The 54115-nt window shown below is 35.8% G+C and overlaps 1 protein-coding gene across 1 annotated transcript; it reads right to left on the bottom strand.

Annotated features, from left to right (window-relative positions):
• Positions 1-14448: 14448 nt before the first annotated feature.
• Positions 14449-50219, bottom strand: LOC145678562 (putative peptidoglycan muropeptide transporter SLC46). The gene is made up of 6 exons (XM_081748861.1): positions 49260-50219; positions 33594-33695; positions 30736-30873; positions 25220-25303; positions 23248-23404; positions 14449-14594 (listed from the first exon to the last, which is right to left on the bottom strand). The coding sequence occupies exons 1-6, from the start codon at positions 50200-50202 to the stop codon at positions 14456-14458; spliced, it is 1563 nt and encodes a 520-aa protein (XP_081604987.1). The 5' UTR covers positions 50203-50219; the 3' UTR covers positions 14449-14455.
• Positions 50220-54115: the final 3896 nt, after the last annotated feature.

Here is a 54115-nt window from a genome sequence, read left to right as displayed (position 1 = left end):
AGGATTTAACATGAGACTTTACCAATACTTGGTCATTGACAGAAACTACAACTGGACCTCTAATTTTGGATAATAAAGATTTCCTCTTTAACCATGCCTTTTCCATATTCTCAAGAGCATTGTGCCATAAATCAGCATTCTTATGCTTGAAGAATTCTTGGTCACAAATCTTCCATTTCAATTCTAATGGGGTGTTCAAGGGACGTCCAAAATATAATTCGTATGGAATCGATTTGAGACCAGAATACTCGCATATATTTAGCGTATATTGTAACACAGGTACAAAATTAGACCACTGCTGTTTTTCAGCACAATAAGCTCTTAATGACGCCTTCAAAATTTTTATGAATCTTTCCGCCAAGTTAGCCTCAGCATGGTATGGACTAATCCTAATATGTTCTATTCCTAACCCAAATAGAAAGGATCTAAAATGGGCAGATATAAAGACTGATGCATTATCAGTAGACAAGGATTCCGGAATTCCTAGCCTACTAAAAACATCCATTAACCTGTTACAAATAACAGTAGAATTCAAGGTTCTTAATTTTTCGAGAAAAACAAATCTCGAAGCATTATCCACCCCAATTAATATGAATTTAAATAATTAGAGGTCGGCAAAGGTCCTATTATATCGACCATTACATTCTGTCCAACTTGTTGAAAATTTTGATATTAATGGACCCATTTTCTTTTTGTTGTTTTCTTTGACTAATTGACAGGTTTTACAAGTTCTGACATAGTCCTTAACGTCATTTACTACCGAGTCCCACGTGTAGCGTCGCATTATTTTCTTTAAAGTACGAAAAGTCCCGGTATGACCACCTGTCAATTCGTGATCGTGAAAGAACTCGATCACTAATTTCTGCAAATTCTTCGGAATTACTATTTTAAAAGGAAGGTTTAAGGCTTTACTCTTTTTAATTAATATGCCATTATTTAAAACATAATTTCGAATGTTCTTACCATATTCCAACCTTTCTATAATATTTCTTAACTCAGGATCTTTTTGTAACTCCGATAAGGGCTCTTTCACCATAGGCAATTGCCAAGAATTTGCCATTTTAAAATTCCTTTTCATTATAGCCATACCCACGGGTCCGTCCACTTGCACAAATTCAAATGGATCATACATCTGTGTTAGGAAATCTGCAACTACGTTATTTTGGGACCTAACATGTTGGATAGTAAATGAGAATTGACATAAAGTCTCGACTAAAGGACCATATTTTAACAATCTCTTAGAATTACCCAAAATCCAGGATAACGCCTTATTGTCGGTAAAAACCACAAACTCATTAATCAAATAGTGGCGAAACCTATAAATTGCTTTAACGAGACTGATGAACTCGATCTCATAAATGCTCCTGTGTCGGTCAGCTTCCGTCAACTTTTTACTAAAGTACGATACAGGAATAAGATTATTATTCTCATCCATTTGACTTAAACAAGCTCCAATCGCTTTTCCTCCCCCGTCAACATGGATGAAAAACTTCTTGGACAGATCAGGAGTCCTTAATATAACATTATCTAATAATTCCTGCTTTAATTTATTCAAAGTTTTCTGATGCTCGATGGTCCATTCGAATTTCCTTTTTGTTGATTTTAACTCGCTTAATGGACCCATCAACTCCTGAAGACCACTACAAAATCGAGCATAATAAGAAAACAATCCACAAATTTTTTGTACTCCGCGACTATTTCTAGGTGGAGGGATTTTCTTAATAGCTTCGACCCTTGATGGATCAATTTCGATAGTATCCCCATCAGTTACAAATCCTAAGTATTTTATTTTTTTATAAAAGAAAGCACTCTTATCTGGGGAAACAGTAATTCCATATTTTCTCAATCTTTCGAGGACCATTATCAAAACCTTTTTATGTGATTCTACATCAGAAGTACATATTAAAATGTCATCAAAATAAGTTTTTACGCCTAGATCCTTCAAATCACCAAGAATTTTATCAATTACCCTCGCTAAAATACAACTTCCAGTCTTTATACCGACTGGTACCCTCGTATATTGAAAGCTGCCACGTGGGGTAACAATAGTGGTTATTTCGCGTGATCCCTTTTCTAGTTGCAACTGGAAATATGCTTTGGTAAGATCTAGGCTCGTAAAGAATTTCTTACCCGCTAAACTCGTCAAACATTCTTCTAAATTAGGCGCAGGATATACGTCATCCTTAATCAAGGAATTCGCCTTACAGAAGTTATCTACAATGCGATGTGAACCGTTCTTATTTCGTACTAAGAAGCAACTACTTCCATAATCCGAATGATCTACTTCAGTCAAAATACCCTGAGACACAAGGTCATCGATACAATCATAAAAAATTTTTTCTTTGTTTTTAGGAATCGGAAATGGATGCTCCTTAAATGGTTTTTGTTCTTTTAAATAAAGTTTAGCTTCAAAGCCTTGACAACATCCTATTTTTTCCGTTATAACATCAGAAAATTCAGTACGAAGACCATCAATGAATTCTAAAATATCTTTATCATTATATTGAAAATCCGAACCCGAATCTCTCAATATATCCTTAACATTGTCTTTTGAAAACGACTCCGTATGCAATTTATCTTCAGGATCTATTAATTGTTTTTTATTTTTTTTACTAATTCACAGAATTTATTAGATTGCTCTAAATCCATATCTGAAGCTGCCGAATCACTATCACAGAAGTTCATATGAACCGCTGCAACACAGTCTTCCTTTCCTCCCACACATCGTTCCACTCATTTCTGTTCAAGTTCAGAAGAGGTAGCATTATTATTCAAAACTCGACGACTCTTCATTTTCCTCTTCTTTCTCTTCTTTTTCTTCTTCACATCAATCTCCATTGTATCACCCTTTCCATTATTGGGTGCAGATCCAAACTTCTTATCCAACTCTCCTTGATGCAAAGATGTGGAAGGAAACGATCTCAGATTCGCATCTCCATCAGATTTTTCCCCCAAAAACTGAAGATAATCGGGTCTACGTTGGCTATTTCTCAAATCATGTGAAGAACCATTATTCTGAACTGATCCAGTTAAATTCACACAATTGGAATCTACAGAGTGTCCAATTAAAGTCTCTTTTTGTTCGGGTTGTTTCAATCCAAAAACACGATGAATTTCTTCAAGTTGTGCTAAAGTAGGTGTTTCCAATAGTTGCCGCTCAATGGTTGATAATTCTATATCACACTGGACCCCAACATCCAATGATCTTCTGCCATGATGAACTGTCTGACTCCTTTCCAAATTCCCATATGATCTTGATTGGCCAACCGAGTACCCCGATCTAAGTCCGTTTCTTAGTGACGAATCATCTCGAAAAAACAACGAAGTCGATTTCTTAGATTTAAGTTCATTCCAACCTACACTTCCACCTTGATGGTCAACACGATCAACTGACTTAAATCCTGAAGTCGAATTCTGAATGGATATTGTATCGTCTCTAAAATACAGGATAACTGATTTGCGATTATTACGCAAATTCAATCTTCCACGAACAAAGTCCACACTCGAAGAGGTACTTTTCAAAAATGGAGTTCCCAGAAGGCAATCGCACGGCAAATCATTCACTACTAGAAAACTAACTCGCTCGAACCAACAGGAAAAATTTAGAGTGAGCTTAATCTCCTTACTTGATTCATAAAATGATCCCAAAGGAGCACGAATTACAATCGGAGTGGTTTCCTCAAGATAATGCACGACCCCACAACGTTCAACAACCGATAACGTAAGTAAATTATAAGACGACCCGCTATCTAAACAAGCACGAATTAACTCATTATTAACGCGAACATTTACAAAGGTAGCTACTGTTCCGTCTAATTGCGAAGGTACAATATTCTGTTTTTCCGAACCCGCATTAGAATTCATTGATCGTCGCAAATTGTTTGAATTACTTTTACCAAAATCACATGATTCAACTTTTTGTCTATTTACATTCAATTCTTTAGAATGGTACTCTCTATCATTTTCTTTACCAAAGCAACTGAAGTACCCGATGACTTATTTCCGTATTCAACCTGATCTCGAAAGATTTTAGAAAACTCTAAAGAAATTCTTCTAAGTTCTTCTAAATTTCTTGGAATAGAAAGACCAAACATTTTAAATCTCACCGCGGGATTCATGCCATCAAGCATGATACGCATTAATTGTTCTTCATCACCACAACAATCCAAGATCAAAGCAGTATAATATATATCATTAATATACTGATCAACAGATTCAGTTAACCTTTGCTTCCTAAATAACCTTTCTGATATTAACGCATGCTTAACTGAATTAGTGATAAATTTCTCAAAAATTAACTTCTTGAATCGCGGCCAAGAAATATTCAAATAAATAGCTCGCTGAATTTCATCCAGAAATTCTCCTTCACTTTTAGATAACAAGGTACTATAAATAGCATTCAAAGGAAAACTAGTACTTTCAATGATTTGCTCTAAGTTGACCAACAAATCAAAAATAATGTAACTATTTTTTCCATCAATCTTCCTAAAATTCTTAAATTTCTGATCCAACAATTCAGCAATTTTTTGAAAAATAAATTGATCACAATAATTGCCAGAAAACAACATTGGAGGCGGTTTAGGATTTATTTCCCCTAACTGCTCTTTTCTTTTTGAACTACCCTCACACATCTGTTGATTACTTTTATTTATTAATATAGAATTTCCTCTACTATACAGATTAACTGGAGTAGAATTTTTTATTGCTGAAACTCTCCTGTAATACTGTCCTAAACGTTGATATTTATCACATCCCTTACTCTGGCCCACAGGTTGAGAACTCTCAGATGGTAAGTTAAATCCTACCTGTCTATTAGCTATATTGCTAACACTCGAACAAACTTTTACCAAAAGATTTAAATTACTAGCACTTCCTAACGGGGCATTATTATCAAAATACTCATTTGAGGGGGCTTGTCCTACTTCTGGCTCATTCAAAAACAAATTTCCTCCAGAATGAAAACTATTTCTTTCAAAGGATCTATGGACAGTTCAAGGAGGTTGTGCTAAACAACTAAAGTTTCTACTAAAAGGATTCTCTAAACTGGAACTATTTGACCTACCAAACATAATACGCTGACTTCTATCTCCTTCTACATTTTCACTCGGGCTATTCAGCATTTCTCTATTTTCTCTTGAATTAACATATAACAATGAATCTCTAAGCGGTGGCGTTAAACTCATTGTCGATCTATCAAAAATACTATCGTCAAATCCAGTTTGATCAATTGTATTCCAATCGAAACTCGAATCTACCTCGGACATGTTTATGCTAACGTACTCCTCCGACATTTTCATTCCATATAAATTACAAAGTATAACTAGCAAAATACAAAAAACAGTAAAATTATTAAACATATACTATTAACAAAGCAAACTACCACTAAATCTAAGCAAAATACGAGATACTACAGAAACTATCCCCAGAGTTCTAAATATACACAATTCAATCGTATTTTGTTTCCTCGCTCTCTGGAATTTTTCACGCTTTAGCATATATAGCATTAAAATACCAATATAGTAGTCGTTAACCTTATTTTAACTAAAAATTCAAAAAATGAAAAAAAATTAAATGCCTTACAAATTTCAGGGAGAGATGCCTCATCAAACAAGAGGTGAGTTGCTGCGCTGAACTTGTAACGAACCTTGTGCCGAGGATTGCTTGACACCCACCTTAATTCTATTCAATACAAATAAGCAGTGATTAAGTTTAGCCAAACTATCTTTTGACACGGTTCTGATATCTGGCATAAAAAATTCAAAGAATCCCCAAAGTGATGCAGGCTTCAAATCTCCCAAACGAAAATGCAAGGTTATCAAGATTATAAATATTAAATATAATTTTAAATAAAAGAAAATATTCAATTGGCTTTTTATTACAAATAATCAAAAATTAAGGAAATAAATACAAATTAACAACAACAAATTTTAATTCTGAGAATGAGCTTTTTACTATGAAAAGTGAGAAAGTAATTTAATTGCAACTGAATAATAGGTGAAAGTTACTTGAAAAATAGTTAAATATACTTTGATAAAATGAATAATTCCAAACAAGAACAATTCTAACGCTATTAACAATTTCAAAAGTTAATAAAAATTTACTCGGAATAGAAAGTGTCGAAACTTAGTCAAAAGCGACCGCGACTCGATCAAACAATTTTAATAATACTAAATAACGCGAAAACTATTAAACTCTCAAAGCAAGAAACAAGAAAAATTTAATTCGACGTCGAAATCAATCTCTCAAATAGAAATATCAAAAGACTATAATGGGGCGCTAAATGCAATATTCCTTTCAATATCAAATTACGAATTAATTTCATACCAAGTATTAAATCTAATAATTAATAGTCTAATAGCTACTTCTACTTATGTTAGCAGGAAAAATGTATTAGTCAAATTGTTATTTAGTTAACCAAACCAAGGTTATCTGGGTTTTAGGTTCTAGAAACTACAGCTAGGTTTGTACTTACCAATTTTCAAACTGCTCTAATCTGTCATTGGAATCGTCTGTCCTCAATCACCTCTACTCGATTCTACTGTTCCCAATTCATGCAGTTAATAGAAGAAAACTTGGTAGGAAATCTGAAGTTTTTATAAAACGCCAAACCGAATTTATATAACTTCGTATTATTCCGACCCGTTAATTCAAACGAAGAAAAATTCAACTTCAAACTTTCTATTCCTCCATCCTCCGTTAACATTCGACCAAATACTACAGTCAGGTACTTCCAGAAGGACAATCCAGATGGACAATCCAGATGGACATTCAGCGCAGCAACTAACCTGGCTCACGGCTTTCGCTCACGAGCGAGGCAGCTGTCTACGCGCAAACGACCAGACATTACGTCACGCGATTTAACCTTGAGTTTGTTGCAAACAAACTCGCTTCTACAACCTTCGCTCTTATTCTCATTACCTACAATTTTTACTCTTTTTCTTTTTTTTAAAAAAAAACGTAAACACAATAGATTCTCTTAATCGAGGAAATACAAAAATAGGAGTAACTTATACAATCAGATATAATACATTTTTCTTTCTTTCTTTCATATTCTTGTCATTGTCCATATTTCCGTTTCACTTCCAGAGACCAGCATATACAGAGTGTTCCAAAAATACAGGCAGCTCCAACTCAATGTAGCTGAACATGCTACACGTTAAATATAAAGTGTAATTTGTAACATTATATTTTTGATAATTTTGTAACTATATAAGGTGACAAATAGAAACAAGCAAATTTACAGAAGTATATAATCATGTCCAAGAAAACATTTACAAACACATATATTTTTAACAATTCCCAAATTTAAGAGGTAGGTAAGTGTATGATTCCCAATATTTTAGGAGAACATAAATATACCCATGTCCTATAAAAAAGAATTTACTCCTGCACTTCCGTAAGCATATACTACGATAAAACTTCATCAAATAGTATAAATTAGATTGAAAACCTTCCAAATTTATATCATTGGCAATTTTTTATCCACAAAAGGGAACAAGATGAACCAACCAAATTTACAAGAATACATATTCGAGTTCTAGACAACATTTACTAAATCTTTTTTTTTTTTTACAATTCCCAATTTAACGGGTGGTCCTCTGTATTCCTTTCAAAATTAATGAGAGGTGTGTTAATGCACCCATATTCTATGAAAGGGGATGGACATCTGTATTCAACCATATATCCATATAATTTGATAAAGCTTCATCAAAGAAGATAAATTAGAAGTTTAATGGAAATTTTGAACTTTTGTTAATTTCTTACTCATGAATAGGAATGAGATGAACCACCCAAACTTATAGAGATACATTCCGGTTCCTATACTACCATACCAAATTTTTAAATTCTGCAATTTCCAAAATTTAAGGGTGATCGTCCTATTTACCTCTCCCAAAATTTAGGAGAAGACAAAGAATCAATGCCAAATTTAAAAAGGGTGGTCCTATGTAGCAATAGGTAATTGATCCTGAGCTAGAGGCCATGGTCTCTGATTCAGGGACCCAGAGACACGGAAGTTCGCCTAACTGACATTATTCTTACTACTATGGCCAGCTCAGACAGCGCAAGTGTTTGGTATCCTGTTGATAGATGTGTTCAGGAAACCTGAAGTATGTTGCCCCATACTTTCGTAAGGACAATTTGAAGAGCCTGGAAGTTCCAGGAAGGTGGTTTCCTCTGTGCAATTTGTCTTCAAAGAACATCACAAGCATGTTCGATGGGATTAAAATTTAGTGAATGTGCTGACCAATCCGTACGGTTGATACACAACGTGGCAGTATTCATAGTAGATATGTTGATTTCCATGTAAACGAAGTCAGAACTCGCTGTCCTACGGAAAAGACGAACATATCGTTTTAGAGTCTCGGTAGAATACCATTCTTCAGTGAAGGTCCTGAATCGAATATATTAGTAGTGTTCTTCCAGTTTTCATTATGTCCGCCCATACCATAACTACACCATATCCATATTTAGCACATTTATGGCTCTGCTGTGAATTATATCATGCTTCCATTCTCTCCACACCATGCGATGTCCAAAATCACTTTCACAGAACTATGAGTCATCTGATATCATGTTGGGCCGTTCCTCTTGGCTCCTGCTGAGGACACTGTGTTAGTCACGTGCTATAAAACTATCTTCATGTGAATGGTCTGGTGGTTTACATTATAGGAAGTCCGAGTATATCAGACGAATATTACTTGAAGTGTGCAAATATGCTAGTGAAACCATAACCGCACAGCTCTTATATTTCCAAGTGTAATTCTCAATCTATCCCTCTACTCTAATGCCTTAATTTGAACTGCTCTGCTATAGTGAACTGAAATAGGTGACTAGAATCTGCCGGGCAGAATTCTGAGACGAAAGGATATATATATATATATATATATATATATATATATATATATATAAAATGAAGAAAATAATGTTTGAAAAATTAAGAAAAGGAAAAATCCTATGACATTATTTCAGTTTCTACACAGGCTGAGAAGCTTCTAAATAGAAATGTCTACTCACCTATGACAGTTCGCCCTTCCATCGTAGATGTGTATTCTACGTGACGACCGGTATTCTTTACGATTGCCTACCAACTCAACTCTCCACTGAAGATCTCTTTGCAAGTGAATAAGATGTATTCCACTCCTGTTAGGACATTTTCCAGACACCAAATACTGTGAGAAGTTACGAGAAGAAAAGCGGTAATTCAAAAGTTCAAAGTCAATGTAGTCCATTGAACTGACATCGAGACTCTAGATAAGAGTATTGGTGAAGAGAATAGCACGATTTCCAGTCCTAGCTTCAAACCGTTTTAGAATACCAGCAATGTTTTCACTGTGTGACTAGATGCTTTTTCCTGACGCAGTTCCACTCGGTTGGTATTCGTTGCATACTGTGTGAAGATTATGATGTATACTAATCAAAACATGTACCTTATAATAAAAGGCATTAATTTTTCCATTGTTGGCAATGCCATGTAACTTTATTTTTTTTCTGTAACAAAACCCAGCCACAACCATGAAATCGTGTGGGTAGCTGTCGGTCCATTGACTAATAAAATGCTTCTTCTCGGTGCATCGAAACATAACTGCTGAAACTTTTTCACAATATGTTAAATATATCGATGCCTCGTCCACAATAACCACATATTTCAACTGATCACTAGCCAGGTGGTTCGTACAGTTTTACACAATTAATTTTCCGATGCACGACAAGGCTGGCTTTTAACACATGAACATTCGTCTTATGACGTAACGTTTCTGTGAATGTCATCTTAGATGGTTGGTAGGAACACATGGAACCAGTTTAACGTAGTAAACTCTGTTAGTTGATTCTCCGATGCCATCAATGTATTAATTGCGCAAATACTTATGGTGTCTGCTTCACTGACTTTCGTTTCGGATGTATCTTAGTCAATGATACAAAGTTTGGGGACCGTCGCCTTGCATATCGTCAAACTATGGCGTTCAAAGTAAAGTGCCCAGCAGTAAATCCACGTTGGTTGTGTTGTGTTGAAATTACTTAAGTGTATACCTGAAAGTGCTACAACCTTCTCAGAATTGATTACTTTAGACGCCATTAGACTTTGCACAACAGACTATTTTGGTTGCAGACACATCAGACACTATTGCCTCAGAGGTGCAATTTTGCCTTTTGTCTGTATGGAAGCTTACAGCCTATATATTAGTCGTATAGTAAAGAGTTAAACCTCAATTAAACCTCTTTCTATATCAATCTCTTATGGACACAAAGCTACAAGATGACTTCTAATGCTATAATGTTTGGTGTTTTGCAGTAAAGATCTCCAATCTACCAAAGATTGTAGGCGAATCTGCTGAAATTGCTTGGAAAAGTTATACCGGAGCGAAGTAAGTGGTAAATTTAATTAAGAAATAAAGCTTTCTTGAATGAAAAATTGACAGAAGTTGTAATATAAAATAATTAGAACTGTGATAGTTAAAAGAAATCGATATACAGTATTTATTGAACATCCCAACAATGAGCTCCTAACAATGTGCTGATTACATATGTAAGCCTGAGAACCAAACTATGGAAACTATGGCATCATCCAGAATTATAAAGAATGATCATTATAAAGATCTGAATTTTCAATCCATCTTTCGGTCTGACTGCAATTGTATAGTAGAGTATTATAGTGCAAAACAATAAGAGACTGATTTTTGAAGTATTTTTGATCTTGTATGTCAGATACAGTATCGGTAGTTTACAGTATCGTACTGGTCCTTTAGACTTAACCAAGATAGTAGACAAAACACAAAAGGTAAGAAAAATTTTGTGTGCATACATTACAGTTTAAAGTTTAATTTTGTTTTTCTGCAAACTCTCACTTTTAGGATTTAGGGAAAGATGGGACAAGTGTGTCAGGAGGAGCCAGTGCGTCGATCACCATAAACTCAGTAGTATATTTGTTGATACATTTCGTGAGGCTAGAATTCTGTGCAAACATATACTTTAATCCTTTGAGGAACTTCTGGAACTTGAGGAACTTCTGGAACTTGAGGAACTTGTGAACATGGGTTTGCGTCAATTATCTTTAATAATACTGTAGTATTTTCCAAAGAATTGCATGGGTTGATTTATCCTTATGTGGTCTAGGAAGGTGCAGATTACAATTCTGTATTTTAAAAAAATAAAACTACTTTTGTATTAGTATTAGTATTATTACGATAATCTTAAATATACAAAATATGTTGTCATTACAAAGAAATATACATATTTGTACATAATTACTTCTGTACTATATAATAATTACATACAGTAATATTGTTCCATTTGTACAAATGTTTTGTAGCTACAAAACTAAATTGTATTTTACTTTTAATATACAATGTATATGCAAGCGTAGGCCGAAAAGTAACACATACTTTCTTTTTTCTTAGTTTCAGGGTACAAATGGCAAGTTGGAATTTGGAAGACAACTAGCTTAAAGCACACGCTAGAGATCAACGTAGTTGAATTGTTTGTTGCTACCTTTGTAGAAGAATTATGGTTAGCGCCACAAAAATGCGTGTGATTTGTTGACTGCAAAACAAACCGAAGCAATAAAGCAAACCGAGTCCGGACAAACCTTACCGATTCGGTCGACTTGTAATCGATACAATACTATCTACTACAAAAAGCATGAGAGGTCAACTCGGATTCATTTGCAACCATTGGAACAGTTCATATTTCGTAAGGTATGTGCAGGTAAATACGCCATGTTAAGAATGTTGGATTTTTTATGGACTTAATTTTTATGGAACACAAAGAACAAGACATGTGCGTTGCAGAGTAGCCTTTTCCACGTGTAGAAAAAAACGTGGCAATGATGCGACTCACTTCTATTTCATATCCAAGGTAAAAGAAAAAAGTGTTACAAATGTTTACCAACACGTGCAGGTAATTACGCCAAGTCTAGGATACTTCTAGAAACCTGTAATAAATCTTGCAACTCCTTACATCGTCTATATTATACGAACTCAAATAATACTGCACAACATGGCTGAAGTAAAAAATAAAATAACCAAAGTGCAAGATGAAGATGAAAAGATAAAATGTAAAACGATAATCTCCAAAGTTCCAAACTGAAAAGTTTTAGTTCATAAGAAGATAAATAAACAGTGACACTGTACTGTGACTTAGAAAACTACATCGATATTACATGGTACATGTGGGACAAATGAAAACATCTTTGTCTTCTGTAGTCAGTCCTGCACAAGCCCTAGCGTATTTCGCTGCACCATGTTTGGTGTTGATTTAGTAGCCATGGAACAAATACTGAAATTATACTTACAAAACAAAGTGTTGCTAGACGGACACGAAGTGAGACGTACATTGCTGTAAACAATCGGCTATGTTCTTATTTAGCACAGCACTAATAACGGATTCTTTCCGCTATCGAAATAATAACGTCCTTCCTCGGAACCTTCCCGAAGCAAACAACACTGCACGGCGTGGCGGTTTCAGGGCTGTCTCCCGGAGTATTCGTCAAATCGGACTTGTCCAAGACTCTGGCACATATTGGAGGCGAATTTTAGCGGATTTCGTTGGAAACATCCCAGCACTGAACACTTGGCGTATTTAGCTGCACTGGCGTATATACCTGCAGTTACCTTATAGGTCAGCATACAATATTATGTATCACAAACTGGACTTCCAGAAAGTCATTGCGCATTGGATGTCCATGAACCCAAAGATAAGCAGACAAAAAAGAGCCATCTTTAGACCACTTAGTACGTTACGCACAAAGAGCATGCCTTTTTGAAAAATATCGTGAAAGATGATGAGCTTACTGTATTCCTTTACAACCCCGAAACAATAATGTTCGGCATTATATGGAAATATTTCAACTCCTCGAATGCGAAGAAACTGAGACATCATAGCAGAGAAATTTACTCTGTTCAAAAATTCTTACTGACATGAAATGCGCTTTCCTAATGGAGTTTTCTATAATTGGGACCATTGCTACAGTAAAAGCTAACGCTGTTACGACAAAGCTATAGTACTCTCTGAAAAATGCTTCGAATCCCATGACTGCCTCACGAGAATGCTCGTATCACGTTCATCAACACAATCATGCCAAAATTACTTTTGTTGTAAGTTTCTGCAGCACCTGCCATACAGTCTGAACATTGCTCCTAACAAATTTTCATCTATTTGGTTACCTGAAATGAGTCACGAGCATTCAACAATTTGATTCTGCTAAATAAGGTCACACCATCGTCCAGAAGTGGTTCTAAGCTCACCAAAACGGATTTGACCAACATACACTAAAACGAGATTATGTCTCAAGAGTTTCGATTCTTATGCTGAAAACTAGGTAGGACACGTACTTTAATTGTGCATATGTTTCGATTTTGAATTTGAACAAAACTTTTGATAGGGAAACGTATGCATTATTTTTCAATCTAGCTTCGTATTTTTAAAAAATCAACTAAAATATAATTCAACGATCAGTTTAATTACAAATTAAATTTTTGTACATAAAAGTCATATAGATACAGTATATAAACGAGGAAACAACTAGTAATGGATTTCATTGCTAAATATTTCACTTCTTCATAATTATTAACATTTTAACAAGAGTCTAGATATTTATTTCTATACACAATGAATAGAATACAATATGGATACAATAATAGGAATAATCAATTCTTGTTAACATGGACTCTTGCTGATTTTCTTCCCTCCTTCTTCCTGCCTCACACACGCACAGAGGAGCAAACCATACATTGAACCCACAAAATTTATAGCAATAGTTTTCTATTCTAGATTCAAAATACTGTTAACATATTGTTTTAGAGATCAAGGACAAATGTCCTTTTATACACATTCCCCGCCCCGTCTTCCAGACGTCCGTGTTTTTATAACCAAGGCAGTGTTAGTATATTAATACTACTTTAAGAACATCTTTTTGTTCGATAGAAATTGACTTGTAATTTCACTTGGCTTCCTCAGTGATACTTAATTGTTTTTTTATATATAAGATGGTAATTAAAATAAATTTAAAATGCTTGTCTTTTTCTCGGTGCTACGACAAAAGATGAGAAAATGGAAATGTTTTTGTACTCAACATGTCAAAAAAATATCATTTCAGTAGTTCCCCTTTTCGGACTTGGTTATATTGCTATGTAGTTGGAACATAATTCCCCGTTTTCAGCACAAGGCTAAAATCAAATTTACTTTAACTGAGGATATCAGTTTCCAAGCCTCATGTGCCAACAGAGAACAGTAGTTTTCAGAGCAAGTATGATTTCAAAGCATAGATATTTAATGCAATCAGGACAATCATTAGTACATGTTTGATTTATTTTTTAAAAATGGAAAATTTTACGTCAATGAATATTTGCTTGCACATTATTGCATGTTGATACATTTGCTTACATTTTATTCAGTGACATTATCCTCCTGTTTAAGAATTATCATTAAATCATTTCTAGATACTTCAGAAAATTTTCAATTAACATTTACTCTCAGTACCTGGATCACAGATGCTTTCTGATGTTGTTCCTTTCTTCTTCAATCCATTCTCTGTAGATGATGCTGATTCCACATTTTGAACCACCTTCGACTCTTTTCGATGTAACACATAAACCCAACTGTAAAAACATTTATTGTATCATATAACAGTAACAATAGACAGATTTTACACAATAAAAAGTAATGTTATTAATTCAATTCAATTTTAACACAGGTCAGCAGTTGTCTCAGCATGACTATCACTTTGTAGTACTACAACACCAAAATTCCCATGTTGTGGTTCACACAGGCCCAGTATGACCGGTTTGACAAAGAACCAATGCTAAGCGGTGTGAAAATAACACCGCAGCGGTGTTAAAGAACTACGTGAATGAAGGAAGAAACAGCGTAACGGTGCTCTTTCAATATATACCCCGTGTGTTAGTAACGTCTCAACTAGAATGGTGTACAAGCCATTGAGGTATTAATATTGATAAATGTTTTATTCGTCAGTAATCAGCAAAACCTTTCATTTGCTAAGAATAATGACTTAGCAAACAGGGACACCGAATCCAGGGGTGCACCCTGCACCAATGCTTAAACACTCCCAGAATTTTTGTGAGGTTGCTCAGTACACATGCAAGAGAGAGACAAGGAAAATGAGAAAAGAAAAAATACTAGTAAACTATTTGAGCCGATCGGATAAATATATCGGGCGTATTTCATAGTTCCGACGGATTTTCCTCTCCCAGGCCATCCCCTGAATCAACACTGCCTGGAAACTTCCTGGTTCAAAACTCGGAGCTCTTGATATCAGGTATATCACAAACAATTAAAATCGTATGTATCACATAGATATAGTTATACTATAACTTGTAGGTGCACTTGCCTTACTGGGATGTGATAAATATCTAAGTTAATGACTTTAAAAATGTGTATTATTTCTTATTTTACTTGAGCAAAGCTTTGCGTAGTATATTTGACATTTAAATGAAGTAGCGAACAGCGTACTTGCACGTACTATATTTACTGTAATCTTTCACAAAAATAGTTTTGTTATCCTATGAATTTTCTGATAAAATTTGCATGAGTAGAAGTGATACACGTGAAGTACGAGAAGACTCACAAAAGGAATAAATTGCTATAGAGAAACATATAAACATAGCATTGTAATATATGGATATGAGGGCGAGTTTGTATCAAACTTCAAGAAGTGATAGGTGATGTAAAAAAAAAATATATATATATATATATATTTACTTTCTTATAAATCCATATTCGAGTACACCTCATTGTGGCTCTTCAAGCTTTTGAAATTGTTAGCATGCAATAGGTTATTATTATTATTATTATTATTATTATTATTATTATTATTATTATTATTATTATTATTATTATTATTATTATTCAGATTAAAGCAAAGCGCTTGCAAGGTCTATCAATCCATGTACAGATGGAGAAATAAACTCTTTAGATGTCGTTGAACCTTTAAGGAAGTCCTAATGTACCCACGTTGAATGAGACATTTTCCCGCATTTTTGTTATATATTTTCCTTATATGCATAACATTGATTTACAACGTCCATTAATACAATCCTCTGCAAATGAGAAACAATGTGTAACCTAAGTGAGTAAACACGACTCCAAACCCATCTTTATCGGGAAAGTTAAACAAAGCTATCAGAGTAGAAAAGTTTGTGTTTTAATATGTTCTATTTGTGAAAACCTTTTTATATCATAATCTTAAAGTCGATATACCTGATTTCGTAATAGGATGGTAACTATACTCTTACTAATACTGGTTTAGTTTAGTAATAAAGTGTATAACAGGAGGTACTTTTTTTTACAAAAAGAAACTCTTGGTATTTAGTTAAGGGAGCAGAGAGCACAGCTGATAATTGTTAATTACAAAAATTATGTAAAATCAAAAACAGAAGCGCTCTTCATAACCAGCTAAATTATATTTCAACACTAATCGAATAAATTATCTTTATACGAATAATTCAACAAACTTCAATGCAGTTTTCTAGAACTACCTTTTCTTTCTACGGAAGAGAGCCGATTCCTGGAGACGAGGGGTCCCAGGACACCAAATTTCCTTCGGCCCCCTTATAGGTGATCAAGATGTTACGTTGATGTTGTTTCATCTACTTCTACAGCACATGGTCATTCGTGTACTTATAATAATCACAGCTATATGTAATTATCTTATTAATATTCAACTGATCAAACTGCTTACCCCAATGTCTTGAAGCATACACTTCATTGATAGACAATTGTGTCGATTACAGAATTCTGTACACGAAACCGAAGAAAAGTAATTATTCCAATGCAAATGGAGACATAAGTAGCTGTCCTTCAAAGATCTTTTATCATGAAAGGAAAAGAACGAACATCACGAGTTCACGACCCGTATAAGGAATTTAGAATAATGTTAAGATAAAGTAAACAAATAAAATCCCTCTGAGATAAACATTCACAGGACCAAATCCTGCCTGGGAAATATATGTAGGCCTATATGCAAGAACAATGTATATGCAAAAAAAAAAAAAAAAATGTGATTAAAGTGCGAGTTAATTTCGAGCATGGTGTTTGCTAATCAACCGTGGTAAGCAACAAAGCAACGGGAGAAAACGCGAAAGACCATGGAACATGGAAACTTCTCACTGTCAGTTGCAGCGAGTGATCTGCCCATAATGACAGAATACCTATGATGATGATGATGATGATCTAATCATTTAATTTATATGAGAGTTCGTTTAAATGTTCAAACGTATTGGAAAGGAATAAGAACGAAGAATAGTTCAATGGAAACGAAAGATACTGTACGTTAATACAACTGTACCACTGGAGACCGTGGTATATACAGAGTTTGTCCGGAAAGTAATAGGACTGAGTCGATTTAAAAAAAAAAATTATTGAGCCAATCGTTACAATTCTTTAAAAACTTTCAAAATAGGCTCCTTTTGCGTCGATGCAGCGCTGCCAGCGCGATTTCCAAGCATTGAAGGCGTCACGGAAGTGATTCTCCGGAATAGCCTTGAGAGCCGCGGTGCAAGCTGCTTGGATCCCCTCTGTCGTCTCAAAATGCTTGCCTTTCATCGGGCGTTTCAGGCGAGGAAACAAAAAGAAGTCCGGGGCCACATCTGGGCTGTAGGGCGGCTGCGGAAGCGTTGGGATGCCGGCCTTGGTCAGGTAGCTGTTCACAAGAAAGGCGGCGTGAGCCGGGGCGTTGTCGTGGTGCAGCTTCCAGTCGGCTCCGATGTCTGGTCGGACCCGATTGATCCTTCGTTTGAGTCTCTTGAGCACTTCCACGTAAAACTTGGCGTTGACAGTTTGTCCAGGAGGAACAAACTCATGGTAGACGATGCCTTTGATGTCAAAAAAGACAATGAGCATCGTTTTCACTTTGGATTTGCTCATTCTTCCCTTTTTTGGGCGAGGAGACGCCGGTGTGTGCCACTCGGAAGATTGCCTCTTTGTCTCGGGACCATACTCAAAGATCGATGATTCGTCACCTGTGATTACGTTATTCAAAAATTGGGGGTCACTTTCACACATGTTCAAATTTTCTTGGCACAATTCCACTCGCTGCAATTTCTGGTCGTCACTGAGCACTTTTGGGACAATCTTCGCGTACACCTTGCGCATGTTCAAATGCTCCGTCACAATTTCATGAACCACAGTTTTTGGTAAATTTAACATCTGAGCAATTAAACGAATACTTAGTCGACGGTCTGAGTTCAAAACTTCGCGCACACGAGTCACATTGTCTGTGTTTGTCGAAGTCGAAGGTCTTCCAGCACGGTCTTCATCGGCGACCTCTTCCCGGCCCTCCGAAAAGGCCTTGTGCCACCGAAACACACCACTTCTTGTTAAAGCATCATCTGGGTAAGCCTGCTTGATCATATCAAACGTCTCTGTCGCAGATTTACCGAGTTTAACACAGAATTTAATCGCATACCTCTGCTCTAACGAGCGCTGCATTTTCGGCTTGCACCACTCACAGAAACACGTCGCGCGAAAAAGCCTGTCCTGTCTCTCCGTGTGCTCGCAGACAACTGACCAGCCGCTCGTTCGTTAGCTAGGAACGCTCTCTACCGAATCCAGTCGGTGCGCGCACGCTCCGTAGTACAGTCATGGCGGAATAAAATCAGTCCTATTACTTCCCGGACAAACCCTGTATACATGTACTAAAGTATTAATTTATTATATTGACAGTTGTTTTCCTTACGAAGTTTCCAATTATTTATATAATAACTTACGATTTTAATATGTTTATGAAGTTTCTATCGGTTTCAAAATAACACTTCAATGATCTGAGATATACGAGAAGCTGCTAAAATGTTCGTAGTCCAACTTAGAAGGAGTATGCATAAAATGAAATTTTACAGTTATTTTACATACTACACCAGAAGTTCAACCTTCCTTGTACAGTGCTCCAATTTTTGCAAACTAGCTAAAAAGAAATATGAGGACTGCTCCTTGCTCCATTGTTCTGGGGCACTAAACACCTCCTTATCAGATCTAAAATGATCCTTTCAAGTGTTGTTTGAGTTTGGGGAATAAGGAATAGTATAACGAAGATAGATCTAGAGAAGAAGGAGGAGGATCTAAACAATGAAACCCTAGATCATACAATGTCAGTTATGTTTGCAGTGTTCGATGCCACAGGGGCATTATCCTGAAGGAACAGGATTTTTAAAAAGTTTTTCATTGCATTGCATTTTATTTTGTGTTTTAACTTTGTAAGTAATACAGAATAATACGCTGCACTAAATGTCTTTCCCTTGGCCAGGTAATCTATGAGTCCTTTCTTATCAAAGAAGAATGTTGCAAACACTTTCCCAATCCACTATTATTTCTCGGGGGGCTAGAGAAACCTGAGTGCCACTATTCCATTGCCTGTTGTTTGGTTTCAGGATCATAGTGGTACAACCATGATTACTATTCGTGGCAGAAATTAGTCGGCAATGTGATCAAAGTGGGAGATCAGTTTCTTTGATGCCCTCAGGCTTTCACGCTTTTGATCTGCTGACAGATTTTGGGGAACCCATTTTGCTAAGAACTCGCGCATGCCCAAGTCATTATGAGTTACGCTACCGACGAGTTCCCGAGAAATGTTCACAATCTCTGTCACACGTTTTGCTGAAACTCTGCGATTTTCAAGAATAACATCATGAATTTTCTCCATGATTTCAGTAACAGTCACTGTTTTGGCTTTCTCTACATGTAGAGCATCATTTGTTGAGAAATTGCCATGTTTATATTGTAGCATCAGCTTCTTCACCACTGTATATGTCCGAGAAGAGCTCCGTAATGTTTCACTGATTTCCTCATGAATTTGCTTCGATGAGTTCCCTAGGTGAAACAAAAATTTGATAACAGTGCTGATCTAGATGTTCGTATAATTTGCTGGTTGGACACAAATGATCACTTCAGGGTTGTGAAAAACACAATAAGATTTTCATTATTAATATGAAAATTTGTATTTGTACATACAAAGATAGACCCTATATTCTTTAAAAATGTACAATTTTATCAGTCTATCTGCACTCTTCTGTTGGGCAATGAACTTTTCAGCAGCTCCTCGTACTCATGTAAAAGTAGAACAGGGCGTTCCGGGAACAACCGAAAAACCGAGTACACATGTTCCCGGAACTCAATACAAGAGTTTATCTGCGATTTTGGTCGGAAATGCCTATTTACGGTGATGGTATTTAAGAAAATTAGTGGAATTGGTTGTAGAGTAGTTACCTTAAATTGGGTTCATCTCCGCAACTAAGCGTTTCCAACTAAATTTGCAGATGAACTTTTCTCCTGTATTGAGATCCTGAACACATATGTAAAGTATTCGATCATTTTGTTCAATGTAGCCAACTAACGACCAATTCCAATAATTATCTTACATCAATACCATCGCAGATGAACATTTTTCTTATATTGAGGTCCTGAATCTGAATGTATATTGGAATTGGTCATATATTGGCTACACTGATTAAAACAATCAATAAACTTCGCATATTATATATATATATATATATATATATATATATATATATATATATATATATATATATATATATATATATATATATATATATGCGAAGTTTATTGATTGTTTTAATCAGTGTAGCCAATATATGACCAATTCCAATAATTACGACTACATTTAATTAGGTGATGGGTGAATTTAAGGAGATTAGTACAATCGGCCGTTAGGTGGTTACCTTAAAGCATGCCCATATCCCGATCAAAATCGGAATAATTTTGGATCATTGAACATCGAGTGTCAAAAATGAGAGGGGAAGAAACTTTGAAAGTAAGCTTTTAGAGAAAGAGTTTTGATAGTACAAGAATAAAGCGAGTACGGAACATAATTCTAGTGGGGAACATATTTTTCTTGCATTGGGGTCCTGAATGTGTATGTGAAGTTCGTCGGTTTGTTTCTGAAGCACCTTGTATAAAGAAAATGTTTATAACGAATGTTAAAATGAAATCCTTAAACCACACTAGTGTATCCTCCAGTTTTCTCTTAACACTAAAATTAAAAGTAAAAATCTATAAGCCAATACACTTCCATTTGAACTAAGTCTTTTATTAAAATATAGTTTGTAAGTTGAAATTTATGTTTCCACTTCTTGATAAAACTTACAAGTTAATTTTCAGCTAGAAAAACTGAACCTAAGCGATGTCAGTGAGGTTTCGTGAAATATTTCGATAGCTGTCAAATGAAGCTCCAGATATTTTTATTATGTGTATAAGTGCAAAAATTGTAGCTAATTTCTAAGGAAGAATACTAGCTATCTAGATGTATAAAAGCGAATATGATTTTTGTGTGGTCGAATCACGCAACAATTATAGAACAAATTAAATTATATTTCACGTAATTATCAACCTTAGGCTTATCAAGGATCTTATGATATTACAATAATTTTCATTAGGGGGCGATGGGTGGCTGGAAAGAAGTTGATGAAATGAATAGTGACACTCTCAATGTTATATAAGTCCGAATTCATACCCCATACCCCGTAAAAATAATGGAAAACGACCTATCCAGAGTTTTCGGGCTCGCAAAGATGAATAGTGACACTGTCGATACCATTGGAGTCAAAATTATTAGGGGGATGAAGGTGGGAGTAAGGAAATGTGATATGTAAAAATAATAATAAAAAATGACCGACATTAGAGTTGAATCGATAGTTTTCAGAGTCATGGACGTGAGATGAATACCGATACTCCTAGTGCCGTTTGAGTGTGTTCAGCTCCATCGACATAAGGGTAAGAGGGGAGAAAGTGTGACATTACGGATTATTGTCACTATCCTTTCATTGAAATGTGTCTCCCATTTAAGGAAGGGGAGAGAGTCAAATAATTTCCATAAACATATTCTTCCTGTGTGAAGAAGGGGCATTTCAGTTATTTGGTATCAGTGGCGTAGCACAATTTTGCGGGCCCCCCCGCAAAGTATAGAGAAGGGGCCCTAGAAGCCGATAGAAGGAAGGTGAAGTTATACTTCTTTGTTCATCGCAAGACTTCGGGGCCCCCGCACTGCGGGGGTTACGGGGGCAGCTGCTACGTCACTGTTTGGTATTTAAAACCAAAATCTTGAACAAAATAATATCTAGAAAGCAAAACAAAAACTGACAAAACCAGCTATCATTCGTGGCTAACGCTAGTGACTGCTTCGTGTGCGCACAATCCTGGCATTCTATTCCTCCGATACGAGTCCCGAATAGTGGTTCAAATCCCACTTTAAACTGTAGGTTCAGTCTCATATAGCTTCGGCGCTGATAAATAGCGTTAAATTCCAATCAATCAACTAAACTAACCGATCAACTGGTAAATAGAGAAAATAATCCTTCATGGAATTTTACAATTGAATGATTTAATTAATCACGTCACTTCAGGTGAGAACGAAAGTGAAAGACTTCAAAACTAGCACGTTTAGTTCCGAACAGTATGGCTGCTACGAAAGAACGCGTACTCCGGGGTATTTTCAGGCATTTGTTTTCATATAATACGTTTTCCCTGTTTGATTTATTTACTCTTTTGAAATTTCTTATTTTGAAAATTCCAACAGAAATTACAATTACTTCTTTCATTATAATCTTTAAAGCCAGTCATGTAATGTTAGAACTTTTTAGGTATACGCTCGACCGTTTTCAAAACTGCAGCGTATACCCACTCAATACACGTTTGTTCTTTGTTTAAGTTAAGGTAAGTATACGATATTCCGGTATATAGCTCAACACAAAACATTACCATTGGAATATTTAATACGTAGCATATTAATTTGGAGCTCGCTGGAAAAAAAAAAAGATACCAGAAGTATGTCATGTTTAACCCATCCATTGTAAGCTGCATATGTAGCACATTTCTTTGGAACCCACCGAAAACAAATGATGCCGGAAGTACTAACAGAGAGCCGTTAAGCTTAGCCCATCCATAGCTAACGTAGATTACCAAATATCAAACAGAAAATAACATCGAGTGTCAAAAATAGGAAGGAAAACGAATTTCGGACGGTGTAAGCTTTCAGAGAAAGATTTTTTTATTTTTTTTTTTTTTTTATTTTTGGTAGTGCGCAAATAAAGCGAGTGGGGAATACCAAGCTTACGTTAGTAAGAACATGAGCAACAATTCGGAATGAATTGACTTTGACAGTAGGATTCAATGGCAAGTTTTTTTTTTTTTTTTTTTTTTTTTTGTTTCTGCGGCAAGAGCTTTTAAACCAATGGAATTATTATAATTTACTTCTAATATGATAAAATTTCATTATGTGTTACTCACCAATAAATTGCAAATGATACGATGGTAAACGCAGCGCTCAGGAGGAAGAAAGCCCCTGTAAGATTGTCAATTGTGGCTGCATATAGATTATTATAAAGAGGAGTTGTCGCAAGAGGAACTATGGTATCCACAACTCCAACAATCGAGTTAACTTTCCCTGTAAGAAAAAATAATAATTTGTTTTATGAAATAAACACTTAAAACAATGTTCAATTCCTAAAATAGTATGTCAAGAGGTTAATTACTTTCTTCTAGCTAAAGTACAGAACACTCTTGATTTTTCAGCTCTTTACAATAGATCTTATGAATGCCTATCTATACATCTCATTGAAATCGCCAACGCCTTCTGAGTCTTTTAAAATTTATTTGTGTTCCATTCTGTTTTCTCGTTAATGATCAATGTTTTGTTGTTGAGTTTCAATGAAATCTCATTTGATCTTAATTACAAAGATTACTGTCTCTAGTCCTTCATTATTTATTATTTTCTGCCTACCTATGAATGTTCCAGGTGGACTCCCAGGAATACGCGCACCTTGGGTAGGGAACTGCTCGAATAGAACTGATCTAGTTTACAAAATGGGCACTTGTATTAGTTGGGCACTTTTATAAATTCAACTGTGGAAAATTTACATAGAATTTAGTATTTCTTCTCAATTTTGTTTAGCAAAATCTTCAACAGTAATACCGAAATAACAATAAGTGAATAATATCACTCAATAAGTTGGCACTTAAGTAGAATTTTGACTGTTGATATGATTTATTTCTTTTCAAAAATAAAATACAGAAGCTTACCTAGGATGAAACAAGTAGGGTACGTGTCCTGAGCGTCAGTGTCAGAGGGGTATAAAAGATCGTTTGACCTAATCCTCGTTTCGCTTAACCAATTATCTGACACTTTTATGACAGACAATAGGTTTTGTTCTCGCCATTTTAGGCGAAATAAGGATCATCGTTTGGCTTAATCCTCGTTTGGCCTAAAATGACGGATTGTAAAAAAAATCGCGCGTGGGGTCCCTGGTTCAATCCCATCTCGCGCCAAGTGGACTTTGTGCTGGACAAACACCGTGTGCGTGGGTTTTCTCGAGGTTCTCCCGTTTCTTTCCACTTTATTCACTGCACCACTGTATTCATTCCTTATCATCACAATCTCCTTTAGCCTAGACAGTATAACCGTGGGACGTAAAAGTGAAATATTTCATTTCATTTTACTAAAAAAAATCGCGGAAATAAAACTGGAGGGAAATATCGAAAGAATATCCCCTACTATGTGAAGAACAGAAATATTTTATTTCCCCACAATTAACTTGTATACGAGGAACTTTTTGTTTGCAGTTTGTTTCCAAATATGTGATATTGTCAAATGGTACCGGTACTGCTAATCGATATCTTAAAGAAAATATAATTTGTGTGAATTTAAACGGAAATATCATTTGAATTTTACATTTCTGTTTGTTTTGTCCTTATGTATATACAGATGCTATTTTGTTGTAGGTTTTGCTGATCTTTCAAAGGATTTCATTCCAGTTTCAATGCTTATTAAATTAGACGGTTGAAAACTACAAGTAAATGATAATTAGAAAATGTCAAGTCAGAATGTGGGAGGAAATAGGAGAATTTAATAAAAACTAATGAAGATGATGTTTTCTATGTATAACTCACATTCGGAGAACTCCCTTTTACTTTCGAGAAAATAAATTTGTTTCAAATGTTATTTGACTGATGATGTAAAACAAATAATATCTTCTTTTCAAATATTTTAAAATGATTTAATGGGATTTATGCCTAACCATTGTCACGAGAACTTGTCGAAATATTTAATTATAGATAACTGGAATATTATATTTCCATACAAAGGTAATAAAAATGTAAGCAAGCATTTTCTAATGAAAATTTTCATAAGAAGCAGAAATAATACCCACAGAAAAATGAATAGAAAACAAAAAGAAAAATTCAAGATAACGCCAGTTCTCACCTAGTTCATTATTAGGCACTAACTTCGACACAATAGACCGAAGAACAGTGAGCGCTGCACCGTTGATCAAATCAACCAAAGGCACTGAAAGATAAATGCAAGAATAATGTTTGATCACAAATTTCAATTTTCTTATGAGAGGCACTATACAAATATATTCTTAACACAAAATATGTTAAGAAATATTATATTATTATATTATTAGAAGAGCATAACATGTAATATACAATTCATCAAATTTAGTGTAATACAGTACGTTGAGCTTAATTGTCTTCATTAGATTTTAATTGGCATTTAACTCATTTCTGTTGATTATGACGGAATGAGACAAATTCTATTTAAAATTTCAAAATTTACATTAATCTTTCAAACTTTAATAGTGTAAACATGCGTATTTAGGGAAGGCCGGGACTGGTTGGCGAACTTTTCATTCTTTATTTTATTTTATTTTTATAAGCAGATAATGCACTGTATTGGATGTGTACGAACAGACCAATGTTTCCTCTAATAAATTCAATTTTTGTTTTTGTTTTATTGCTTACACTTTCCGAGAAATAAAATGTCCTTTCTTTTAAAAAGGAATATGCCAACCGACCCCTAGTAAGGGGCTGGTTGGCTAGTTGGTTGGCTAGTTGGCATACTTTTTTAAATATAGCTATAGTACTCGCGCCGAGTCGTGAAACTTGACCTAGATCTACCGATTTCACCAGCCAATAGAACGCGAGAGTGTGTTTCATTCATCAACCCCCACCCATCACATTTTGTCATTGTCTTCTCTCGCGCTACACGGAAAACATCTCCCGAGAGTACAGTGTTGTCGGATTGGCGCCAAGCTCCGTTAATTGCTTTTTTATTCGTTATATTTTCGTTGTTACTATTTATGTTATTGTTACCATTTTAGAATAATTGTTACACTGGTTAGTGTTGTGGGGTGTTATTATTGGTAATTTTTTAATACTTTTTCAAATATTAATTTACTATGTCTTCAAAGTTTGGCAACATTGTTGGTGTATTTCAGCTGTTTGACGTTTCCCCAAGTGTGCGCTTAGGAAGCGGCTCCACGAATTGTACCGAAGTTTTCCGATGTGTTAGAGCTCAAGCAAAGTATTTCTATGATTCGTTTAGAGCCCAAGCTTCACGACTGGGCGCGAGTACTATAAACACAAACAAGAATTGGATTTATTAGAAATAAACGTGATTTTTCTAAATGCTATTATATATATTGTAATGAAGTAGGCTATTTAAAGTTTAAAATGACTTTTATTCACAACATTTAAAAGAATCAGCTTTATGAAATATGAAAACTTCTTTCTTTCATTCTAGCTTGGTTGTCATGACATTGAAAGCTACAAGATTATCAAACCACATCAGTTTTAATAGGATTTGATGTAGGTTAATTCAACACAACTATCAAGAAACGCAGTTTATTTCCTGTAGCTGAATTATCGAGAAACACAGTTTATTCCCTACTTTTCACAAAGAAAGAGAAAGAAATAGCTAGGCCTATATTTTTATAACAAAAGAGCACATACAAAATATTCTTAATCCTGAGAATTAGGTCTATTCAGAAAATTCAGAGTCCGACATCCAGTCTTACCTCGATTTCTAAATTTTGACAGTAATCCAATACATGCATGCTATTCTATAACATTGAAGTAAAAGATTGATAGAATTGTAAACATCATAACAATAAAACAAACAATGTAACAATAAAAGTAAAATAAAATAAAATTCCCCAACCCCAAATGCTATACGCCAACTAACCCCAAGCCCAAAGTCATAATTACTCAGCAATTGTTTGGCATTTACGTTTTATTGTTTGAATATCCATAAAAACAAAGTTCAGATCTAACTAATGCTATATTTCTTACCTCTGTACTCCAAGTAGTGACGATTCTGTGATGTTGTAACGGAGAACTAAAAAAATTACTTTAGACTGGCAAAAACACTCTTTATCTAATAGAGGCCATTATCCGCAAGTTACAAATTCCATATGAAGGTGTCAGCAGCATCCGTAGGTCGCTCTTTTAAGACAGCAGCAACAGCTCATTATATTAATTAATAAAGGAGTTGTATGCAGTTCGTCAACCAACCCCTGCTGCCAAGCAGCCCCGGTCTCCCCTACTGATCAAATTCGTAGACACACTTATTGAACCCACTTTCAGAATCAGCAATTTGTCATATTATGTCTGTTGAGGTAAGCCCACTGGCGCAAATCCCGGGGGATGAGGGGGACATGTCCCCTCCAATCTTGGAACTAGGGGACTGTCCCTCCAATAATCCGATTTGAAATGTGTTTTTTCGGGGGGGGGTTGAAATGTGATGATTTGTGTCCGATTGCAACAAAGGAAAGTGAGACGAAATTGATGTCTCCTCAGAATAAGCCTCAAATCTTCCCGCCCCAATGTTGAAGATAGATTTGCGCCGCTAGGTAAGTCTATGAGACTGCATAAGCTTAGTTTCTTTTAATGTTAATCAGTGCTGGATTCACAGTGATATAGCCAGTGAGGAAATTCCTTCCCCCCTCCAAAAAATGACCTCTGGGTCGCCCCAAACGGAAGTAATCAATCATGTGTTTATTAAACGATTTTAATACTTTAAAATATGATAGGACATTAATATAATTAAAACAACTGAAAATAATCATGACTTTTTCACTCTCATTTGCCTAACTCGATGCACATTATTGCGAATATACTACTTCACTTTGCATAACATTGTCTAACCTTATTAATACTTCGAGATTTCGTTTATTTTACCATTTATACCCATGTTACGCAAAGTCATACAAATGAATTTCTATTAACAGCTTTTGTTTCCTTATGAATAGTTTGTTAGTACATTTCCTACGATCTGTCATTTTAAATTCATATACTGTTTAGATTCATGTTTAGATAGCACACTGCATACAACAACAATAATAATAAGCATATTCTCACAATGTATGTATGTACATATGGTAAGTTTTAAACCCTTTGACTACCATTTTTTAATGTAAACATACTTTAATATATACGTCTCCTTGAATGTGAGATATTCCTGACATTTGTACACAGTTTTGGGAACTAAACATAGTCTCCTAGTCATATCTGACCCGATGGGAGAACAACATGTATTTTTTTTTTAATTTTCTAAAAGCAAATTCCCAACGATGTTTGAATTATTCGCATGGAACACATGTATCCCGTTGGTAGTCAAAGGGTTAATGCATTCATATACTGCAACAAGGCTTATAATCTTTTTAGTATGTTCTCGCCTTCGGTGCGAGTTGTCCTGGGTTCGATTGTCGGTGGGGGCTCTAGGTCAAAAGAGTGTAAAAAGCTTTTTCAGACCAGCGATCGTGAGTGAGGTTTTCCTGGGGTTTCCTCATTCACGCCCAACAAATGCCTAACATATAGGTCCCAGGCATTGCTCCCAGATCCCAAGCTTTCTTCCTTCCCTTTCTCCGGATAGTATGATCACCGAGGGACGTAATCCCCTGTAAGTGACGAGATAACATGGCCATTGGCCACAGATGTCGAAAGCCCAGAAATCTAACTCCTAAGTCCTATTTGCTTTTAGTATTTAAAGGCCCGAATGGCCTGAAAAAATCGCTGTCCTTCCCTAGATAAACTTGCTTGTTTACCACTCCGCTCTGGATTCATGAATAATGCAAAAGATAGAGTGCGTGAGCGTAAATTTTTGACTGCGAATATAATATTTCTCAAAACATCAGAGAAAGTGTATGTTGGCGTGAATGAAGTGTCCGACCAAGTATCTCATTTCCAAATCCCCTCCTTCTAAAAATTACATATACATTTTTGGCATAGCTCACTCAAAGATTGGATTACGTAGCGAAACAAGTCTGCAGTTTGCGATGTGAAGAATTCCCCAGTCGGACGATGCACCAGCTGGATCATCAGTCGATCATCAGGAAAAGTCTTCCCTCCCAAGAGGTGTTCGAGATACCGGACGAAATTGTAATCAGTAGGAGAGTCGCAAAGTGGAGAACGCGGTAGATGAGGAAGGGTTTCTACTCATGAGAAGTCTTCGAAGTTCTTTGAGCGGCGTTTGCGCTTGTGTTGTTGTGCAATATGAGAACATTTCTGGATGCATGCGGGAAAAGTTGTAGTGTTTTTCTTGGACTTCAGCACTGTAACTATTCGCAGTGATGGTTTCCCCTCGACAGAGAAAGATATGGTGCATCAATCCCACGATACCAGCAACAACATCTTACAGGAGTTTTGGAAACTATTCTGGACTTTGGTCAATATCCAACAATTGTCCTGGATGTTCATGACTATCCTACCAGATCCAATTTTCATCAAAAGTGACAATACTATTCAGGAAACTTACCCTCAGAGAAATGCACATCTAGATGGCGATTCTTGTTGACCAGTGTCAACTTATATCCATGAGTTCACTTAGTGATTGCACGGAACCGCCAAACGACAGTGCAATGGCAGGAACATATTTCCGAGAATCTGTCTTTTTCGGCTTGCCATACTAAATATCCCAGTTTCAATACATAAAGAAAAACAATTGCAATTGTGTGTTCTCCACAGTGCACCTCCATACTACCATGTTCAACAATTGCACTGTCTTCTCCTGATTGTCTGGATACCCACACTGTTTGCTGGATGTGAGCAGAGTTTGTGACGTTAGTTAATTATGTAACCGTAGTTCGTTCTTCTCTTGTTCCTGAGCTTAGTTTTCTACCACATGTCAAAGCAGATATTCACACCAACCTAATAGATTTTCTAGTTTTTATATGAGCCCATGCTTGGCTGATTGAAAAACGTTTCCATCACTAGCATGAGAGAAACTCACGTTTGATTACTTTAAAAAAAAGAAACTTATGCTGCAAGATATGGTGTGTCTTTAGAACGACTATATCCATATCGTCGACAGGAATCGAACAAGAAACGGTAACAGGTATATATGTATACGAATATATTATGAATTAAGTGCCTCAAGAATGGGTTCCATTTCTCCCTTTAAACCACAAGACAATCCTGAAGTTGTAATGATCAGCCATTTTTGGTTTCAACACTGATCGCCGGAATAAAAGATAACGAAAAAGATTTTTTTCTGGTGTGGATTCAGTGTTGCATTGCAAAAACAAGAAGTATATCCACCTTATCTTCCTAATAAAACCGTGAATGGTAGAAAATTACTACGACTTCTGGTTTCAATATTGGTAACTATAAAGTCGTTCTCTAATTATTCAATTGAAATTTAGAAGTGGTAGAAATCTACTACAACTTCCAGTTTCAATATTGACTCCCACAAAACCAAAAGTTATAATACAACGAGACATTATTTATTTATATGAATCAAATGTCCCATGAACTCTGACTTTATCATTGTATTAAACTGTAGCTGATTTATATGTACCGACCACTTCCGTCTTCAATATTGAACCTCCATAATTTGGAAGTCTACCGTACTTTCATAACGTAAAACAGAAACCACTTTCTTACTTAAGAACTCAAGATATACATCATACATTCATACATAATTCAAGATATACATACCGACATACATCATCCAACCTTGTGTAACAAAAGCAGATAAAATGCAAGCCACGACTTGTCCAAAGCAGGCCAAAAGACCAATCAACGCATCATCCCACTTCATTTTGTGACTAAGAATGCCAACGGAAAGGATTGTACCTGCAAGAACAAAACTGTACATGTGTGCTTCTACATAGACTATCCTATATATATATATATACAAAACTTTGAAACATTTTCACCCATATGAATCGAGAGTCGCAAATCAATAGTGCCTTAGTTATTTGCACATTTGTGATTTATTTGAAATTTGCCGGCTAACGAGAGGTGCGAGAAAAAGTTTTACCCTGACTCACTTCCACATATCGTACAGAGATGAATGTTACATGTGTAGTCCTGCATACCTCTCTAGGTCATGTGGTAAAGTACAGCTCGTAACTCTCCACCATTGCTGTTTTAGGCCCGAACGTGAAGTAAGGTGTATTGGTCCAAAATCCATTACTGAACTCAGAAAACAACGTGGCAACATCGCAGAAGTATTTGCACCAGGAAAATGACTGCATGGTTGGAAAGAGATGGTATGAAGGTGGTGTGTGGTCAAGAGAAAACGCCATCTATGACAGATTACTAGAGACCGGATGTTAGGCAAAATGCCTATTCTTTAATATTAAAGATATGATCAAAAATAACGTATTAAAGTTTATATAGGGGGTTATAGTTTCGATTTAAGCCAATTTTATTTTGCCTATTTTGCCTATTTCGACCTTTACTGCCTAAATAATTGCTTTAGTGCCTAATGTTGCCTATTATATGCATTTTCGTCAAAATAAACCTTCATTATGAAAATATATAATTTATATAACAAAATAATACATACATAATACATAAATAATATATACAAACACGTATATTAGGTGTTTGTAAACACAAGCACGTGGTACGTTCAGGGGCGTCATTTCAGACTTCGCTTGGGGGGGGCAAGAGCACCACCAACATAAGACTTTCATGTTTTGTACTAGTATATTAGTATACAATTAATTAAAGTACATGTGTTCCTCAAAGTCTTGGGGGGCAATTGCCCCCTCCTGCCCCCCCTAAATGACGCCCCTGGGTACGTTACAATATATACACAGGGTGAACTTCAAAGATATGTACATACTTCCGAGGTGATTAATGGTATCAAAAGTTCTCTTGTATTTTGTCGAATTCAGTGTCGTGCGAGTGATAGTTATGTCAATTTGGAATCGAAAATCGAATCCTGACAATTGGAACGGAACAGATAGATGTGCACATACGTTGGAAGGTGATTCGTGACATGAAAAGAAGACAAAAAGTCCTCTTGAATGTCACGAATCTCTTCCCAAAGTATGTGCATACTTTTATGTCTCGCTCCAATTATTAGGATTCGATTTTCGATTCCAAGTTGGACCCCCTGTCACTCGTATACGACGCGGAGTTCCACAACATGCAAGAGGACTTTTTGTATTCTTTTGATATCACAAATCACCTCCCAAAGTATGTGCACATCTTCCAGGTTCACCCAGTATAAAAGGAAACATAACAAGCTTCGTTTTTATATAAACAATAAAAGAATATATTGGCAAAGAAGTATGTTTCTATATTCTTTGAGCATTATTTATTACTTGAACCTATTTTTAATGGTATCGAGTATTTATCTTCATTATTTCGAGCTACATTTTAGTGCCTATTTTTTTAAATTTTTAGTGCCTATTTGCCTGCCTATTTTCTAGGTTTTTCGTGCCTAAACATCCGGTCTCTACAGATTACATACCCACGGTCGTGCATCAGTCTGGACAGGATTCGAGTTGTGAACGGGTGCGTTGTTTTCCAGTAGTAGAACACCTTTTGTCAGCGTGCCACGCTCTGGGATTTCACAGAATCCCGCAACGCACGCAGCAGCGAGACATAGTATATCTCGGTAATTGTGGTACCCTTTGCCTGGAAAACAAGTAGTAATATCCCATACTGATAAAAAAAAAAGTGATCGATTCAGATTATTCTTTTTGTTTCAGAGAGTATACTTTTTCGCAAGTAATATTATCAGGACCTCATTACAGTTTTTGAAGTTACGCCATGAACTCCTCAACAGGTGACAGTGTTAATATCGTGTTTATGTTTACATATAATTCTGCAACGTGTAGGCTAATTAATATAAAAATTTGTTTTTATAAATAATGCAAGTAGCAATGAATTATTTTCAATTTTTAAGCATTTTATTATTATTATTTTCTGCTTTGTAGGACTTTTATTATTTTCTACTCTTTGGCGCTCTTGTTAAAGTCGGTTACGTTTTTTAAATTTATTATTTTATATTTCAATTACATCTTAAATAGTCTTAATTAGATTAAAATTTTGATTAATATTTTTTGCTGAATTTTACAATAAGTATGGAAATAAAATGTCTATCAAAATAAGAAATTCAAAGAATCATTTTGAAAAATCTCCGTCGAGATCCTAATTACATAATTTTTTTTTCACCTTAGTGTATGAGCCCCATGTATCCCGCTCGCGACCCCACTAGGGGTCCTAATCGCTAGGTTGAGAAACCCTGGATAGATAATGTGCTATCTCTTGACTGAAGTAGCTTCCTAATTGCCTCATGATTCTAGTTGACATTTTTATTGTTAATCCAAAATTAAGAAGGAATTAGAAATTAGCTTAATAGGCAGTTAAATTTGGTCTAAGAAGGCAGAAGTAACGATATTTCTACTCAATATGCTGACCATGGGTCATTTAGTTGTCCATACACGTCCTAAACTGTAGCGTAAGAAATTTTATTTTAGTAAACTAATTTAATCTAATTCTTTCTTCTATGTTATAACTTCAATATTTTCAAATAACCAAAATAATCTACATACCTATTAACATTATAGTCATTTTGTAAGCTCCGAACAAACCATATTGGACCTCATTCCACTGAAACTTGTATCGAACGAACAAATATAGCACTGCCACTTCACCTAAAAGAAATAATTTTAAAAGTAGTGAAAATATTGAGTTAACTTGTACTTGGTAACGCATATTATTTAAGTGCCGTTTCAGCCGTCATTGACCACCAGCACTAGAAATATCTTATACAGGGTGTTTCAAAACAACGCCGACAACGTTTGGGAGATGATTCCTGACACCAAAGTAGGACAAAAAGTATAGACCAACCTGGATACAGAAACCCGTCATTTCGAAGTTACAGGCTACCGAAAACATAAAAAAAAGAACTTTAAAGGTCAATAGCTCCAATACTATGGGACCTACCGTAGTCGGGTCAAAGCTTTCCTTAAGAACTAGTGTGTGCCCTATCCAAATATCCACGTTTCAGAATCATGCGGTATTTGCGCAACAATTTTTATAGAGGTAGTTGGTGAGTACTCCAAAGTATTTGCTCGTAGCTAAGTCCCTCTATAAAATTTGTTGCGTGAGTACCTAAGAGTTCTGAAACATGCGTTTTTCGATAGCACACATATCAGTTCCTAGGTGAAGTCTTGACCCGACTACAGTAGATCCCATAGTATTGGAGTTATGAACCTTTAAATTTCATTTTTTCATGTTTTCTTCAGACTATAACTCTGAAATGATGCAATTTCTGCACCCAGGTTGTTCTATACTTTTGGTATTATCTTGGTGTCCAGAATCATCTCCCAAACGTTGTCAGTGTTGTTTTGAAATACCCTGTATATGTATCAAGTTACAAAATGTCTAATCTATCGAATTAAGATAATGAGTGTTGTCTATTTTGAGCATCTAATAATAGCTAACATGATATAACAAGAAGCAGATCTGCTGCAAAAGGAATTCCAAACTTTTAATTAAGGAACAATTAATGTTAGGTAAGTCTCCTCGTTAACATTTTGCTAAATGGTAAAAGAACAGTATATTCTTTTCCCCACTCGTAATTTGTGGCAAATCATTTCTATATATGATCAATCTGATTCAAATGAGGAAAGTAAAAATGTATTAGAGTGACACTTAAATAATTTGTCTTCTCCATTCTTGGTCAACGTGAAACAGTAGGCTTACATAAAAAGTTAACCACAGAATGTTGTGTTAATGGCGAAATATTATCTAACAAGGGAAATAGTCCTGAGTCGTGAACAGTCTGTCTCACAGTCATCTTGTCTGAAAAGTTATTCCTGAAAACTGAAGTTAAAATAGCAAGATAATTTAAGGTATCTTTTAAAATAAGATGTGTACTAATTTTAAGTGGTTTAGAAAATAAGTTCTTTCTTCAAGTTTCGGGTTGTCTTAAGTAGTTTTAGTGAAGAACATACTGACATCTTACTCCATCTTACAGATATATTGTAACCAAAAAATGTTAAAGAATTCTAATGATCATTTGCGTTTCAAACCCAATAAATCTTGTCCATTTCTTTGTGTTAAAGAAAAGTTCGTAAGTACATACAGAGCAAAGACGGTAACAGATAGCAACTAGCAAGAAGAGGTTTTTCTGTAATCAATTAACTGTTTCAAGAATGCAATTCATCTCTATCATTAACTCTCTATTGAAACTGGAAGTGATGGAAACTCACTTCAATTTCCGTTTTAATATTGATCCACATATGGCTAAAGCAAGAGAAAGTGAGAAGCGGTCGAACAAACATTAAGGACGAGAGAAGAGCAGAGCGCTTTGAGCTTTCTAATCCACTGGTAAACACATCGAAATAGTGAAACATCGCTCCCGTATTGTGTCGAAAGTATCCTAAGGATTTCACCTCCTTATGTACACTTATGTCCAAAATGATTGTCTCATATCTATAACAGGCTTGTTGTGCGAATATGATTGGATAATGATATCGCAGGTAATTTTTAACACTTTTACTATGTGTATAATCGACAGAGACATGTATGTGATAAATTTCATGTCGAAAGAGCTATAAATAAGAACAGTATAACGATAAAAATCTTTTCTTGTCCATTTAGCAACATTTTGCTGTACTCATTTTAATTTTCGTGTTTATAATTTTTTCTTATGAAAATTACCACGAATATTCTTTCCCGATTATACACATAGTAACAGTATCAAAAGTACAGTGCGAAATCATTATCCAATTATATTCGCACAACAAGACTGTTATAGATATGCGACAATCATTTTGGACATGAGTGTACCTTCAGACCACACACACACACAGACGCAAACGGATTACGGAACTCTGTTCTTCTATGGTGCAAACGGACAGTGGCGCATCTCTTTTACTTCGCAACAACGCAAAGCGAACCTTTCTCAAGCAAAGATAATGATGCTATCTATCGGCTTGCTAGCGTAGAAAGCAGCACAGCCAACCTACAGACAATTACAAAGAACGTGCACATACTTATTGACTTACCCACGTATTTTGAAAAGTAACATGCACGTGCTTGATCTTATTGACAACTATACAACTTTAACCCTTAGATGATGGATAATTTTCCTGTTATTTAGTTTAAGTTTATTTAAGTGGCCTTAGTCTCTAGTTTCATTGCACCAGACGGGTAAATGGTTCCTCAGTTTATTAGTAACCGAACAGGTTTTTTAAAGGCTGGTTTATCATTTGTTGATATCATATCCCTATTGGGAAAAACAGTGAAATTCAATGAAATTTCTTTTTGAATTTCCTCAAAAGAATATTTTTAAAATGAATAAAAATTAACCTTTCATTAAGAAATCCAAAAAGAAATCTTAAAAGTATCTTGATAATACAAAACATTACAAACAGGCTACAACTCAATACCGCCCTATGGTATTAGTATATGTACTTGTATTTCACACAAGCAACGCAAATGGTAAATTATTTCACTCGTAATGAAGTACTCTTTCAAATGATATAGATATCGAATGGACAGTGTTGATAACTAAAGTTTGCAGAAGAAAAAACATTGAATACTTTTATCGACAATATGGCTACAAAACCTGAATTTTTAAAACCTTCATAACCATAAGAAAATCTATCACATGCAATACATGGGCACTTTTTTTCCTTGCGGTTTTAATTGAACAAACAAAAACAATCACAATAAGTCGTTCTCTGAAACTGTAAGTCGAAAAAAAGATGCATACATACTGCGATATCATGAGAAACACTTAGCTAAGTATACATTTGAATCTGGTATTTAAATGACGTCGTAGCCTCCTTGCTTGCTGCGAGATGCTGCCTGAGATTTAAAATGCAAAAGCTTATGTGGTTTGGATCCCATGTTTAGCTGTAGGTTCACGGCTCATATTACCTCGCTGCATGAAAGAGACTCTAGACTTTAACCCGACCAACTATTCTAACAAGGCAGGGTACCCATGTGTAACACGCCGATTGGATAAAATTGCACAGACATAGAGAACGTCGAAAAACAAGCGACACGTATTTTTTAATATCGGTCAACAAGCGCATTGAAAGGGTCAAATAGGGGCATGAAAATGGGGGTAACAATGAGATTATATGGAATATAGCGAGAGCGAGAAGAGATATCAGAAAAGGTTAAATGTACGAAATACGGCAATGGGGTAGAACACACCCATGCGAAGAAAGCAGAACATCCAGAAATGGACCAATCTCGTGTACAACATTATGGCAATGTGTTACGGAAATGAGTGAAAAGGGTGGTAAGGAGCAGAAAGAAAGAAGAAACGAAAACAGAAAATACCTATTTTTACTTTGGGTGCATATGTTGCCCGTATGCGAAAGAGACACAGATTCATCTCAATGCGCGAAGATGGGATAACACGCAGGAAGGATGCAAACGCCGTTCGTATAGGCAGCCAGCAAGATAGTAATGCAAAGTGGGTTGCATATATCGCGTAATGGGAACAACAATGCAAAGCACAGTAAAATGTAATAGCAGATGGTACACATACGTAAGATAAATAGCAACAGTAATATCAGCACCACGCATGAACATTATATCATTACGAAAATACGCGTACAACATAACAATAATAGTAACATTTGTGTTACTACTGCCTACACACATTTTCGTTTCCAACATCCATCTCATCGTTGTTCACATTACATGATATATGCAACCCACTGCACATTACTGTCTCGCTGGCTGTCTATACGAACGGCGTTTGCATCCTTCCTGCGTGTTATCTCATCTTCGCGCATTGAGATGAATCTGCATCTCTTTCGCATACGGGCAACATATGCACCCAAAGTAAAAATAGGTATTTTCTGTTTTCGTTTCTTCTTTCTTTCTGCTCCTTACCACCCTTTTCACTCATTTCCGTAACACATTGCCATAATGTTGTACACGAGATTGGTCCATTTCTGGATGTTCTGCTTTCTTCGCATGGGTGCGTTCTACCCCATTGCCTTGCGTCGTAGTATTTCGTACATTTAACCTTTTCCGATATCTCTTCTCGTTCTCGCTATATTCCATATAATCTCATTTTTACCCCATTTTCATGCCCCTATTTGACCCTTTCAATGCGCTTGTTTTCAGATGTTAAAAAACTACGTGTCGCTTGTTTTTCGATGTTCTCTATGTCTGTGCAATTTTATCACAATCGGCGTATTACATATGGGTACCCTGCCTTGTAAGACTTTTCAACTATGACAGTCCCATCTCTAGAGACTATAGACAATAAAGATAATAAATCATAATGATTATACTTCTGAGGAAAGAATGTCATGCCACTGACATGACTAAACCAAGAAGCTATCAGTGATTAGCAAGCAACAAATTAAATAAAAATTATATTAAAACATACCGTGGAAAGGAGCATGAATAAAGAACGTCACCACAACCATTAATAACAGCTGAAGTCTTTGAGAACCACTTCTTGTTTTGACTACTGTCTTCAAAGAATCCACTGGATGACTCACATCACAAATATCAATACATGATTTCTTCTTGTGCAACAAACAACTTTCTTGATTTTCGCGAACCCTATAGATAATATAAACCAGAGAGGCACAGTATAGAACAAAAGATGTGCTGAATATACCGTAGAACCCAAAATTCTGGTAAAGAAGTCCGCTAAATGCAAAACCAATGGGAAACCCTACCATAAAGAATGCAGTTGCGACTCCCATTCTGACTGTCCTTGTTTCAAAAGAGCTTATATCAGCAATGTAGCTGAACATGGACATTGTGAGAGCTACACGACCCCCAGTTACACTATGAGGAACTGCCTCCAGCACTGCACTCACTTCGGCTGGCCATTCCCAGAAAAACACAGACAATGTGGCACCTGCTGTCATCAAAATTAAACCGCATAAGCACAGAACCATAAGTGGTTTCCGTCCGTGGCGATCACTCCACGAACCCATGAAAAGTACATAGAATATTGGAAAAGAGTTTTCTATTACAGCCTTCCAAATGTTAATATTTGCAACAACTTTTTGAGATTCACCTTCCTCGACACGGTAGTTCGTGATTTCACCACTGGCAACGGCATCACATGCTTCTTCAGTAAACCGCAAATTGACGTGACACGCTTTCTGTAGCATAAGATTTTGGTTTGTTATAGTTTGCAAAGCAAACGCCATTGTAACTATCAGTAAAACTGGTTCGACAGTAGTTTTACGAATAAAAAAATTGATCCGTTCCATAAATGGATGATGTGCTACATTACAATGGGAACACAAATCACATCTGCCTTTGCACAGCATTGTCTTAGAGCAGCACTAAAATTGAAAAGAAGAATTAAACTAGTAAAGTGTTCTCTTTTGCTGGTTCACTGTGTTACTGATCTGTCTCCGGGAATACCGAATGAAGTGTTGATATTTTTTCTTTATTTCTTTTCGTCTGAAAACTATTAACACAATTTGCACTGAAGTCCATATTTGAGCTGAGCGTTTGTTTACCCTGTATTCGCACTGTTGTGAGAATTTACTTGGAGATACTTTTGTTTTTCTTTCTTTTGTATACATTGAAAGCTGTTTGTACCCGTCATGTTTATCTCCTTTTTTTATTATCTCTTTTTGTCTGTTTCTTTCCCCTCTCTGCACATCTACATGAATTAAATATACAGAAAAAGTTCACGATGACAAAATTGCTTTAATAAGTAAAGTTATTGCATTATTAAACAAGTAATAGTGAAAAATAATCCAAAAGCACAAGTTTGTATTTGCTTAAGCAAATTTTATTTGTTTGTTTACTTTGAGTTCATATTGGTTTTGATTTTTTTAAAGTGCAATTTTTAAGTGGTCGTAGTTCTGTCCCTTTGTAGTGGATTGTAGGTTATTATTTTAGGTTTTCTGAGAAACCAAAAGCATAACGGCAGTGTCATCTAGCATGAGTAAATGATTAACTAACAAAGGTGGCAGTGTTGACATATCTAGTTGTCATATTTGAAGGAAACTTAGCTTTCTCTCTCTCTCTCTCTCTCTCTCTCTCTCTCTATATATATATATATATATATATATATATATATATATATAGGGGCGGATCCAGGATATGATCAAGGGAGGGGCTAAACCATATTTTGTCGTTTTATCCAGTGTAAAGCAGGATTGAAGCCCATTTTATCCAGTGTATATCTGAGCGTCAAGGGGGGCGCTATAGCCCCTATAGCCCCTCTTGGATCCGCCACTATATATATATATATATATATATAACATGTAACATGCAGTATTTTTACAGGCAATTTTGTACAGGTACCTGATCCTATGTCCTATATGAAAGAAGGGGAAAATACTATTTCTAAGAAAAATTTCGGTTGGTTTTCCAATTTTTAGAATTATTTATGGATCGTGATATCATTCTGAAAGCAACATCTCAAGAAAATATTTTTCTATAATAATTTGGGTGCAAGCAAGAATTTTAAAGTCGTTTTTATTTTAATATTTCAAAATATTGCAAAAAATTCTAAACTATGTCTGTTTTATACCTACTAACGCACGTCAATAAAACTGGTAAAACATAGTAAAAAAAACTTTCAGTCTAACGTCCCACAATTATGCCCTTTAGGCTAAAGGAGACGATAGCAAGTAAATTATGAAGGAAGAATTTATGGAATGAGAAAGTGGGAGGAAACCGGAGAAAACCCGCTAACACAATGTTGTCCACTACAAATTTACTTGGCCGGGGATCGAACCAAGAACCCCACTCACCAGAGGTAGGCACTCTATCACTGAGCTACCGTGCCCCCCGTTAGCAAAACATAGGACACGTAATATTTTGTTCTATATTTGTTGTAGGCCTAAGTATGTAATACAGAGAATCCGATTGGTCACCTAGATTGCTAAACAGCATATTTTCCTGCAAAATCTCCAAATTTATTAATCATGGAAGATGTGTTTTAAAGCCTGATGCATTCTAAAGACAATAACGTACAAGCCATGAATCCAAGGTAATAAGGTATTGACAGAAGTAATCATGTTTTGATATATTTTTAAAATTTTAACAATTTTGCCTATTATTTTGGTTTGAATTTTTCTTTCATCTTCATATCTACTATGTATATTTTCATAATTAGAAAAAAATTCAGAGAAAAGGTAATATATTATTTTTACAATGCAGCGTTCATGGAGATGTTTTTACTCTGATTCTCGCCAGAGATGCTCAAATAAGTTACCTGATTTTCATTTTGTACAAAATTTCCTGAAACGTGGTGTGTACACGAGTTTTGACCTGTTGGATGATATCAGGATACCGTCTCATGACAGATAACACATGAGGCCACAGAATGTCCGTAACGTACTGTTGTACCGTGAGAGTTCCCTAAATCACTACGGGATGTGACCTGAAGTCATACTCGATGGCTTCCCTCACTATGACGCCAGGAATAACACAGGTGTATCTCTCTAAAACATTGGCACGATCTTCGGTGTCTCTCTCCCATCGGCGCCTCCATACTCGCAGACGATGGTCATCCGACGTAGTGCCGAACCGAAGTTCATTGTTGAAAACGATGCGATGCCACTCGTCAGTAGTCCATGCTTCCAAGGTATGGCACTTCAAACACAGACGTACGTACGTATTGTGGTGTTAATGATAGCCTACGCATGGAACAGTGATTTAGTTGTCCGGCTGCTACTAGTCTCTGACATAGAGTGTTGTAGTGAGTCCATTACTTGTGCCTGGATGGCAGGTGCAGATATAAAGGTGTTACGATATGCTTGGCGCACAACATGGCTATCTTTTCACAGTGTGGTTGGACTTTGTCGACCAGAACCTTGATGTAGGGCTGTTCCGATAATCGAGTAATCGATAACAATTCGATAAAATTTCAAAACCGTTTCATCGATAAAGAATTTTAATTTTATCGAATTATCGAACTTTCGAGACTCTCGAAATGATCGAGACTCCCGAAATGATCAAGACTCCCGAAATGTTCGAGACTCCCGAAATGTTCGAGACTCCCGAAATGATCGAGACTCTCGAAATGATGGAGACTCACGAAATGTTCGGGACTTTCGAAGTGTACGATGCACTCGAAATGTAAGAAACATTATACAACTTCGAGATACTCGAACTGTTTGAGAATCTCGAATTGTTTGAAAGCAGAAAATACAGAAAATTATCTATATGATCGCATTTGTCGAGTCGCTTGAATATTTGCAAAAGTTCGGGATTATCGGAGTGTTCGAAAGAAACGATGTATTCGAGGTTATCATAGTTGTATATAATATGTATTGCATATAGGCAGTGTGTTCATTTTAAAACTTCTCTCCTTAGCAATGTACTGAAGGAAAAGTTTTTCCCCACAGATCTGTACAAGGTTTAAGCAGTCTGTCAGAAGAGAGAAAAAGGAAGAGAAAACATGCATCACCCGAATGGAATTGGAATCCAAGATAACATTAGCGTACTAATAGTCACTTTGCCGATTGCGCCAATAACGGGGCAGGCAGAAAAATAATTTTACATGTGATTTCGACAAATACAACTTTGCAATAACTTATCTGATGAAAGAAGTTCTTTGACTAGTTTGGCTGCAAGAAGAAATCATTGGAGGGGTGAAGGAACCGAACTGTTCATCACTACTTTTGATAATACCCGAAACTTTGATAATACTCGAAATGTCGATAATACCCGAAACTTCGATAATACTCGAAATGTTGATAATACCCGAAACTTCGATAATGCTCGCAATTTCGATAATATCCAAAACTTCGATAATACTCGAAATTTCGATAATACCCGAAACTTCGATAATTTCAAATACTCGAACGGTTTCGAGTAAGCGATGACAACTCGATAAATTTTCACTCCCGAAGTTTGATAGGTCTTCAGCCTTATCGAACACCCCTACCTTGATGACGCATTGGCTTGACTTCCCTAATGTCCCCATTCAGTTGTATTGGGCCAATGTTATGTCTGAATGCTCCACATGCCTAGATGTTGAACGATTTGAATAGCCGGTCACATGTGGACCTACACACATGAACATGTGGTATTCTCCGTGGTCCTTCTCAGTACCCACTCAGTGATGCCAGTTTTGTAACAGCAAAATTCCCCTCCAAAGCCAAGAAATTTCCCGATTTGATGCAAAATTTCCCGTCAACCTAAATAGATATAGTTTACATCTTCTAGTAGTAAACAATTTTGAAAAATACCGCTTTAGACGGACTATGACTTACAATTAGAGATGCAAGGGCTCGGAAGAAAAACGACTTTTTTGGAAAAAAAACTCGTTTTTTTCTGCTTCGCTTTCTTGCTTGGGAAAGTTTGGGCTTTTTTGAAAATTCTGCTTTAAATTGATAAACCAGATTTTATTTCGCTTCTCTACAACACAAAAAGTCATTTAATTAGTGGTTGATGCCGATAATAATATAAAACCTCGAAAATAAACCATGAATTTCGAAAAGATATTTCAAACAGTTTTACTTCTCAACATATTTACATTATGAATTCCAAAGGATTAACCAATGTATATAATAAGATTTTTTTAACCTCCTACATACAAAAGTAAGCAGGGTTGGCAAGAGCCATGGTTGTTTTTGAAAATGCCAAAAATCCGTTTTTTGGGGGGGAGTTTAAACTAGGATTTTTTGGTTTAAACCAGGTTTTTTTGGGTTTAGATATTTTGCTTTATGTATTTATATTACATATTGACAGAAATAAGTTTTTTTCGCCTTGGTGTTATTATGCAACAACGGGGTTATGCTGGAAGAGGTCACATAAGCTTAAAGAAGTCCGGTCAGTAAATTTCTTAAATTGAGAAACTCCCTCCCTAGCCATCGAGAAAATCCCGTCATTACTCTAAATGTAAAACAATAACGGAAAAAATCCTGTTATTGCTTTGCATGTAAAATTTAAAGGTCAACGTATCATAACCAGTACGCTAAAACTGAGGTATTAAATTACAAATTTAGTACGTACATATCATTGAAAGTACAATCCAAGCTAATGTTGGAAGCTACGTAGGCAATCGATAAATTTTGTCAATTTATATCAGTATATTTAAGCAACCTTGGCTTCTTTATAAAACAACAGACATTCAGGCATGCAGAAATATACAATTTAGTTTCGTTTCGTATGTTCAGGCTTAACATCCTTACGTAATACCGAGATTATCAAGGAGAAGATTTTCGCTTAAAGTGACATCCGAACCGCTACTTTGTTTACGCATGAAAGAAGGGTTGCGGTTCGACCGAGAATTGAACATGGGACACCTTGATTAAGAGATGAAAAGGAAACAAAACTAATGCAGATGGTTTGATGTATGGAAACATCACCATGAAGTTCACACGATTCGCATTTTTCGTACCATTTATTTTTTTTTCGGTTTAAACCAGTTGTTTATTTAAAAAAAAGAAGAAAAACAGCTGGTGTAAACCAGCCAACCCTAAAAGTAAATACTTCTTTTTAAAAAATACTCAAATAAGTAGCAAAATTCTATGTAGTATTTTTACTTCAAAATATTCCATACCCTCTTTTTGGAACAAAATAAAATTAAAATAAAACATAAGAAAAATACTTAGATTTATATGATACACTTAAAGGCTGCACACCTAGAGCTTTTGGTTTTGTATATTCTTGAAATTCTACAGTTTTATATAAGCACCATCATGGTTTATTCAGTCCTCAAGTTTTCTGTATTTTTAACAAGAGGGATTGAACATGAAGGGTGTGAGATAAGAACATGGTAACCCATAATTTTACTATTTTAAGAAATTAGAAATTTTCTGCTGCACAATCCATTTTGAAAGTCGGAAAGCTTATTAACTCAGCAATTGAAAATTTGATAGTTACCATGTTCTTGGCTCACACCCTTCATATCATTATGGAACTCTCCCCACCCCACCAACACACACAAAAAAAAGGACTACGGAATATATTTAAGTTAAGATAAATACAACTGCACAACAAACATGATTGACTGGAGCTTTTGCGCTTCTATCGAGAAGTCCGGAATTCAACTCAGCATTCGACCATTCTGACAAAACTTTTCTTCATTCCATCTATGAAGTAGAAATAGTGCGTGTACTGTGAGTTGGCTGACTTCATTTCTTATTGTTTTTAAATCGTTATTATTACTAATTACCAGCAGTGACGGTTTTGCGAGGGTTAGGGGGGCGGTCTTTCGGACTGAAGCCTGTTCCCCAAAATTACGGAATGTCTAAAACAAACGAAATATCTATTAGTTATGCCTTTACTCATAAACTTTAAGTTGCCGTCAAATAAAAATTACGAATGTTTAGAAAAACTAAACATTAGTAAGAAAAAAAAAACCTCCCAAAATACTTTTCTAAATCCGCCACTGATTCTCAGTATAAAATGATCTTCAAGGTTGTATCCGGCAGATTATCGCTAAATATATAAACGAAACGAAATACAGTATTAGTTATGCCTGTACTCATAAACTTCAAGCTCCTCCCAAATAAAATTAGGAGATTTTAGAAAATGAAACAATCAGAGAAACCCGTCCCAAAGTACGTTTCTAAATCCGCTACTGATTATTTGTATAAATTAGTATTCAAGGTTGTATCCGGAAAATTATTGCTAAATCGTTGCACAGCTACAGTATAACAGAAATTTGGAATTACGGTTAGACGGATATATTGAAAAACGTACGCTTTGACGGATATATAGAAAAACGTAAGTTTAACTTCTGCGTTAGAAGCTAGAGTACTAAGCTCTTAGAAATGAAACAGACGACAAACTGAAGTGATATCGAGAAGAAAAAATATCGATAACTCAAAAGTTAAAATAAAGTTAAATAGCCTCTAAAATTGCCCTCAAATACTACATTCTTCATGTTAGCTTTAATTCGTAAAACATGTGCTCCATCCATCTTGATGGTGAATTTTAGAGCGAAATATGGCATTTAGGTCATGGAATTCTTATCTAAGTATAGAATATACTATAAGAAAGCTATTTAGATAGAAAAATCATGAAAATGAAAAAAGCCAAAATTTCCAAAATTCTCGGTTTTTCCCAAAAAAGCCGGCTTTTTATGTGAAAAAAAACATCGATTCAAAAAAGCCGGCTTTTTTGCATCTCTACTTACAATGGAATTCATTCTTGTAGTATAAAAAGATATTATTTATAATTATGCATGGTAAGATAAAAAAAATTAAAAAATACCGTGTACACTTTTTTTTTTTTTTTTTTTTGTAACGAACACTATGTCGTTCTTTATCGTTTGGAAGGGAATGCTATGTTCTGCAACTCAGTTGCATTGGCCTAACGATTTTTGTGTTGCAGCACATTGCTTGTTCCCTGTCACAAAAAAGGAAAGAGAGATACAGCGATTGGCAGGGTATTTTGGAATTGCTTTACATTAACTTGATTTTTCAAGTTTTCTTTTTTGTGTGTGTGTGTGTGTTTCTGAGGTTCATTTGAGGCGTATAGTTTCTAAATCCGCCATCTCCAATTTTCAAAAAAAATGAGGTAAGTAGATTTACTGGTATTCCTTTCCATGCCCTACATGATGGTGAAAAGAGTTGTTTGAAATGTCGCCACCTCCACCCTCAATTACTGCTTTAAAGTTCAGGGTAATCTTCAAAAGCCGCCATCTACACTCAGCAGTGTGTTTGTAAACCCCATCATCTCGGTTCTATTCTATTCTATGCTATGAATTGAAGACCGACGTTAATGAAAAAAAGTTGCAAGATGTTGTTCTACTCCTAACGAAACAATTCGGGGAGAATTGGCGTGCTAATTCAAACTTAGCCATTTATGTTGATGCTGAAAAGAGACTGACTGCTTCAACAGAAGAAAGTGTAGATGAGGATTAGGCTGAATGCCAGTGTTTCGAACTTGATTCTGATGAGAACTATATCTGAAAACAGTGTAAAGATCACTTTCAATCCTTTTCGTGTTGGTAAAGGTGGCATTTATTCCGAAGTTCCCAGCCTGTTATGTCAGGCTGTTAGGTTAGGTTAGGTCGCAATGGGTTAGATTAGGTTAGTGAGGTGAGGTTAAGTAAGCTTATGTTACGTTAGGAGACGATATTTCTAAACGGGCTGGGAACTTCGGAACTTGACCCGTAAATGTAGCTAAAGTACTATGATTATAGCTTCATTTTTTTTCCTTGTTTGTGCACATTATAATGTCACCCAATAAGTTAATATCGTTGTTTAGATTCAGTTTATCTCCATCTACTGTTCTGTTCTGAAATCCATCTACTGTTCTGTTCTGAAATAGTTATCAGAAATTATAATAGTAATGATTTGGAAGCAAATAAACCCCAAAAAACTTATGTACGTTTGTTTCAAAACCCTCCAACTCCAAAAGTTGTTTTCAAAATCCGCCATCTCCAAACTCCTTTCTGCAATAACCGAGAAATGGGATGAGAGAGATTTTTGTCATTTGGTAGTTTTAATGAATGTCCTGAAAGCAGTAAAGTATTTATAAAAAGAAAAGTTTATCTCACATAATCTCTGAGTTATCATTTTTACCTGTTTTTCTCGAAACCGTTTATGAAGGAGATGGCGGATTTAGAAACTACACGCCTCATTTATATCACACAAGAGCTCAGTGTTAAGGGTCTTATACCTAAAAAAGTTGAGAATGTCTGAATTTACCGTTTTAAGCCTATTTTAAAGAAAAATTCCGCTTCCCACCAGTGCTAAGAATTTCGCATTTTACAGGAAATTTCCCGTCAATTGACATAACTTTACCCACTAAGCTTCTAACGCTGCGCATTTCCCTTATATGCTCTGTCAGGCCTAATAACAGGGTCACATGGCTCCGTTCTAGCAGTCACAGATCATTACTATTCTAATAATTTTATATGCCGCCAAAGCCATTCACATGTACGAAATTAAGTCGACTTAGAACAATTTCTTCTTTTTTTGTCGTCCAATGTATATTAACACGCAGTGTACGTAGCAGAAACAACTCGTTTATCTCGAAACAACTCATTTAACATCTAAACCGATAATTTTATGGATACTAGTCTCTGGTCTTATGTTTATGGTTTTACTTGGGAGTAGCCGAACACTTAGAGTGGTCGTAGGTTCTCTTCCCAGGAAGGGTACATAACCAACACTATGAGGCCATTCATGGACTACTGCTTGACATAAGAGGTAACAAACTCCGATGTAGTCAATCGTTTTGTAGATACACTAATTTACTTCGGGATTCATGAGTAATTGCCAACATTTGTTTTATTCCATTCTACCTAACTCGTTCCGTACCCTTTATTTCTCAGTCTGCTCTCTCTCTTCTTGCTCTGATCGTAAAAGTCTGTTCCTACGTCATACATTGGCTAGTGGGAAATAACTACTGTCAACCAAACTCACTCGATCGGGATCAAACTTGGAATGCAGATAGACCTTGACTTGCTATACAAGCTTATGAAATATTATGCAATGCAGGCCTTTGGTTTCTAAGTTATACGTAAAATAAAAGTTATATGAAGGACAATTCTTTAAGACTATGCGTTAGTTTTACTAGTCTCAGACTGCAAAAGTAAGCTTTCACGTCATACATGGATTAGTTGGAGATACTTATATCAGTGGTGCCCACCCCCCCTTATGTCCATGACGCACCCCCCCGCAATTGTCTATCCATAGGTATTCTTCCATGAAAAAAATCTTTTCGATTAATTTTTACCCCCCCCCCCGTCAAACATATTTATATAGATTTTTAACCCCCCCCAAATATTTCAATGACGCAGTTTGCGTCATAGCCCCCCCTTGTGGGCACCCCTGCTTATATGTACTGTAAAGTAACCATAGACTACGTGTGCAACCTAAAGGAATCAGTACCCAGACTGACGCTTAGTGAAGTCGAGAGATCAAATGCTTGTAAGCTGAAGCTAAGTGGATTTGAAGGATTAAAAAGAAGGGATGATGACGTTGATGTTAATTAGCAGAAGGACCTAAAATTTAAGAATATTGAGGTTGAAGGGATCTGCAGATAGTATGATTTGAAGTTACATCATGAGGAAATTACTTATAATATAGCTTCAATTATGATCACTTCTAATAAATAAAGTTCAAGTTAGCTTCTTCGTAACGAATATTAGCACAAATGTAATTTGAAGTTTCAATTTAAAATTTACTGAGCTCAGTTAAATGTTTAACAAACCCCATTTGATTATATCTTATTTGTTCAGCATTTCTTTCCTTTCTGTACATGAACATTAATTTTGTTATAATAACAAATTACTATAATAAAGATTAGAACAAACAGTTTGCGAAAATTAGATAAAACCTTACCCATAACTGGAGCATTAACAAAGAAAGTAGCTAGGATCATTAGAACAAACTGAAGTCTTTTGGAACCATCTCGTTGTCTGAATGCAGTTTTGAAAGTCTTTGCAAGTTCCTTCACGTCAAATATCTTCGCACAACAATTATCTTGAGATTCATCTTCCTCCCGAGGTATGTCATGAATTCTAAAGATTGTATAAAATAAGCAGAACATGTAAATAGAAAGTTCTGTCCAAAATATGCCACCAATTCCAATTTGTCTGTATGCAAAACCACTTATGCCAGTCCCAATAAACAACCCGATAAGAAAAGCAGCAGTCGCTACTCCCATACGGACAGTCCTTGTTGCTTCACTACTTATGTCACCGATATAGCTGAACATTGTCATTGTCAAAGCTGTGCGACCACCCGTCAGACCCGTAGGCAAAGCATCAAGAAAAGCGGTGAATTGTGCTGGCCACTTTGAAAAGAGAAAGGTAACCAACATACCAAACACTGACAAAAGTTGTCCAAAGAACACTACAACCATCACAGGCTTCCTGCCGTTGCGGTCACTCCAAGAACCCATAAATAGCACAAAAATAACAGGGAAAACATTGGCAATGATAGTCTTTCCTACGTCAATTTTGGCCACAAGTTTCTGAGATTCTGCTTCATGCTCTTTAAACACACTGTTTCCTTGCACCATAGCTTCACATGAATGTCTTCCATATCCCAAATTAATGTTGCAGGCTTTCAGTAGCATCAAATTAGAATATGCAACACCCTGTAAACCAACAGCTATCATTGAAGCCAAAAGAACAGGTTCAATCGTAATTTTTAACAGGATACATTTCACCTTGTTCCAAGAGTTCTTCACAGCTAGCATTATGTTCTCACTATGAGGTGTATACTCAATCTCAGTTCGTTGTTCATCTTCTTTACTTGGGATTTGAAAGTGCTTAACCATTTGTGATAATCGCTGATTACACACAGTAACAAGGAAACAAAATGACTTTTAAATTTCACCTGAATGTGCATTTCTGTATCTTATTAAATAAGAGCTTATTTCATCTCCAAAACAGTAAATATTGTACTACCGGTATCTCTGTTTCAGATAAGAAAATATTTTTTACTTTTCTTTTCTTATCTGTTGAGTACGTTGGGCAAGATCTCGATAAATTGATGTCGCAGACCAAGATAGTGTGAGCATGACTTGCACTTTTCTTGGAATTAACATCAAATCACCACTTATTTAAGTAAGTCAAGTTTTTCCTATGAAATTAATATTTTTAATATTTGAAGAACTGAATGATAAAATCAGTAGTTGCCAAAGACTGTCCACCGACGTAAGAGTTTGTTCCTTTAGTAGTATATTAGTGTACAATTTACTAAAAAGCATGTGTCTCTCAAACTTAAAGGGTCCATTTCTCCTGCCCTCCCAAAATAACGGCTCTGGATAAAATATAATAATTTTATCACGTATGTACGAGGATCATTCAGAAAGTAATGCCTCCAAGCCCACTACTTGTCCAACAATATTGCAAACATTGTGAACTGCTTATCATTAATGCACTCATGTTAAGGCTATGGAATATTTCACTTTCTTATCTCTTCTCGTTCCAGAGTAATGGAGCAATCCATGGCATTCAGTGGTGATGCCCGGTTGAAACAGCGGGCTGTCATTGAATTTCTGACTGCGGAAGGTTGTGCGCCCAGTAACATTGTTCGTCGGCGACGAGTTGTGGCTACACCATTACAACCGGAAACGAAGCATCAGTCGATGGAGCACCACCAGATATCCTCTCCTCCGCCAAAAATTTCAAAGTTGTCCCATCTGCTTCCAAGTTGTTGACAACTGCCTCATCTTGTGTATAGTCCGGATCTTGCGCCATGCAACTTTTGGCTCTTCATCAAACTTGAGGATCATTTTAAGGACCAACTCTACAGTTGTGACGCGAAATTCGAAACTGCAGTTAGGCAGCCACCAGTCTTCGACGACAGCATGAAAAACTTTCTTTCGCGTTAAAAAAAAATGATGCCACAAGCATGTTATTTTTGTCATTTCTGTGATCCATTACAGATATATGTCTTAATTTTGGACAAGTTTTAGTTAAAGAAAAGTTTTAAAATAATTATATGTTTAGTGTATGCCTACCCAGACAGCATGCTTGCTTGCCGCATGCTTGCCTGTCGCTTTTATTTGATTTTATTTCGCTTTCGCTTATACACAAAAGCTTATTTTTGCTTAGCGCAAGCTGTAGTGCGGGCAACCCATGCTTCACTTGCAAGTAGAGATGCAAGGGCTCGGAAAAAAACCGGCTTTTTTGGAAAAAAACTCGGTTTTTTCTGCTTTGCTTTTTTGCTTGGGAAATTTTGGGCTTTTTTCAAAATTTTGCTTTAAATCGATAAAGCAGACTTTGTTTCGCTTCTCTATAACACAGAAAGTCATTTAATTAGTGGTTGATGCCGATAATAATATAAAACCTCGAAAGTAAACCATGAATTTGGAAAAGATATTTTAAACAATTTTACTTCAACATTTTTACATTATGAATTCCAAAGGATTAACCAATGTATATAATAAACACATTTTAACCTCCTATATACAAAAGTAAGCAGAGTTGGCAAGAACCATGGTTGTTCCTGAAAATGCCAAAAACCCGTTTTGGGAGGGCAGTTTAAACCAGGCTTTTTTGGGGTTTAAACAAGGTTTTTTGATTTAGATATTTTGCTTTATGTATTTGTATTACATATTCACAGAAATAAGTTTGTTTCGCCTTGGTGTTATTATTCAACAACGGGGTTATGCTGGAAGAGGTCCCATAAGCTTAAAGAAGTCCGGTCAGTAAATTTCTTAAATTGAGAAACTCCCGCCCTAGCCATCGGGAAAATCCCGTCATTCTTTTAAATGTAAAACAATAACGGGAAAATCCTGTAAAATTTAATTTGCATGTAAAATTTAAAGGTCAACGTATTATAATCAGTACGCTAAAACTGAGTGACACACAATCATAGTCAACGTCTTACGAATAAAATCAGAAAAATAAACACACTGCTGAACAAGACTGCACTTATTTAATACTAGCAGCGTTCACCCCGCTTCGCTGCGGTCACCCCGGAACGCAATAAACTTTGTTACTTAGATAATTTTTACTTTTTCGCTTTCAAATTGCAGTAAATGTTAACATTATAGCGCCTGTCATTTATGTTAACCCGCCGAGTGACACGGTCATGCGGGTTGCATATAAATACGTTTATTTTTATACCTATGATGAACTAACAAAGGATTTGTACGTTATGGACACTTGAATGGTCAATTATCTCAAGACACTGCTAATTAAAAATTAAAGTGATATGATAAAAACCATCTAGGGTCCAAATCCTAATAACCCCCCAAAAATGAAAGAAATTGGTTCAGCCGTATTAGCGTGATGAGCTAACAAAGGATTTGTGCGTTCTCTTTTATATAATAGATAAAAACACATTTACACGTGACGTTTCGATCTTCTATCCAAGATCCTCATCAGACGTGAGTGTACGTCTGATGAGGATCTTGGATAGAGGATCGAAACGTCACGTGTAAATGTGTTTTTATATTAAATAAGTGCAGTCTTGTTCAGCAGTGTGTTTATTTTTCTAAAACTGAGGTATTAAATTACAAATTTAGTATGTAGGTATCACTGAAAGTCCAATCCAAGCTAATGTTGGAAGCTAAGTAGGCAATCGATAAATTTTACCAATTTTAATCAATATATTTAAGCAACCTTCGCATCTTTATAAAACAACAGGCATGCAGAAATACATAATTTGGTTTCGTTTTGTATGTTTAGGCTTAACATCCTTACGTAATACCGAGGTTATCAAGGAGAAGACTTTCGCTTAAAGTGACATCCGAAAGAGTACTTGGTTTACACATGAAAGAAGGGTTGTGGTTCGACCGACAATTGGACATGGGACACCTTGATTAATAGGTGAAAAGGAAATAAGACTAATGCAGATGGTTTGACATGTGAAACGTCACTATGAAGTTCGCATTTTTGTTCTTTTATTTTTTTTTAGTTAAAACCAGTTATTTAAAAAAAAAAAAAACAGCTGGTGTAAACGAGCCAACCCTAAGAGTAAAAAACTTCTTTCAAAAAATACACAAATAACTAGCAAAATTGTATGTGGTATTTTTACTTCAAAATATTCCATACCCTCTTTTTGAAACAAAATAAAATTAAAATAAAACATAAGAGAAATACTTAGATTTGTATGATACAATTAAAGGCTGCACATGGTTCTGTATATTCTTGAAATTCTACAGTCAAGTTTTTTATAACCACCATCAAGGGCGCCCATCAGAGGGTTAAGGGGGCGCTTGCCCCCCCTAGAGGAAAATGTACTTCAGAATATTGAAAATCCAATAGGAGTTTTACATAAGTTACAGCAAAATTTGAAACTATTTTTGAAACGTCGCTTATACTTCCCCTCCTTGGAAACCACAACATGGGCGCCCTTGACCACCATCACGGTTTACCCAGTCCTCAAGTTTTCTGAATTTTTAACAAGAGGGATTCAACATATCATTACGGAACAAAAAAAAAAAAAAAGACTACGGAATATATTTAAGTTAAGCTAAATACAACTGCACAACAAACGTGACTGAGTGGTTGGCTTTTGCGCTTCTATCGGGAAGTCCGGGATTCAGCCCAGCATTCGACCATTCTGACAAAGCCTTCCTTCATTCCATCTGAGAATGTAGAAATAGTGAGTGTACTGGCCGACTAGGAGTGTAGGAGTTGGCCGACTTCCTTTCTTATTGTTTTTAAATCATTATTACTAATTACCAGCAGTGACGGTTTTGCGAAGGTTAGAGGATCGGTCTTTCGGACTGAAGC

Source organism: Thermobia domestica, chromosome 2 (assembly GCF_964235325.1).
Source record: "Thermobia domestica chromosome 2, izTheDome1.hap1.1, whole genome shotgun sequence".
Lineage (NCBI taxonomy): Eukaryota > Metazoa > Arthropoda > Insecta > Zygentoma > Lepismatidae > Thermobia > Thermobia domestica.
The sequence above is the reverse complement of the archived record's forward strand: the minus strand, read 5'-3'. Positions and strand labels throughout refer to the sequence as shown.

Bases quoted from the DNA above. Each gene is read 5' to 3' on its own strand.
- LOC145678562 (XM_081748861.1), bottom strand. From the start codon at position 50,202: ATGGTTAAGCACTTTCAAATCCCAAGTAAAGAAGATGAACAACGAACT. The intron at 25,304-30,735 runs GTATGTATATCT...TTTATCTTTCAG, and splicing joins AGGTTGGATGATGTATGTCG to TGCCTTTGGTTGATTTGATC. The intron at 14,595-23,247 runs GTGAGTAACACA...ATGTTTTTACAG, and splicing joins GTATCATTTGCAATTTATTG to TTGGGTTTATGTGTTACATC.